The sequence below is a fragment of the Apostichopus japonicus genome, chromosome 10 (genome assembly GCF_037975245.1).
Source record: "Apostichopus japonicus isolate 1M-3 chromosome 10, ASM3797524v1, whole genome shotgun sequence".
Taxonomy (NCBI): domain Eukaryota; kingdom Metazoa; phylum Echinodermata; class Holothuroidea; order Aspidochirotida; family Stichopodidae; genus Apostichopus; species Apostichopus japonicus.
Window position 1 is genome coordinate 9,870,059 of NC_092570.1, and position 57,587 is coordinate 9,927,645.

The 57,587-nt window shown below is 38.3% G+C and overlaps 4 protein-coding genes across 5 annotated transcripts; 1 reads left to right on the plus strand and 3 right to left on the minus strand.

The window, feature by feature from the left end:
* The first annotated feature begins 595 nt into the window (after positions 1-595).
* On the plus strand, positions 596-7,760 carry LOC139975028 (uncharacterized). The gene is made up of 4 exons (XM_071982631.1): positions 596-1,015; positions 4,683-4,849; positions 6,116-6,328; positions 6,921-7,760. The coding sequence occupies exons 1-4, from the start codon at positions 675-677 to the stop codon at positions 7,292-7,294; spliced, it is 1,095 nt and encodes a 364-aa protein (XP_071838732.1). The 5' UTR covers positions 596-674; the 3' UTR covers positions 7,295-7,760.
* Positions 7,761-7,916: 156 nt separating this feature from the next.
* LOC139975026 (aurora kinase-like) lies at positions 7,917-13,584 on the minus strand. The gene is made up of 5 exons (XM_071982629.1): positions 13,273-13,584; positions 12,853-12,920; positions 12,077-12,301; positions 11,155-11,398; positions 7,917-10,905 (listed from the first exon to the last, which is right to left on the minus strand). Exons 2-5 carry the CDS (start codon positions 12,912-12,914, stop codon positions 10,183-10,185), a joined length of 1,254 nt encoding a protein of 417 aa, XP_071838730.1. The 5' UTR covers positions 12,915-12,920; positions 13,273-13,584; the 3' UTR covers positions 7,917-10,182.
* A 3,270-nt stretch (positions 13,585-16,854) lies between these two features.
* LOC139975027 (aurora kinase-like) lies at positions 16,855-21,757 on the minus strand. The gene is made up of 4 exons (XM_071982630.1): positions 21,664-21,757; positions 20,891-21,109; positions 19,967-20,210; positions 16,855-17,818 (listed from the first exon to the last, which is right to left on the minus strand). Exons 1-4 carry the CDS (start codon positions 21,723-21,725, stop codon positions 17,093-17,095), a joined length of 1,251 nt encoding a protein of 416 aa, XP_071838731.1. The 5' UTR covers positions 21,726-21,757; the 3' UTR covers positions 16,855-17,092.
* A 6,566-nt stretch (positions 21,758-28,323) lies between these two features.
* On the minus strand, positions 28,324-57,111 carry LOC139974894 (uncharacterized). Of its 2 annotated transcripts, none has more exons than XM_071982416.1 (8): positions 56,824-57,111; positions 49,777-49,929; positions 45,407-45,694; positions 36,950-37,136; positions 34,080-34,243; positions 32,528-32,683; positions 30,534-30,671; positions 28,324-29,662 (listed from the first exon to the last, which is right to left on the minus strand). In XM_071982416.1, exons 2-8 carry the CDS (start codon positions 49,862-49,864, stop codon positions 29,220-29,222), a joined length of 1,464 nt encoding a protein of 487 aa, XP_071838517.1. In that variant the 5' UTR covers positions 49,865-49,929; positions 56,824-57,111; the 3' UTR covers positions 28,324-29,219. The 2 variants fall into 2 exon arrangements, with proteins under 2 accessions (XP_071838517.1, XP_071838516.1); XM_071982415.1 differs by lacking the exon at positions 56,824-57,111 and adding an exon at positions 51,800-52,008.
* Between the last annotated feature and the right edge of the window lie 476 nt (positions 57,112-57,587).

The following is a 57,587-nucleotide window of genomic DNA, read 5'->3' on the forward strand; positions in this document are numbered from 1 at the left end:
GTGTACGGTATAGCCTATCTGTTTATTTATAAGCCTATGTAGTTATTATGTGGCGTTTTAGCTCTTTAAGCTGGTGTCCAGGGAAGAACTCCAACTTAGTGTAGGGCAACATTTCCTACAGGCTATTCGAGGTTACTGTAGAAATTTGCGCCGTGCGTTGACGTACTACCTGATAACTCGTTTTTAAAATTCAGTTATTATTTCCTATCAATAATTATGTTCATGTTATTTACATGCTGTTTCATTTGAAGTTGACTAAAGCCGTGCCTTGTATGTTCTTCAACAAAAGGACATTCATGCCGGATATGCAGTGATCTCGTTGTGTTCCGTTAAATACACTATATAGTCTGCATAATGGACTGAACATCTTCTTACCTTGTGGAAATCATGGGAGATCTAAAAGCATTTAATGGCATTAGTCATGTTTTGTAAATTGTAACTGTCTGTTTTTTATAATAAACCTAAGGATTCCAAATTCTTGGGAGGGGGCTTCCATCGCAGTGTCCAAAGAACGCCAAATGAGAACAGCCAGATCTTCTGCTGTTGATTTCCCATCATCATTCGGAACTATGCGTAGGTACCGTCAGTCCACAATCGAACTTCGCAAGTGACGCTTCTGTCTGTCTGTCTGTCTGTGTGAATGTGTGAATGTGAATGTTGCTATTGTGACAAACATGACACTCCGTAGGAAGTGCTATCGCTGGTGTTTGCAATTTGAAGCCATGAAAGACAGAGAAATTCGGATCGCGTTGTATTCAACATTCTTCGGCGCCATTTTAGGCGTCATCATATCATATTCTTTGCTTAATCATCACAACCAACGAGAAACGAAGCACTGTATTTCAAGAAAGCCAGAAGAGACCAAACGAACGTGCCCGGTGTGCCCGAAGATAACATGTCCATCTGTTTCGGCTGGCAAGTTGCAACTCTCGGGCGATATAATGGACTTTATTGATAATCACATGGATGCACAGAGACATTCTCCACTCCTTCTGGCTTGGACGAGGTTAACATCGTGAGTTTATATAAATATTAAGATATTTACGACTTTCCTTACCGGTTTCGAACCTCTGGACATACAATCAGCGTCCATAGCCTAGTGGTTAGGGTGTCCGCGTACAGAGCGGAAGGCCCGTGGTTCGAATCCCGGTGGAGGCTGAAAGTTTTTTCACTGTTCTTGATTTTCCAACTCATTACGATTTTCATATATATATAATATATATATATATATATATATATATATATATATATATATATATATATATATATATATATATATATAATGGGGGAGAAGTAAAAACATGGTGTGTCGAAACGAGAGAATTGAGGAAGAGAAAATGGTGGAGAAAGGAAGGAGAAATTCATCTTCTACTCGGTTGTTGAGACCATGAGGTTGAATGGTGCGTAGACATTGTATCCTGCAGTTTTCCTAGTCGCGTCGGCTTCAGTCGGGAAAACTGAACAAAGTTTTCCCGGCTGGCAGTCGGCATAGTGCGGATGTTCACGACTAAACTGAGCAGCAAACTAAAGTTACCACTCAAATACAACGTAGCATGTGACCTAAACGAGCTCCAGTCGTAAACAGCAAAACAATCGTAGTGTGCCTTATTCAGTCGCTCGGTGTGCAGGGGGTTTGTTGAAGGCCGTAGATCTTCACGACAATCTAAACTAGACCCCACGGTCGAGTTGGGTCGGGTCGCACAAAACTTGATCACAAAAGCTACTTCCGGCTTGTCGCTTGCAGCAATTTGAAGCCTGGACCAACAGCTCACCCAAAATCGTCAACCTCAACTACGTTGAGTCTCAACGTTAGGCAGTAAAGTGCCCAATTAATTTTCCAGATTATAAGAAATTAATGTAAATAAAAAATAAAATAAACACACAGAATTGTTACCCACTTATTAGGGCCTATGTATGCAGAGTGGAATGCGAAAAGGAATCTTTAATTTGTGTTTAGAAAAACACAGAACTGTTCTACGAAACAGTTTGCTCAATCTGTACGACTGTGCTGGGACGTATAATAATTCAGTGCCCATGTACGGAAGCATACTGCACGGCCTTTGTATTAAAGCACAGTAGTAACCAGGCCTAGGCTTTATCCAATGGTTTGGATAGGAAAGTAATGGTGATAACAAACTTGTTTGAAATAAGTTGACAGTCTGCTTTTGCTGTTTGTCAAAGTAGATGTATATGTAGGATATATAGGCCTAACTAAATTGTTAACTAAGAAGCCTAAAGATACAATACGACGGAGTCCTTGTTGTACCTTCCAAGCACATGACGTAGAAGATGAAATGTTTGTGGTAAATGTATACATCCTTTATGAGGTTATGAAGTGATAAGTTGTATTTTGTGACAACTTAGAGTATGTATGGCTCCATTTGAATATTAGCCAGTAGATCGGTATCCAGACTGGAGCCAAAGCGACATGCCACCACCCATTCACAGAGCATTTGTCTAAGGTGGCTCAGTTAATGGCTCCATTTTAATATTAACCCCTCCCCAGTAGATCGGTATCAAGACTGGGGCCCAGGGGACATCCACCCGCACCACCATTAGTCTAGTGTTCTCACACCCATACCCACTTAATTTGTCTCACCATTCTGTGAACAAAATACTTCACAAGTAACCGAACATGATTATTGTGCCCCTCCTTAAATGATTGGTGCCCCTCCAATTCAGAGTACCTTGTCCACCGGGGCCCAATCGTTTCTGTAAAGCCGTCTCCCTACATTTCGGTCTAATCAAAATTAGCGTGGTGAATAATATGGAGTATTGGGCTTTGTGCCCTATGTATCTAGTTAAAGGTCTAACGTAATATTGTAGGCCTACAACATTCGGGAACATGCCCGGATTTTCTTTTCTTTTTACAAAAAGTAAGAATAATTGTGTAGGCTATACCCGTGAGTTGTAATTTATTTCGACTAGTAAATCCCCCCCCCCCCCCACAAAATTCGAGCTAATCTAGTGCTTCAAGGGTTTATATATGTGAAAATTAAAGCTATTTTGACGAAAAGATCAGGTTTTCGTTGAATCTTCGTTACTTTAATATAAGCACCTTTTGCATAGCCATTGTTTTGGGTGCATCAACATGGCTCGAGTGACTTTCAAATCGCTGCAAAGCGTACTGTCGTCAGCAGGTGCGAAATCGCTTCTATGTGTACATTTCTGTGGTAGTGATCCAGTCGGCCAGTTTGCGGCAAGCTTAAATTAAAGCTGAAGAGCGCCGTTGTCATTTGAAAGGTTGTTGTCGTTTTATAAGTGGCTGTCATTTTAACACGTTGCGCGGTCATCTCGTTTTGTGCTGTCGGTATCTGAAACAACGCCATCATTTCATACAATATTATTGATATTTTGAAACGAGCTGACATCATTTCCAACTATACTTCACGATACGTTGCTGTTGATTCAAATAGCGTCGCTATTTCTGAAAACAGGGCCGTATTATTTTTTTTTAGTAAGCTTTTATTCATTCATTCATTCTCTTGAGGGCTCCATATAGAAACTGGGAATGCAGCTATAGTCGTTAACCGTTGCGTGCACATTGTCGATTGTTAGGTCAGTTGAGAGATATCTACATGAATGTTAAAATTCACGGACATGAATCTGACGAGACTTACAAAATCTTGATCAGTCGTAGTAGTCTGACCGCTTAGAGCTGCTTACGATCCACCCAGAAATTATGACAAATACACATTATATAGATAAAATTAGACATCTTATTAATTTAGTAGTTATTTACAATATATATTAAAAATACATACATAAATTATACATCATTATATTTATTTTACCTATGCATTAGATAGATTTAAATCTATCTAAATCATTAGTATCGTCTATATTAAATATATGGATGTACCATGACACGACGCTCGAGATGAACCAGATGGCGGTTTCGACGACGTCGGATCGTGTTTAGTCCGGCAGTGCAGCTGCCGGCTAAAAAATAGTATTAAACAATTAAATTATGTTACTTACACTTATCCGTAGCCCGCTATACAAAAGCTTTAGAGCTAGTGGAGATGATCATCTTTATTCTATGTAGGCCGAATTAGCTAATTAGATAATTAACTTCCCCGAATAACTAAGACAAACAGTTGGAAGATAATAATTTAAAGGTCATCATCGAGAGACAAAGGGCATATATGCATAAATTTCAACGGTTTCTTCATTAATATGTTTATTTTCTGTTTTAGGGCAGGAAGCTGTCATATACTTGGAGCTTAACAAAAGCTGATTCTATCAACTATATTAATGTTGTTTATATATGTGAAAATGTATCGCATTCCTTGGGAAGTTTTCATTTGCAACTATCGATTGATGTATAAGTTGTACATATATCTTAGAACAAGGAAAGTAGTATGAAGAATCATGTTAAAAAAAGGGTTTTTTCAAGATATTCGGTGAAACACTTCTAATAGATCACTTTTTTCCTCATTTTTTTATTACATTTTTTTTTTAGTCTTTAAAATTCGGAGGATCTTGGGGTCTTGATCGACCCATCTGGCCATGGGGTTGTCCGTTCCCCCATTCACTGCGATGGGTGTTTGTAATCACTCACTGGTCTAAATGACGTCAACTAAAACCGATTGCTTTTAAACTCGCTAGCATATAGCCGTTACTTTGTGAAATGAATAGAGTAACATTTCACTATTACATTGTTGTTTTAATTTCCTCAGTTCACCGAACTATTACCTGTCTCTTCCTCCGCCGGAGAAAGATAGTACCATCAGTCACGCTATCATCACTAAAGGAAGCTGGAATGATGACGTCATCGCTACCTTCTGCCATTGGATGAATGCTGCTCGTCAAGACTCGTATTTTGTTGATGTCGGTGCCTACGTCGGTAAGGCTTGCAATTATATATTGCCTTTTCCAGAATACAAAAGATTCTGTTATATTACAATTGAAATACCTGACGTTTCAATCCAAGCAAGATCAACTTTATAGTTAGACTGCTTTACAAAAGACATTTTACTTTATCAGTGAATTCTGCGATTTTTCTTTGTCAAGAAAATTATTTCATAACCTGTTTTATTAATATAATATATAATCTGACACTTTTCCAAAGTCAAGCAGTCGATCGAGTAGTCACCAACAGAATTTTAAACCGCAATATAAATTTCCTTTAATTTTTTCGCGTTCCATACTCTACTAAACATCAGCTAATTGAATTTATACTTCATTGAGTTCCACGATTATTGCCACTGAATGATGAAAATAATAATAATACTTATGCCACTGGGGTCGAGAGACTCAGTGTAAAGCAGGGTTGTCCAACCTACGGCCCGCGGGCCACAATCCGGACCGCCGCAGCGTTGCGTCCGGCCCGCCAGAGATGCTCTACGGTGCGAAATTTTAGTGAGCAGATTTATTGATAACAATGTGAAGCTATATAATCAATCATTCGAACCTTCTGGGTCCAAAAACTGCATACAGGTCAGTTTGTGTGACACTCTCTCAGCGGAGGGGGGGGGGGGAGGGGAGTGGCTGAACTTTATTCATATGCTTTATCAAGAAGGAAAATAAATCAGTGCGCTCCGCGCGCAGTGCTCACATTTTGTTGCCTTGGGCTTCGGGCAAAAAATCGGAAAATCGAGCGTAGGGTTCATGCGGCCCCCTCCTGCATCATAATCATTCCACGTGGTCCTCCTCTGCAAAAGGTTGGACAACCCTGGTGTAAAGTCTTTTCTGAAAATAAGCCTCCTTTGCTAAAATTTCATATTATTTTGGCAACCATTGATAAGATTTTTTGTGATTTTGCCGGTATGTATAAAGAAAGGCAGTATGAACATTTGACCTGCTATGACTATTCCAACCAATTGAACTCAATGTCTAGCCGTGGCCATGCCTGTTTAACTTGAAGACTTGATGACTAATTTACGTCTGTCATTATGGCGACATTTACAATGAGATGGGCTTCTATTATGATGGGTACGATTTCCTGAAAGGGAAATTATATGTGAAGCAACTAACAGTGACAATACCATCGGTGAAAAACCCCTGTTTAAAGGATCTTCATTTCATCTTCGGTGGCATTTCGTTATAACTCAACATGTTTATTTGTTCGATGATGTTTGTGTCTCTAATTTTCTGTTCTCCTTCCTTTTAGGTACTGTTACCCTTGGTGTTGCTGCTTGTGGGCATTCCGTTCTTGCATTCGAGCCTCATAGCGCTAATTTTAAATTACTGGAGGAAAGCGTGGCATTGAATCCATCATACGCCTCAAATATTTGGACATATCAAAAAGCCCTTGGTAATACAACTGGAACCACTTGTGTTAGCGCAAGTTCTAGCGAACAAGGAAACGCCAGGATCGTTCCGGGCAAGTTTTCTTTTACGTTCTCTCTTTCTTATTTTCTTTCTCACCCCACCCCCCACCCCCCCACAGTCCCACTTTATTTTATCTGTACTTTTCCATTGTGAGTGCCCCCTGTGAGCAGACATATGGCCTAGCAAAAAAATGCCCGTTATGAGGAGATGAAAATTGAGTGTCATATTCTTGTTAGTGATCTCAATGTTTTAATAAGATTAAAACACTTTATTTAATTCACATTGTGATACTTTTTAACAGCCATGCCAATACTTCACGTTAGACTGTTAATTATATTTATTGATAATAATAGACATGGGATATGTGAGGATTAGATTCCAACTACTACGAGAAGGCTCTATATATGTGGTAACTAAGCAACAACTTGCAAAGTTTCGTGGAATTAGATAAGACCGATATGTCAGTGCCCTCTTTTGAGTTTATTCGCGGTTGGGGTCCCGTTATTTCCAGCCACTAGAATCTCTTCAAACCAGAAGAAACATTCATTTGCACTATAATCAAGTAAATCCTTGGGCCTGTTTCGTAAAACAATAAAGGCAAAGCAATGATTTAATTATAATTATGTTCTCATTTTTCAATATAGGCACCAGTTTGGATTACCATTGCCCGCAAGGTACTGTTGCCATGACGACTCTAGATGCTGCAGCCAAGGACCTGGATATATGGGCCATTAACATAGATGTCCAGGGGTTCGACCCAGCAGTGTTAGCTGGTTCGTGGAAACACATCTCGGGAAAATTCCCTCCAAAGTTTCTCAGATTTAAAATCGAGACAGGAATGTACAACTGGCAGGCGTTAAACTTGGAGAAGAACCTGAATGAAATTTTAACAGGAATGCAGAATCTTGGATATTCGTTACGAGATGAGGATAACGATATTGTAGTCAACATTGATAGATTTTTGGGGAATGTTGGTCATTTTGCGACCTACATGACTGCAGTTTTCCATGGTAGATAGCATGAACCGCAGAAGCATGTGTAAGGTCCTTATTTAATTGTCATTTACAAAACTGAGAATGAGGTATATTGGTTCACCCATAAAGCTTCACTTTATTTGCAATTCTTTGCTGCACGTGGTAGTATCGTTACAATTTAGCTATATATCGGCTAAACTATTGACAAGTTTCCTTTCACATAAACACGAGTATTTGGTTGAAAGGATAGCAATTATTGTTTATTGTTTCACTGGCAAACATAATTTACTAATTCCATCATTCCGTCGGTGATTTAATTTACGGGTATCTTGTCTTGCTTTATACGGTGGATTACTAAGGCAACCATAATATTGTCACTCATTCAGCGCAGTTTTAGAGGTAATTAGTAATGCTCCAAAATATGCATGAAAGTATAACAAAAATATGTCACACTTGCTTCAACTTGATATTAAAGAGAATTTTACGACCGTCATGAAATCAATTTCTCTCACCTTGTCATTTATTTTTTTTCATTAAAAATTAGGACATGTACCCAACAATCATCTTAAGCTTATATAACATAGATCTTTGTGAAGGACAACTCACCGCGACGTCTAAGAAAAATCTTGCTATAGGTTTGGGCGTTGTTGTTCTGTAAATTTGTGACGTCATAATGTCATGGGTATCTGAAAAACTTTAACTCTCACTTTGTTTTGTTTTCGTTTCACTTGCTAACAAGTTTGGAAGTGAAACCAATGATAAAGTTAGGCCAAGCAATCAGCTTCAACATATTAGAATCAGCATTTACAGAACGCACATCCAATACATAAATACCAATCGTAATAACTAAATAAATAACCTTAAAATAGTTTGAAGAACATGTGACTTGATAATGTCATATTAAGACTTGATCAAGTCGCTAACCTTGTGTCATATACAGGTCATTGGATGCTACCTAGCTGCTCGCTGTCTGTGGCTTGACCGCATACCATTAAAACATTATCACTTTTTTTATTAAAGTACTGTTCTTTCTAGAAGTTGTCAAGAAAAAATGGGTAAGGTGATGAACTAAGAAATTAATAAAACTGAAATTGCGGCACTGAAGGATTTCCCCCAAATGTGTACCACGGCCGGATCCCGAATATTTTTTCCCAAACTGAAGTGACACTGAAACTATTTCCTCGATTCTGATTGGCTCTCAGCGAGCCAATAGGTTTCCGTACGTATAGGTTATAAGGCTATATACAACCATGGAGGTTTTACCTCCATGATACAACTCAGAAGACACAGACATATCGTCAAATGCCCTTTTTGTGTACACTCACTGGCTGGCACACACTCGCTCGCCGTCTTCATGGCTACCCCATATTCGACTAGGCCTATCATGATTCATTGACTGAATACATTTTGAATTTATGATTATAAAACTAAAAGTATCGCAACTCCGAATGTACACAAACACCTCGTACGTATGCACTTTGGCTACATGTATACAATTACAAATGCACTGTGTTTTATTGTGTTGTATACTATACACAGTACAATAGGCTACATTACATGTGTTGTGTGTAGAGCGGAGTCAAGCGAGTATACAAACGATCGAGGACTGCCTATAATGGGCGCAGTAGTTGGGAATAGTTGCTTCATTGTGTTAAGAACACTATATACTTTCGTTCATATATACCTACCAAAAGTTTTGGAAAATTGCTAATGTGAATATCTTGAATTTGTTCGTGTTGATCATACTGATATCGACTGAGTATTGAGTGATCCATGTTGAATATTAAAGGATATCACGTGCTCGCTGAGAGCCAATCAGAATCGAGGAAATAGTTTCAGTGTCAGTTCAGTTTGGGAAAATATATTCGCGGCCGGATCCAGCATTTTAAGAAGGAGGTGTGATCGTGGGGTTGTTGAAACCGTTTCATTTTGTAGGGGGGGGGGTGCGGATATTGTTGTCCTTTGGTCATTCCCCATAAAAAAAATTGAAGACGTGATATGGTGAATTCGGAAGCATTTTGGGGTTATAAATTAGGTCTGTAATTAGCTTTATACACAGAAGGTTGTGATTACAACTACTTATAATTATTTTGGGGTAGGATTCACAAGGATTGGAGGGAGGATGGATGATCACCCCTATACCCCTTGATCCGCACCTGTGACCATTAGATTGATACAATGATGTTATAGCAGATGCTGTGTACCACGAGAATGTTATTTATGTGTTGTTACTTGCCGATAGTAGGTTTACAACCTTAGCAAACTAGTTGGCGTTTCTATGCGTTGTGCGTTTGTATATGTTTGAGTAAGTACGGGGTGGGTTTGTGTGAACGTTTTCTCTTTCACTGTGTTTCGCTTGGCCTTCTCCTGTGTTACTGTTATGAACAAACCACGAAATGAAGATTTTATTTCCGATTTCACTGAAACAAATGATACTTATAACTGAGGCTGATCTCTGCAGCTTGTAATGGTACCTAGTTACTCTGTATGCTAACCATAGAAATTGATTGTGTCAGCGTTCTACCCTTTTCAATTTCTATGATGCGAACATATTTGTTAATGACGTCATCAAATGTATTAAAGCTAATTCATCGTGAATGGTCTTATAGGGATATAATTTGTGTGCTCCTTCCCAAAGTAGATGGTAAAGATATATACATGAATTCAATAAGAGCAAAAATACACATTACGAAATGATGTTTAAGTTTTTCTCTTAAATTAAATTTATTATTGCACATGTCAATATATAATAAGGTTTATTTTCGCGCAATATGCGAAAATATAAAACAACACTTTATTAGAAAAAATAAAAACCACATGATAATCATCAGTGATAGTAATTAAAATATTTCTATAAATAAGTTTTTTTTCATGATTTTCGGCTTTCACTTTAGCACCATGATTTGCGTGATTAAGGTTCATCATTGTAACATTAAGGAGTCACACTCTGTATCCTGACATTTATAATGTCTATGACGTCATCCAGTTCTGGTCTTTCATCTGGATTAGGTTTCATACATTGATCTCCAAGACGCAACAGAAAGTCATCTCCGACGACATTCAGGTCTTTCAGGACAAGACCGATGGAAAATACATCAGAAGCTTTGCTGAATGGCCTTTGACCTGTAATTACTTCCGGTGCAACATGAATGGAGTTCTTCAACACCTCGGCTTGTCTTTCGTCGGTGAATTGTAAATATTGTCCTTGATCATTCATGTTTAATGTCAAACCAAAATCAATCAATTTAATTTTGAAGTTTGGATTTGACTCGGTAGGATACATGTCCTGAGTTGGTTCCCATGATGCAACGCTGTCGACGTCATCCCAGAGGTTCTCAGTGTCGTCTGCGATACTCGATGTCTGCAACAGAATGTTGTCCGATTTGATGTCACAATGCAACCAATATCTGGCGTGCATGTCCCTCAGAGCCAAACAGATATCCATCGCCACCTGTAAAGAATTATCTTTGGTGATTAGACGCCTTTCTGTGGCATCATAGAGTGACGTGGCAGTGTACGATTGGCCGTTTGTGACGAACTCTTGCACTATGGCGGGAAAAGGTCCATCATCTGGGGGCAAAGTCACCCCGAAAAATGTTGGAATACACTCCAAGCCTTGTAATGCTTTCAAAACTCTCACCTCTCGTGCAAAGTTCTGAAAAGAGATGAAGATATAACCTTACAAATGTGAAAACCACAAAATGTTTTCCAGGGGAAAAAATCTATCAAAATTCTTGATGCAATTGTAACAGGTTTGTCACTGAAATTCTGGAAAGTCATGAACTAGCAAATAAAGTCTAATAATATATGGTGAAACAAAAAAGAAAGCTGCTTTAATGTCAGTTTACTTATATCATAACTACAAATTTATATATAAAGTAAATGAGTTATATGGTTTATTTACCTGACTGGCAGTTTCTTCATTCAGATGTTTGTACTGTGTCTTGACTGCACAAAGTAATTGAGTTGATTTACTTCTCATCAGTTGTACAGCCCCATTACCACCTCCTCCTAGAAAGATGGGCATACCCCACTCATCCTCAACCTCTTCTAGATCTCCTGGAGGGATGTAGGGAACATTAGAAAGTCCCATCCTCTCACAGACAGAGGAGACGTGAAGCTCATCACTGGATTTAGTGTCTTGTGAGCTGAGGAGTAATAAACAATTCTCATTGTATAGCTACTTGAAAGATAATATTGCAGGACGCATTTGACCATATATACAGAATGAAATCTTCATGAATTCACCATTCACTTGGTAGTGGTCAAAGTGTAACACAAAATCTTTATATTCGTACAATTACTATAAATAGCAAAATTAACCCCCAAAAAACAGGTTAACCTTTCATATTCTCTTGAAAATTGCCGCTTCCACTACCTCCTGCTCCTCACTTCTACCCCTACAGCTCAAATTGTTATGAAACGACAGATGGGTTTACAAAGAGAGTGATATTGTCGTTAACACATTCACTGAACTAATAACACATATTCATAAATTAAATGATTATTCAAACCTAACCTATATTTGAACTAAATCAATGTATTTTGTTGATTAAACATTTCTATTATGCCAACGTTGTCTGTGTTTTGATCATCAGTGGTTATCATTCTGAGGAAATTAATATCAGTTTTATACTTTAATTTGGATCTTACATCTATTACGACATATAAAAAAGAAAATGGAATGACGGCTTTTCTAGTTTATAGGAGAGATGGAAGTGGGAGGGGTTGGGGTGGGGACCGGTGGGGGTGGAGGTTAATCATGTGGTTCAGCCTTTGAACAGAAAAGCTCCTTCAGAGTTCAAATACAACCGACTATTGCATACCTTAGCTGGGATCCCGTGCAGGGATCGTCAACGGAGATAGTGACGTCACTTGGGTGATCGGCGTGCACGTGGATCATTTCACTATCACTGACAGAGCAGGAACCTCCAGATGACGTGTATGTGTCAATGGTAGATGCATTCTGGTATACATCAGTGGAGGCAACAGCTTGCTCTGAAGACCTCAAACAAGCAAACCACCAGAAGATCTTGTTCAAAGTTGAACGTCTGTAGACGTTAAATATGGGTAAATTGTTAGATCTAAAATATATATTGTTTTCCTCAGATTGAAATAAGTTTGTCAAGAGTCGCAACTAAAACTTAAATTTGTATTACTTTGCAAAAGAGTGATTCACAGTCAGGTTAAGCTGTTTAATGTAGAATTCCACCAAGATCTACTAAAATAATAAATTAAACAATTTACTACCAAATATATACATATATAATTCTTTGATCATGCGTATAGGATCGGTTTAGGTCAAAGTAACAATTTCACAACAAAAATGTGATTTTTGAAGATTGTAATTTCCTTGTTTCCTCGCAGTCTATAATACTCAAAGAAGAAGCAGAGGGTGGTTAAAGATCATTCTTTTACTTGTATTTCTAACTTGGTGAAGTTTTAGTCCTATCGGTAGATTAAGAGGTTTTCGTAATTCGAGGTATACGAACTATTCTGTGCCTCCTCCCCTGCTCCACTAAAGATTTGATATGATTACGTCATTATCAACGATCGAATAACTGACAAAATCACTCAAATGATGTAAAGAGTTATCACGTACCTTCCTCGTTGGCGGTTCTGCTTGTTCTTCACTTGTCTTCTTCTGAATAGTTTTCTTCCCATGATAAACTGAAAAACAGCAAACAGGGAATATGTGAGTATATCTGAGCATTATGATTATGATCGGGTGTTAGCAATATGTGATGTTACTTTATTTATTCTATTATGACAGACGAAAGCCTACATTAAGTTTCGCATATGAGATGACTAAACGTTTAAATATTTACTTCTTTGCCCATATGTAAGATAACGTATACCTCCCTATGTTACCCTGTACCACTGTCAACATACCGGATGCCAAGTAACATTAATGGAGGTCAATTTTCCCTTTTTTATTCTACATCTTAACTGTATACAGGACGATAACTATTGTCATCAACTTTGAAATGTAACTTCTGAGATAGAGGGAGTTGCAACTTACCAGTATTATCCAAGAAGATGAAGGAATCTCGTAAAAGATGAAAGTAGTTTCTCGATAAACAAATCGCTTTGTTCGCAATGTAAAGTAATGTTGACATCACTAGATGTAAACATGGTCCATGGTTAGATTCCATTGTGGTGAAACAATGGGTCACTACAGTGTGGAGTTTACTGCATTTAATTATTACGTAACGCTGATCCATTGGCGCACCGAGAAATGTCCATTCTAATACATCTTCAAGATAAAACATGATTTGATATCCGAAGATAAGCGTTAAATATTAGTACAGTTAGATCTACCCCTAAGTGTCCGTTCTGTCACATGAACTTTTATATGAAAGTGAACATTATAACAGGTTAGTATTCAATCAATGTTAGCGCATTTAAAATGTGTGAATCTATTTAGATCAAGAACGTATAAACACACGCGCGTTTGTATGTAAATTTTACATTAAGTATAGGGATTGTACGCGTTGTTCTTTCAGTCAAGACGCCCATAGCGAAGCGCACGCAAAAGTGATACGCATTTGATGCGCATTTTTTTCCAGAGACTTCTTATTTTGGGCGCTGTACCATTTTTGAGATAAGCGCTACAACGTATGATTATGTATAGCGTCGAAGGCGCTAGATTGATGACTCCTATACTTTCTACACACAAATATTGCACCCGCGCGTCTGAAGACGAACGCTTTTCACTATATAATTCCTTTGAAGACGTTCGTATACACTTAATGATAAGCCAACTTGTGTGTTTCATTAAATTGCTTTGTCTGTATTCTAAGGTGTATGGGGACAAAACTTGTTTTTCGTAGTACAGAAAAGGAACCGTAATTGTAGGGTAAAGCATGAACCCGTGCACAATTCAGATGTTAATTTGTATAATGGAAACAGAGTTTCTAACAAGATATAGAGATGAAGGAAGAATTGACAGAGAATAATAAAGTCATTTCTCAATTTATATGCAGTTACGACGTACCTTATCTGCGATGCATAAAGAAAATGGTACCATCTATATGGCAAGCAAGTAAAAAGAAAAGTATCTAGCGCCTTCGGCGTTGTAATATAATTTTCAGTTATGGTTTCAATGTTATTGAATTGGCACCGCTAAGAATGATTCCCATATAGTACATTAAATTATAATAAACAAAATGGGGCCCTGCTGGCAGTTCATAAAACCCGATTTATCATTTTGTTAGTATTATTATTATCATTAATAATTAGGACATAAGACTGTAAGATGGTAGTTGAACTCTACGATATGTACATGGGCCGAGTCTGCGGTAGACCCATTCAAATGACAAAGTACTGCTTCTTTCTTGTTAATTAGTCGTTTGGATAATTTAATTTACTTGAATTCTACTTTTCTCAATATGAAATTTACTTTGAAGTGTATATTACTCCAAATGGTTTCGGGAAGGGTGATCATATTTTTGTTAAATTTATTTCTGCCTCACTTAATGTACAAAAACCTTACGAAACAACTTGAAAACTCATTCCCACTGAAGTTCACATTTTGAGTCACTTAGAGCCCAATAGGTGTTTTGAGTTCACTATCTGCAGGGGTTTCCCTGTGAAAGACACCAACAACGAAACACAGAAATCAAACAAAAACTAAAAGAAAAATGAACACCCCAACAACTAAATAAGAAAACATTATAGTAGAAAAACCAATTCAAAATTATGGAACACAGAGTACATATATATATGACAATGTGGGCTATCATTAACTATATATAATTATGGCACATGTAGGACACCGTAGAAACCTGCTTCTTTGCCTTTGAATGTATACGTTTGAGATGGTATTGTGGGGTACTGTTTGACAATATTTGAACCTAATGTTATCTTCGACTGTTCACTGTGTACGAAAGAGCCTAACGTGAACATGTACGAGAAAAAGAGTTCTTGATTCTTCTTAAATACTATTTCATTTATGAATAAAACACCATTGAGTAGCCATCAAATGATCACATAAATACATTAGTATTGAAAACCTAAGATAAAAATGGGAGAAACAATGTCATGAAAATGTAATCGGAAAAGACGATGTCTATACGGATGCTTATTATGTCCATTATAGTTTACATGTTTAATTTAGCACACGACTAACCCTGTTAAGATATTTTGGTGCCTATGTGTATAGCTATGTTTGTTCGACGGATATCCCAAATCAGTGAACGGAATTGAACTAACTTTGAGAGAAAGTATGGCTCCTGGTTGGTTGAAAAGTCATGGCAGTTGAAAATGGAGGCGGCATTTACACTGTTGTTTTACAAAATGAAAGAAGTGTACGATCTTCAGTATAATGTAAAAGCAGATGTTAAAATACCGAAAAGGGATTCCTTGCCTTCTATAATGATATTTGTAAAGAATTTACTAACACTCTGCCTATGTATGTAATTGAGTTGGGTTTGGCGGGGGTGGCGGAGGTACCAATATTGAGGGAGGTCCAACAACAATTTAAGGTGGTTTATGTGCTGCTGTAGTCCCGTATCTTTGTCACGATTATCATAGAACTAAGAAATGAATAAACCTGGAATTGCGGCACTGAAGGATTTCCCATACAAAACTAACGTAACAGGACCTGATCCAGGATTTTAAGAAGGAGGTGTGAACGTGGGGTTGTTGAAGCCGCTTCATTTTGTAGGGGTGGGTGGTGGGAGGGGGGAGCGGGTGTTGTTGTCCTTTGGTCATTCCCCATAAAAAAAAAGCAAATTAAAGACGTGAAATGGTGAATTCGGAAGCATTTTGTGGCTATAAATTGGGTCTATTATTAGCTTTATACACCCAAGGTGTGATTATAACTACTTATAATATTTTGGTGTAGGGTTCAAAAAGAAGGAAGGAGGGTGGATGGGTGAACACCCCTACCGCCCCCCCCCCCTTGATCCGCGCATGTGAACATAAGATTGATACTATGATGTTATATCATATGCTGTGTACCACGAGAAAGTTATTTATGTGTTATTACTTGCGATAGCAGGTTTACAACCTCAGCAAACTTGTTGGCGTTTTTATGCGTTGTGCGTTTTTTTTTTTTTGGGGGGGGGGGGTGTAAGTACGGGTGGGTTTGTGTGAACGTTTTCCTTTTCACTGACATGTGTTTCGCTTGGCCTTCTCCTGTGTTACTGTTATGAACAAACCACGAAATCAAAATTTTATTTCCGATTTCACTGAAACCAATGATACTTATAACTGAGGCTAATCTCTACAACTTGTATAATGGTACCTATTTGCTGTGTATGCTAACCATACAAATTGATTGTGTCAGCGTTCTATCCTTATCAATTTCTATGATGCTAACATATTACCAATGACGTCATCGAGTATATTAAGCTAATTCATCGTGAATGGTGTTATAGGGTATAATTTGTGTGCTTCTTCCCAAAGTAGATGGTAAAGATATATACATGAATTTAATTAGAGCAAAAATACATATTACGAAACGAAGTTTAAGTTTTTCTCTTAAAATAAATTTATTATTGCACGTGTCAATATATAATAAGGTTTATTTTCGCGCAATATGCGAAAATATATAAAACTGCATTTTACTGACGATGATCACACAGTCACAGTCCCGATGCAAGGGGACTGGGGCTGAGAGCGGATCAGTCGTTTGGTAGTTTGGTTTTCGTGCCCAGGTTCTTTCCTGGGTGACTTTTTCTTAAAAAGTATAAAACTGCATTTTACTAGAAAAATAAAAACCACATGATCATCATCAGTGATAGTACTAAAAATATGTTTTAAAAGAAGTTTTCTCATGATTTTCGGCTTTCACTTTAGCACCATGATTTGCGTGATTAAGGTTCATCATTGTAACATTAAGGTATCTTCACACTCTGTATCCTGACATTTATAATGTCTATGACGTCATCCAGGTTTGGTCTTTCATCTGGATTAGGTTTCATACATTGATCTCCAAGACGCAACAGAAAGTCGTCTCCGACGACACTCAGGTCTTTCATGACAAGGCCGATGGAAAATACATCAGCAGCTTTGCTGAATGGCCTTTGACCTGTGATTACTTCCGGTGCAACATGAATGGAGTTCTTCAACACCTCGGCTTGTCTTTCGTCGGTGAATTGTAAATATTGTCCTTGATCATTCATGTTTAATGTCAAACCAAAATCAATCAATTTAATTTTGAAAATTGGATTTGATTCGGTAGGATATATGTCCTGAGTTGGTTCCCATGATGCAACGCTGTCGACGTCATCCCAGAGGTTCTCAGTGTCGTCTGTGACACTCGATGTCTGCAACAGAATGTTGTCCGATTTGATGTCACAATGCAACCAATATCTGTCATGCATATCCCTCAGAGCCAAACAGATATCCATCGCCACCTGTAAAGAATTATCTTTGGTGATAAGACGCTTGTCTGTGGCATCATAGAGTGACGTGGCAGTGTAAGATTGGCCGTTTGTGACGAACTCTTGCACTATGGCGGGAAAAGGTCCATCATCTGGGGGCAAAGTCACCCCGAAAAATGTTGGAATACACTCCAAGCCTTGTAATGCTTTCAAAACTCTCACCTCTCTTGCAAAGTTCTGAAAAGAGAGGAAGAAACTACCATTCAAATATGAAAACCACAAAATGTTTTCTGGGGGGGGGGGGGGAATCGATAAAATTCTTGATGCAATTATAACAGGTTTGTAACTGAAATTCTGGAAAGTCATGAACTAGCAGACAAAATCAAGCTAATAATAAAAGTAATATATGGTGGAATAAAAAGAAAGCTGCTTTAAGGTCAGTTTACTTATATCATAACTACCAGGGGCGTAGCGAAGGGGTTTTTGTTGGGGGGGGGGCTGTGGAGAATTTGATTTGCCGACGGATCTGGAAGTGGTGACTGAAATGGGGGAGGGGTCTAAGGGGAGGTGGTGTCCCCCTCCCTTTTGGCAATTTTTTAGTTTTGAAACGTCCTTAGATGCAATCTGGTGCATATTTTAAGTCAAATTTGATTTGCCGACGGATCTGGAAGTAGTGACTGAAATGGGGGAGGGGTCTAAGGGGAGTGGGTGTCCCCCTCCCCTTTGGCAATTTTTTAGTTTTGAAACGTCCTTAGATGCAATCTGGTGCATATTTTAAGTCAAATTTGATTTGCCGACGGATCTGGAAGTGGTGACTGAAATGGGGGAGGGATCTAAGGGGAGGGGGTGTCCCCCTCCCCCTTTGGAAATTTTTTAGTTTTGAAACGTCCTTAGATGCAATCTGGTGTATATTTTAAGTGAAATTTGATTTGCCGACGGATCTGGAAGTGGTGACTGAAATGGGGGAGGGGTCTAATTTTTAGTTTTGAAACGTCCTTAGATGCAATCTGTTGTATATTTTAAGTCAAATTTGATTTGCCGACGGATCTGGAAGTGGTGACTGAAATGGGGGAGGGATCTAAGGGGAGGGGGTGTCCCCCTCCCCCTTTGGAAATTGTTTAGTTTTGAAACGTCCTTAGATGCAATCTGGTGTATATTTTAAGTGAAATTTGATTTGCCGACGGATCTGGAAGTGGTGACTGAAATGGGGGAGGGGTCTAATTTTTAGTTTTGAAACGTCCTTAGATGCAATCTGTTGTATATTTTAAGTCAAATTTGATTTGCCGACGGATCTGGAAGTGGTGACTGAAATGGGGGAGGGATCTAAGGGGAGGGGGTGTCCCCCTCCCCCTTTGGAAATTTTTTAGTTTTGAAACGTCCTTAGATGCAATCTGGTGTATATTTTAAGTGAAATTTGATTTGCCGACGGATCTGGAAGTGGTGACTGAAATGGGGGAGGGGTCTAATTTTTAGTTTTGAAACGTCCTTAGATGCAATCTGTTGTATATTTTAAGTCAAATTTGATTTGCCGACGGATCTGGAAGTGGTGACTGAAATAGGGGAGGGGTGTAAGGGGAGGGGGTGTCCCCTCCCCTTTGGAAAATTTTTAGTTTTGAAACGTCCTTAGATGCAATCTGGTGTAAGTCAAATTTGATTTGCCGACGGATCTGGAAGTGGTGACTGAAATGGGGGAGGGATCTAAGGGGAGGGGGTGTCCCCCTCCCCCTTTGGAAATTTTTTAGTTTTGAAACGTCCTTAGATGCAATCTGGTGTATATTTTAAGTGAAATTTGATTTGCCGACGGATCTGGAAGTGGTGACTGAAATGGGGGAGGGGTCTAATTTTTAGTTTTGAAACGTCCTTAGATGCAATCTGTTGTATATTTTAAGTCAAATTTGATTTGCCGACGGATCTGGAAGTGGTGACTGAAATAGGGGAGGGGTGTAAGGGGAGGGGGTGTCCCCCTCCCCTTTGGAAAATTTTTAGTTTTGAAACGTCCTTAGATGCAATCTGGTGTAAGTCAAATTTGATTTGCCGACGGATCTGGAAGTGGTGACTGAAATGGGGGAGGGGTCTAAGGGTAGGGGGTCTACCCCTCCCCTTTGGAAAAATTAGTTTGAACGTCCTTAGATGCAATCTGGTGCATATTTTAAGTCAAATTTGGCACGGAAGAAGCTCCCGTTCTCCTTTTTCTATTCAGCTTTCCTTCTTTCTTCCCCTTCTGCTCTCTTCACCTTTTCTCCTTTTGCCGACAGACCCAAAATTTGCCGACAGCGACCAAATTATTGGGGGGTGTGAAACCCCCACACCCCCCCCCCCCGCTCGCTACGCCCCTGATAACTACATATTTAATTATAATGTAAATGAGTAATATGGTTTATTTACCTGACTGGCAGTTTCTTCATTCAGATGTTTGTACTGTGTCTTGACTGCACAAAGTACTTGAGTTGATTTGATTCTCATCAGTTGTACAGCCCCATTACCACCTCCTCCTAGAAAGATGGGCATACCCCACTCATCCTCAACCTCTTCCAGATCTCCTGGAGGGATGTAGGGAACATTAGAAAGTCCCATCCTCTCACAGACAGAGGATACGTGAAGCTCATCACTGGATTTAGTGTCTTGTGAGCTGAGGAGTAATAAACAATTCTCAGTGTATAGCTATTTGAAAGATAATATTGCAGGACGCATTTGACCATATATACAGAATGAAATCTTCGTGAATTCACCATTCACTTGGTTGAGGTGGTCAAAGTGTAACAAAAAATCTTTATATTCGTACAATTACTATAAATAGCAAAATTAACCCCCCAAAAAAGGTTAACCTTTCATATTCTCCTGAAAATTGCCGCTTCCACTACCTCCTGCTCCTCACGTCTACCCCTACAGCTCAAATTGTTATGAAACGACAGATGGGTTTACAAAGAGAGTGATATTGTCGTTAACACATTCACTGAACTAATAACACATATTCATAAATTAAATGATTATTCAAACCTAACCTATATTTGAACTAAATCAATGTATTTTGTTGATTAAACATTTCTATTATGCCAACGTTGTCTGTGTTTTGATCATCAGTGGTTATCATTCTGAGGAAATTTATATCAGTTTTATACTTTAATTTGGATCTTACATCTATTACGACATATAAAAAGGAAAATGGAATGACGGCTTTTCTAGTTTATAGGAGGGATGGAAGTGGGAGGGGTTGGGGTGGGGACCGGTGGGGGTGGAGGTTAGTCATGTGGTTCAGCCTTTGAACAGAAAAGCTCCTTCAGAGTTCAAATACATGCGACTATTGCATACCTTAGCTGGGATCCCGTGCAGGGATCGTCAACGGAGATAGTGACGTCACTTGGGTGATCGGCGTGGATCATTTCACTATCACTGACAGAGCAGGAACCTCCAGATGACGTGTATGTGTCAATGGTAGATGCATTCTGGTATACATCAGTGGAGGCAACAGCTTGCTCTGAAGACCTCAAACAAGCAAACCACCAGAAGATCTTGTTCAAAGTTGAACGTCTGTAGACGTCAAATATGGGTAAATTGTTAGATCTAAAAAATATATTGTTTTCCTCAGATTGAAATAAGTTTGTCAAGAGTCGCAACTAAAACTTAAATTTGTATTACTTTGCAAAAGAGTGATTCACAGTCAGGTTAAGCTGTTTAAAGTAGAATTCCACCAAGATCTACTAAAATAATGAATTAAACAATTTACTACCAAATATATACATATATAATTCTTTGATCATGCGTATAGGATAGGCTTAGGTCAAAGTAACAATTTCACAACAAAAATGTGATTTTTGAAGATTGTAATTTCCTTGTTTGTATCTCGCAGTCTATAATACTCAAAGGGGAAGCAGAGGGTGGTTAAAGATCATTCTTTTACTTGTAATTCTAATTTGGTGAAGTTTTAGTCCTATCGGTAGATTAAGAGATTTTCATAATTCGAGGTATACGAACTATTCTGTACCTCCTCCCCTGCTCCACTAAAGATTTGATATGATTACGTCATTATCAACGATCGAATAACTGACAAAATCACTCAAATAATATAAAGAGTTATCACGTACCTTCCTCGTTGGCGGTTCTGCTTGTTCTTCACTTGTCTTCTTCTGAAAAGTTTTCTTCCCATGATAAACTGAAAAACGACAAACAGGTAATATGTGAGTACCTGAGCAATATGATTATGATCGGGTGTTAGCAATATGTGATGTTACTTTATTTATACTATTATGACAGACGAAAACTTACATTAAGTTTCGCATATGAGATGATTTAACGTTTACATATTTACTTCTTTGCCCATATGTAAGATAACGTACCTATACCTATGTTACCCTATAACACTGTCAACATACCGGATGCCTAGTAACATTAGTGGAGGTTAATTTTCCCCTTTTTATTCTACATCTTAACTGTATACAGGGCGATAACTATTGTCATCAACTTAGAAATGTAACTTCTGAGATAGAGGGAGTTGCAACTTACCAGTAGAAGATGAAGGAATCTCGTAAAAGATGAAAGTAGTTTCTCGATAAACAAATCGCTTTGTTCGCAATGTTAAGTAATGTTGACATCACTAGATGTAAACATGGTCCATGGTTAGATTCCATTGTGGTAAAACAATGGGTCACTACAGTGTGGAGTTTACTGCATTTAATTATTACGTAATGCTGATCCATTGGCGCACCGAGAAATGTCCATTCTAATACATCTTCAAGATAAAACATGATTTGATATCCGAAGATAAGCGTTAAATATTAGTACAGTTAGATCGGTGCCTAAGTGTCCGTTCTGTCACATGAACTTATATATGAAAGTGAACATTATAACAGGTTAGTATTCAATCAATGTTAGCGCATTTAAAATGTGTGAATCTATTTAGATCAAGAACGTATAAACACACGCGCGTTTGTATGTAAATTTAACATTGAGTATAGGGATTGTATGAGTTGTTCTTTCTGTCAAGACGCCCATAGCGAAGCTCACGCAAAAGTGATACGCATTTGATGCGCATTTTTTTCCAGAGACTTCTTATTTTGGGCGCTGTACCATTTTTCAGATAAGTGCTACAACGTATGATTATGTATAGCGTCGAAGGCGCTAGATTGATGACTCCTATACTTGCTGGGGACCGAAGAAGATATTAACCGAAGAATTGGTAAAACCAACGGTGCTTTCAACGCACTGTCAAGTATTTTCAAAAGCAAAAACATAAGCCGGAACATTAAGCTTAGCAGTGGCGTAGGAAGATACTTTTAAGTGGGGGGCTGAAGACTGATGGCCGGCCTGGGGAGGGGTCTAAGGGGGTGTCCCCTCCCCTTTGGATTTTTTTGCATTTCCAGGTAGCCTCAGATGCAATTTGGTGCAATATAGCACACTTCAACACCCACTCCATTTTGTAAACTTAATTTTGTATTTTCACCAGGCCTTATATGCAATTTGGTGCTCCAAATGAGATTTTTTTTTCTCATTTGGAAATGAAAAAGGGGTTTTCTGACTTGCGAAGCGGGGGGGGGCGGAATGATACTTCAGCCCCTCCACATTTTTCACTAGGGGCTGGCGCCCCCCCCCAGCCCCCCGGTTCCTACGCCCTTGAAGCTTAGGATTTTTGAGGCTTTATTAAAGAGTATTTTTTTGTACAATTGCGAACTGCGGGGCACAAAGAAGGATCTTGATCGCAAAATTGACACTTTTCAAAGGAGACTACTTCGTAATATTCTTAACATAAGATGGACCAATAACAAGTGGTTATCAAACGATGAGCTCTACAACATGAAACCAACCAAACACCTTGGTCATCCAATGCACAAGTTAGATGTTAATTTGTATAATGGAAGGGAAACAGAGTTTCTAACAAGATGTAGAGATGAAGGAAAGAATGGACGGAGAATAATAACGTCATATCTCAATTTGTATGTAGTTTCGACGTACCTTATCTGCGATGCATAAAAAAATGTTACATCTATATGGCAAGCAAGTAAGAAGAAAAGTATAGCGTCTTCGGCGTTGTAATATAATTATCCGTGATGGCTTCAATGTTATTGAATTGGCACCGCTAAGAATGATTCCCATATAGTACACTAAATTATAGCAACAAATATGGGGCCCGATTAAAACCCGATTTATTATTTTGTTAGTACTATTATAATTATCATTAATTAGGACATAAGACTGTAAGATAGTAGTTGAACTATATGGTATGAAAATGCGGAAAATTGTAGGTAGACTGATTGAGATTTCACTCCAAATAGTTTCGGGAAGGGTGATCATATTTTGGTTAAATTTATTTCTGCCTCATTTAATGAAAAAAAACCTTACAAAACAACATGGAACTCATTTCACATTAACCCAATGGATGTTTTATAAAACTGCACTTTACCAGAAAAATAAAAGTCACCTAATACTCATCAGTGATAGTAATTGAAGCACAAGCAGTACACGCGCGCGTCTGCAGACGTACGCTTTTGCCTTTATAATTTGTTTCAGCGCGTTTCTTGTACCCTTAATGAAGAAACCAACTTGCGCATATACGCATCAATATTCTTATGACTTGTCTGTTCATTTCGTGGAACTGTTTCCCCCTATTTCTGATATGGCGACAAAAATATGTTTTGCGTTCAGTACAGTAACAACATTGAGGTTTCGATGACTTTATTGCAGTAGACTTCTGTTTGGTGGTAACCAGAACTAGCTGTTACAATAGAAATGGCCCGATCCACCATTTTGATACAATTACACTCAGGGACCTAGCTAAGGCCTGATGATTCCGAAATTCCGACTGTCGCACTCCAATTTTCCAACTATCGTCAGTTTTACCATGTTTGATGGGGTGATACACCCCCACCCCCCCCCCTCTAGTGACGTCCCTGATTACATTATGACATGATAAACACAGGTCAGTCTACTGTACGTGGCAATACACACAATAGGGGTCTTGTACTCAATGTTATGAATTCACACATCAAGTGTGAAAAGTTTCCACGATACCCATCGATAGATATCATGTAAAAGAATTTTCAGTTTGACCTCTGGTAACCTCAAATGAGATTTCTTGAGATTCTGGCAAATCCATATACCTGTATGAAAAGTAACCATGATTTGTACCATGAGAAATCATGTTTGCAAGGTGTTCAGGCCTCGACAAATAGTTTTTTAAAGTACTCGCTATTTGGTGACCGTGTTTAAAAATCTACTCGCCAAACAAAGTAAAACATGTCGCAGAATCATAAATAAGCAGCTAGGACTACTGTAATGTATCAAACAATTTAAAATAAAACATCTGCAGAAATACCTATGAAGATAGCTTGGCTTCTGTTACATTATGGCTCCTATAATTCTAGGCATATATTGTATAGTAGTTGGGTGTGCGCGAGTTCTAAGACTATACAGTACCTCACTGCTACTTTGAACCGCTACTCGATCAGCGCAACTTCGTACATTTTCCCAATTATTTATCGTGTCTTTTAGCTGCAGATTGATGCGCGTAAACATATCGCTATTATTCCATCACACTGCCTAAATCAAAGCGATCTTTTACGCAATGAAAATCTGAGGTTGCAAGAGCATCTATCTTCCAAGAAATCCTGGCAGCAACAACAGCAAACTTGTCTCAAAACTCCTTAAATTGTTGTATATTTGGGGAATTATGACTGATAGCCAGTGGGAAAATGCCTCAAAAAATAATTGAGATGTTTTGCCATCTTAAGTGTATTGGTATTCTGACTGGTATTCTTCACGTCCTTGTGTTAACGAACCCAACTTTACCCCACCGTTGCTGGCCTAGACTTCACAAAATTGCCAATAGGCCAAGCCAGGTTTGTTCGAACTGTCCCATAATCAAAAACGTGATAAAAGACTAACGACACTTTTAAAGGCCTAGCTATGCTGAAACTGGTGGAAGAAACTACACAACTTGAGATAAACAGCCGATCCAGACACAGATTGTCAACTCACTGCCAAACTAAAACCGTTTTACACAATTAATTCGCATTGAGTTTGGTCATCGTCAAAAATCTAACTAGGCGACAGGTTAGTATGGTAAACTGCGCCTGGTCATTTCCCCAACGTAACAATATCCAAACCTGAAGTTTTTTGGCAGTGAATCTCGAAAATTGCAAAATGCGACGGAAAACTTCCAATGGCACTGCTCTTTGTACAAAATGTACACCTTTTTGCACGCAATGTTTAAGTGAAAGTATGCTCCAGAACGACGTGCTGAAGCATATAGAACTTCGTTCGCGAGAAATATATTTGATTCTACGGATGCCCATAAGCGTATTTCCAATTGCCAAAAGCCTCCTCATTTTATGAGGTGTAGTGCACATTATTGAATAGGCTGGTCGGTGGGAGACACGGTAGATTATAAAACAGGTTTCCACAGTTTGGCGCCTGGCGACTCCAAATGACCTTTGACCTCCACATAAAAACAATAAGCTTCTTGTACTGAATGTATGAGACTGGTCCCTTCTTGAGATATAATGCTCACAAGGTTTTCACAATTTGACCCCTGGTGACCCCAAATGAAATTTGACCTCTGAAAACAATATGCTGTTCCACTCAATGTGGTACACCTACTCACAAAATATGGCATTGGTCAAAGCTTCTCTTCTTGAGATATCGTGTTTACAAGCTAGGCGTCACACACACGTTCACACGCATGCGTACACACACAACCACGCCAGCATGAATGCATAGGTTACTATTATCGAAACCAGAAAACAGATCCTGATTGATAACATATCAGAAAAGATTTTCTCCTGTTGCTTTTTGGCACTTTTCCTCAAAGAGAACATTCGGGTGGACTGATATAGACACTAATAGAGATGCCACATTAGAGGCATTGAAGACTAGCCCCAAACTGCATGCCACTCTCTGAAAAAGTTAACGTTCCGTTGCTTGCAAGTGAAGTTTTCTTCGTCGCTACAAAATGCAGACAGTAATGAAACGTGATACCTTGTTATCTTTTATCTAGACCTGAGATGTCCATCGCTGCTATATACACTGTGTTGTGGGTATTGACCGTAGCTGTATGTATTGAACGTGCACTAGTGTCTAATTACCGACGGTAGCAAGCTGTGTGTGTATTTTCTGGGATCGATGGTGGTGTCTAGCACTTCTGTTACACCTCATTCGAAACTAGGTCAGATTACCGACATGAGCCGTTCTTTGTGCCCGAGTCTTCACACCCTTTAAGCTTTGTGCATCAGTAAACATTGCATCAAAATCTCCAAAACATATATAGACATATACTGATACTTCCTAGTTGACAATATCATTGCTCTACAAACTCTTTGGAGCTCATGTAATTATGAGACCAATATAACAGCGCCCTCGGTAAAACGTTGAAGATCTCATTACCAGATACATTATCCATGGTTCACTCAAGACAACATAGAAGAAATTGGCTGGGATATGATTTCAGAATTTAATGCTTTCAAAAGTGTGTTTTAGAAAATCATATAACCCCCCCCCTGACGGACTCGAATGGACTGCTGGCGCCTTTTTCAGCTCTTTACTACTTTTTACTTATTCTACATTATTCATTTTCTTATTGCGCTCTCATCTACTTATTGACATTTGTCACATTTTGTTGGTGAATTTGGCGATGACACCTTATTCTTCGTTTATCTGCAAATTAGCCAGGACCGGAAAGGGTCATTTCCGGCGATCTAGGGAGTATCTTTACTCAAAAATTTTCTGTACGCTACGCGCCAACCAGTGGTGGTGCTCCGCTTAGATAGTGTCGAAAGCGCCCCTACAGACCATTCTCGCCCCTCCTGACCAATACCCCTACCTCCGCCACTGCCGCCGCGCCTCCTACGCCTATGTGTGTAGTGTTCGGTTTCGGAAATATCTGCTATTTTTTCATTTCCTTCAACCAAGTTTTATAATAGCCGTTATAAGAGGTTTTAATATTTGTACACCAATAAATTAACTGTGTCTGAATTTTCGAAAATTTTTTACCAACATTCTGCATCGAACTTCCCTCTACTTGTGCAATTTTGGCCGGTTTCTTAGGGGTTGAAGGAAGTTTTTCTATATTGGTTGTCCATAGATGAAATTTTGTACAACATTATGGGTATGTTTTGAAGTAAGTTTATTCACGAGAAATGTGAATTTTCTAATTCTGAACAAATATGGGGCTTAAAACCTTAAAAAGTGGGGCTGACAGGTATTGTGGGCCGCGACGTAGAATCACATACAAAAGCAAAGACCCACAGGAGATGCGATCAGGTCGAACATGATGTGTGCCGGGTTGACAACCTTCAAAAAGGTTATGAATGGAAAAAAAAACTATTAGGAAATACTTGGTTCTCATGCAAAAAGTGTACATCTGGTTGGTCATTTCAAGCCCGAGAAGTGCCGTTTCCGGTGACCTGGGGGGTATCAAAATAAGAAATTTTCTTGTACGCTGCGCGCCAACCGATGGTGGCGCTCCGCTTAGATAGTAATTCGCGCCCCCCGGGTTTGAAAATCCTGGATACGCGCCTGTTAATTGTCTCTTCAATATAAAGATTGACATTGTTGGTCATCAGAATCCATTTGAAATAATGTAACTTACTGGTCTATTTCAGTACTGCATACCAATACTTGCCAATAACATTTTTGGCAGATGATACATAAATTAATATTTCACAATTCCATGACTAATTTATTTATTTGAAATGGAAACCTTAACAAAGAGTCTTGCAATAGAATAACTTTAAAGAAAAAAGCTCAACATACTCTTTGAAGTACCTCTGAGATTTATTTCCTGCTGTTTGCACATTCATTATTGCAACACAGAAAAATCACAATATTCACAAAGAACTATCGCCAAAATGTGGCTCAAACTTATTAAACAAAAATATTTTGCTAATTCTTTGGGAAATTCTTTGTTTATTCTGTAAAATGTTGCATAAGTAGAATGGCTTCATAATTTTCAGCTGTTACAGTTGGTGACCTTGATGACCTTTGAAACACTCCTCAAGTTTACCTGATCAAAGTTCCAATTAAAAAATGTCAAGCCTCTGCTTGTGAATGACAATAACCACTCATTAACATCAAACCTTGTTTCTTAATTGTAAAGTACACTTGTCATATATAGCCAATTACCAAACTCTGTTCAGGTATTTAAAGGCATTGAAGACTCGCCCCAAACCGCTCTGAAAAAGTTAACTTTCCATTGCTTGCAAGTGAAGTTTTCTTCTTGTCGCTACAAAATGCAGACAATAATGAAACGTGATACCTTGTTATCTTTTATATAGACCTGAGATGTCCACGCTGCTATGTACACTGTGATGTGGGTATTGACCGTAGCTGTATGTATTGACTGTACACTTGTGTCTAATTACCGACGGTAGCATGCTGTGTGTGTATTTTCTGGGATCGATGGTGGTGTCCAACACTTCTGTTACACCTCATTCCAAACTAGTTAAAATATGACATGAAATGTCTGCACACGCTTTAACACCTTTGTAACACCAATGTACAGTAGCTACTCAGTTAGAGGTACAATCTATCCATGTTAATTTTGCAAACAGTAGAAAATACATGAAAACACACTCAAGTCAGTCAATTACAAATATTCTGTGGTGCCTCAATAACTTTATCAACTTTTCAGCTTAAATTTTTTAGCTTAACATTAAAGAAGCAAATAAGCATTGTTCTCTGGCCTGGGTTTTGGTCTTGGTGGTAGCTTTAACAACAATTCTTTATATCCTTTCTTCATGAAAGACTTCTCCATGCTTACTTTTGACTTCTGACGATTTGATGCTAGGTTTGCTTTATCACAATAAGAGTGATTCCTCCCCAGGTTGCTTTCATACTGGTCAGAGATAGGCCACTCAATGTTTGACCACTTCACTGTTTGTGTTACTTTCATGATGTGCCTGAAGATGGCATTGTGGTCTGGTAAATCCAACCCTTGGAAGACAACAGGAATTATGTAATCTTTATAATTATTCACCACTTCAAGAGAAATGTTCACCTCGTAAGAAGTGAAATTTGCTCGCACATATTCTGGGGATAGGACCATGATAAATCGACGACTCTGTTGAAGTGCTTCCACCAACTGGACCGCTGTGCCTGAGGGAGAATGGAAATAGAGAAACATGAAAGACCAAGCAAGATATGAAGGAAAAATTAATAGCTGAGGGCATGTGGTTCCCAACATCTGGACACTAAAATAACATAAACATACATAACCAAATCATGACCTGACTCAAACATCGAAGGGAGAATGAAATAGCACATTAATTATTGGTTAGAATGCTAAACAGTCACCTAACATGGTATACAAGTCCTGTGCACTCTGCACTAAATTAATCCTGAAATCTCTTCATTGCTTCTGTCCAGATTATCCAGAATGCAACAGGGTTGTGATCTGTGGTGACACAGTTGCAAAGTACCCTGGCATTCTGTTGGGTGCATATCGAACCCTCCATCACCCTCTCCCCTACTCCCTCTGCTTCCTGTCCCACCCATGCCCAGCTGAGAAATGGTTAATATCAAACACGACCAAGAAATAGGTAAATATAGCTAGTTTGCCATTTCTCAGATTTGCAGGGTAAGGGGAGAATAAGTACTGTGAAGATAACTTAGCAGGTATATTGTACTGTATGGCAATGGAAGGCTAATGATAAAGAGAAAAGTTGTCTACACTATTGGCTGCCCCTTCTCAAAATCTTGTCCCCAACTCCTCATATGGCTCACTGAATGTAACTCAGTTAGACTAGCTATGCCCCCTAGATGGTCTGTGATGTAATCAGGGTATATACTCTTAAAATGTTTTGCTCTCCTCTTATTAGTTCCCTGTTTTAGATCAACATTTACACATTTTTTTAGTCACTGTCAACTTATGGACAGATTCTAAATGGATCACATAGACAAAGATTTTTAACAGCAATATTTATTATCTTTGGATAACTACTAATAAGAACAAAGAGGATATACTTACAACCCCCTGGGACGTTGTCAATCTCCGGGACGTAGACTCGGTAACCTCTCTTCTCCAACGTGGATTTAAGACAAAGAACAAAGAGACGGTCAACATCGCTCCAAGCGTAGGAGATGTACGCATCATACGAACGACCATCTGTTAGCAAAATCAGAATTATATGTACAAGTCAATTTCTGTTTATTAAGGGGATGGTCAATTATTTACAAATTTTACTGGAAATAGGATATCAGAGGTTAAACACACTGAAAACACATTTTTACATTTGGTTGAAACTTTTTCCAGATTCCTGATCACTCACATGTCATGTACGTGGATAATCGGATAGCTGTCACTCTGACTATGAGATCTCCACGGTTACAATCTTTTAGTTGCGTGTAAAACAAACCATCATGGGGCACTGTCACATGGGTCTTATCCAGTTCCACGAAATCTGACAAGCTGTTGCTATGAGTTTGGTAGCATAGGAATCACAAACGGTAGCTATTAGCGGTACCATGATTTCACCACCGTAAGTTTGTTTCTAATTATTGGAGAAGACATAGTTTATGAGACACTTGTGTGGAATTTTCCAAGTCAAAGAAACTGTTTCAAACACTTCAACTTGTTTTGTTTCTAAAAACATGTTTTTGTTTTAGTTTGAGCCAATCATCCAGTGATCATGTTACTTTGATTCGGATGTTGGTATAAAACAGCATGTAAGGACTTATATATGACAGTTGTCTCATCTGCTAGAAAGCTGGAGAGCTTCATTAGTGAGTTGCAATCATTGTAGTACAATACATACAATTCTGTGTCCAACACATTCGATACAAATACTCCATTTTTGCTTTGTAAGTCATTGAAATTTTGCCTAATTTGCCTTACTTCCTGGGGAGATTTTGGTGGAGTATATAGTACCATACCGTATAATATTTAATGCCGCACTTAAACCACGATACCACCATACTGTGACAATTTCAGCCTTTCGTGATGAAATGTATCTTACGACTGAACATTTATTCTATACAAATATACTGTGGATGTTAAGAACTACACATGGTCATAACATGTACCTCTCTAATATGTACACCTGATAGACGATTAATAACTTCTTGGGGAGGTAAGAACTCTCTTAGATATTCTATATAATAGACTTAATGTTCTGAATTTCATCAGGTAAACTCTTTTTGTATTATAATCGGAACACTTTTCCAAATGAATAAATTTATATATCTAGGACGATTTTTGTAAAAACACATAATTTTTTTATTCTAAAGCAAAACCTATTCGGAGGGCAAAAATTTCCACATAATCTGCTTTGCCATGAAAAAGACGACTCCTTGAGCATTGCATAATAAATAATTTTATGCTTCAATATCAGTAATATCAAATAACTGAAGAATCCATCGAGTGAGCTCAGTCCTTATGAAAAATAAATAACATAAACTGTTGACCAAAAAGGAAACTTAAAATAAAATAAAAATGTTAGCAAACTGCTTATCCACTAGAGAGCCTGTGTAAGAGAATGTGTAAAAGTAAGTTGGCCTGACGTTTCGATCCTAGCAGGATCTTCTTCAAAGGCTAAATGACAAGTAACAGTCACAGGAGGGACAAAAACACGCACAGAATACACAGGTTAATGGGCATGGTGAACAAAAAGAGATACAGTAGATGTAAGGGGATTAGTAGACAAGGGATGGGGGGGAGAAGAAAGAAAGAAACCAACAGTGGAAGAGGAGAGGTAGACTTGTAAGATGAGTATGGCCTTTTTATAAGTTGCCAACAATAAGCCACTATGCCAACGAGTCACTTTGCCAGTCACAATGAGCCATGTTACAGTTGACCAAAGGTTACCCCCTCGGCAACTGAATACCCTATCTAGAGGAGCTATGAGAACAGTCCACAAAACATTACAAAACATATTACAGACCTGTAATAAGAGGATGGAGGTGGAGAGACATGACTGGAGAGATGGAGGGGGGAGAGAGGAAGAAAATGAGAATTCATCTTACCACTAACTTCTGGTTTTCCCAGATTATCCTTAATAAACAGCTGAAGATCCACTCCAATTAGAGACCAAGACAATATACAGAGAAAGGTGATGAATACAATGCCAAAAACAAGGCTTATGATTGGTGGAGAGTCGACTTCTACAGGCCCTTGGGCAGCTAAAGATGTCAACAAACAAACAAAAGAAGAAGAAGAAGAAGAAAAGGAGAAGAAATGTTCATATTATTCTTTTGTCTTCAAATCATGTTACATGAATTGACAATACTGGTATAAATTAATGTAACTAAATTGCTGTAAAAGTGGCAAAGAATTACATGAAACATACCATGAACTTTGGTGTGATTTGATGAAGTTCAATGTATCTGATAACCTCAATGTAGTGATGTCATCATACAAGTCAAGTTGTGTTAGTTCTTTTCATATTCCTGTATTATTTTTCATAACATCTTCTACTTTCATACTTCCAACATTGACCTCATATGCAAACATGATAATGTATTCAGGAAGACATTAAAGAGTTCCAGATGACCAATTGTGAAGTTTGGAATACATGAGGGAAACCCCCTCCCAGCAGTTACTTGCATTTAAATACATTACAAATGCAGCACAAGTGTAGTTTGGCAAGCTAATAGCCCTGGCTGAAGTTAATACTAGAGATGGAGAGCAGTATAAATCTAAACAGAGTCAGTGCTTACATGGTTTGATGACAGGGAATCGTGTGACATAATACCACAATGATGAAAGAAAGACAGAGGGACATTGTTTGTTGTTGGTAATTTAATTTGAGATCCATTTTGAGATTTTCACATTTTGCCCTCTGCTGATCCCAAATGACCCCCAAAACACTATAGGGTCATTCTTGTACTCATTATCGGAAAGCCACATGCAAAATATGAGAGCATCATGCAGTCTCCTATCTGGAGATATCATGTTTACAAGGATTCCAAGTTTTGACCCCTGGTGACCTTATATGAACTCTGACCTACACCAAATTGTGCAACAACTTTACACTACATACAGCTATCATACCATGCATATAGAGCTTCTTTGATGATCAGGTCCTGGAGATTGAGCATTTTGGGATTGTTCATGAATCTTAAATTTACACATCTATCACAAATCAGATCCAGAATATTTAAGGTACAACTGACTGTTCTAATGGATTCCAACAAATTAGTATGAAAACTTAACATTTCACACTAGCAACATTGAACATAGCACAAAGAGGTAGTAAGCTTGAGGCAAACAGGTGAGATGTTAAAGATGCACATTAATAGTTATTCTCATTTTTTTTTTCTTCCAAGTTTGTGTACAATTATCTACCTCAGGAATTGGGATGGATCAATAAAAATACAGCAAATCCTTCAGGTAAAGTTGGGATCCAATCCATTCAAGAAAAATTTTAAAAAAAAAAAAAATTAAAATTTTTTAAAAATAAATAAAAATGAAGTGAAAAATGATATTCAATTTTCTTGTCATTGTGAAACATGACATCACACTGTGGCAATTTCAAATATCAATTATCACCACAAAATCTCCATGAAAAAAACTCACTTTCACGTAGAACAAATTCTATCTTATGGTAGGGAATTCCCTCGTCACATTCATTGGCAAGAGTTAATGTGTATGTGCCGGACAGGTCCTCCTCTGTTACTTGACTAAAACGAAGAGTGGCGAGTACTTCCTTTGTGTTACTTGAATTCCTTGAACAATCTGCACTGAAAGAGAGAAAGGGAAATGTCAGCAGTTGGTTGTAATTGGCCAGATGGATATTAAGAAATTATATCTCTTTCTCCCTGCTGCTACACCCTCCAAACCCTCCTCTCTCCATCACTACCCCCCCCCCTCTCAACCCCCATGTACCACCAGCACTAAATTAAACATCATGAGTGATTGCAGTCATTGCATTTAACATTTGTCAATCAAATGTTGTGCAAAAATCAAAGCATCAAGTTTATTTAGATGGTTCAACCTTTGTAATACATATATCTACACAGAATTGTTTGAACTGGGTGCTATTTTGATGAAATAAAACACTTTCTTGGGAATCACATTCTTCCATAAAGATATATTGCTGGCGTAGTCAAACACATTTGTTAGATCATGTTTAGTACTGATTCACAGTGACACAATTGTCCCTAAAATGTCAAGGACTTGTTGCATTCATCTACATGCATTAATTAATCTACAGGCATTAATTAATCTACAGGCATTAATTAATCTACAGGCATTAATTAATCTACAGGCATTAATTAATCTACAGGCATTAATTAATCTACATGCATTAATTAATCTACAGGCATTAATTAATCTACAGGCATTAATTAATCTACAGGCATTAATTAATCTACAGGCATTAATTAATCTACATGCATTAATTAATCTACAGGCATTAATTAATCTACAGGCATTAATTAATCTACAGGCATTAATTAATCTACAGGCATTAATTTATCTACAGGCATTAATTAATCTACAGGCATTAATTAATCTACAGGCATTAATTAATCTACAGGCATTAATTAATCTACAGGCATTAATTAATCTACAGGCATTAATTAATCTACAGGCATTAATTAATCTACAGGCAGGCAAGACACTAAAAGGTCACTGCAGTGACTAAACCTAATATTTAGTCAATATTTTAGGCTATAATCAGCAGTTTAAAAAAGTTTTCATGCATGTTGACTAAATTGATTTATATTGCAACGACTTTTGGTCAATACCAATGTGAGAAATTTATTGGGCTACAGAATGTATAATCTTATTAATTATTTTTTATTTACTCACTTATTTAAGGGATATTCCCGTGGTCTAGTTTGATTGCTAATTACAAATGCTGGAATGGTTTTGCATGTTTCCTCGTAGCACTTTTGTGGTGCTATGGTATGAATTTTTCAAATGTGGTGGTACTTTGATATCAATGCATTTGGGTCAGAGCAAAGTGTTCTCTTATAATATTTATTAAATATTAAACTCCGTTATCACAGAGGAAATCAATTATTCCACAAAAAATTGGTTAAAGTTCTAAATAGAGAGAAAATTGAGAGCTAAGCAAACATTCCAAATGTATGATGACGTTCCAGGATAAACCATCACAAAAATTTAAAAATTAAAATAGGAAAAAATTTAGCTTTCGTAAGAACATTACTATGATGAGATCACAGATATGCAACTATGGTGATCCACTGCCCATTAAGAGGCAATCAAATATATATGGACAGTCAAAATAAAATAACATTTATCAACCATACCTTGAGTTAGGGACAAGATACTGATGAGAAGGGGGTGTTCCACTAACAGTGTAGATTGTTCTCTGCCAAAGGAGTATCGTTTAAATTGGATGTATTTGCTTGATTAATGGCAACCTTGGTAACTTGCATTAGGTTTGGAAATATTACTGACCTTGCTAGAACAAATTACTGCTTTCTATAGCTGTCATCATATCATTTCTCACAAATAAGAAAACTGTGCATACTGTACCCAACATGTAGTAAGTTACAAGCCATCCAAATTTTGCCGACAAGGTACATGTGGGGGAGGGGGAACATTCCCCCAAACATGATACTTGCTCCCATCCACAGGACCCCATCAGGAACCTGAGACACATTCCAGAGAAATCTCAGTGTAACTCATCTTTCTGACATGTATACTTTTGTACTCCAAAATCGCTTCCGTCAGAAACAATGTAAGAACTATTAAAAAGTGCTGAAGCTAGCTTATTGGGGCCCTGCACATTTGATTGATTACACAAAATACGTTATGAAGCAAGTTACCACCACTTTTGCCTGTTCATTTTTTCAAAACATTGCTAAGCTAGCCTCTGCAGTTGGTCACAAACAGCCAAGTCCGCCTCAAAATTGATCAATAGTTCCCTCTTCAAAAATGGTGAATGTACGACTGTGGGTATATGCACATTAAAGTTTTGTCAAACTAATGAATTTTCACGCAAAAGTTAAAATTTAAAAGTTAATGTATAAAAGAACAAGTTGGTTCTCCAATGAAGCCTGTAATTACGGGTTGGTAGGAAGTATTCCCTGTGACATTATTAAGCTATACGTTTAAGAGCTACTTTATATGTCGCGCACCAACATCATTACTGTTTGGTGCATAGCCTGTATGTTCAAGGATCGGCCTCTTGCGATCTGGCCTTCCGAGTGTTAACCTCTCAATACATTTCTGTAATTCTTTATAGAAGTATTTCTGTCTTTATTTGGACATTGAACAACATATTACCTGGTCGGTAACATTACATTCCCTACCCCCCTCCCCCTAAGTTTTCTTGTCATGTGCACTTTATACAAGTGTGTTTTTAGCTCCCTGGCAAACAAAATTTTTGCTTGCAGCCCACTTGTGTTATTGATGATATCTATATCTTTCTTGTCAAATGACACCCAAACCCACCTTACATTCAAGCAACTTACCAAATATCTGCCTGTTGTTCATCAGAGCAGAAAGGGATGGCTGTAGAATTTGGCGTGCTGAAAAAGCAAATTTCCTGCTCCCCTGGCATAGTAGCATACCACATCTTCTGGTACGGCTTTCCAACCACCAAGGAGCCTGACTCAGATTCATGCAACTCAAAATGTATATCCATACACACTTCTCTCTCTGTAAAGACAAGATGACAAAAACATATTGAACAAAGTTTACTACAAGCCTCACATTATTTGGAGAGAGGGGGGGGGGGGTTAAATGTGTTAAAGAATTAAGTACCAGAGACCTGGGACATCAAGATTCAGGTTAGACCTCTTCAATTTGTCTTAAGTTTCTGATGAAAATGACATTATTCTTTGCCTCATATTTCTCTGGGTCCCCTATCCCCTCCCCCTCATCAGGTTTTCTTGTTCTCTTCTTTTCACAATCGGGTTTTTTTAAGGTTTATTACCAATTTACCAGAGTTGTACCAATTGTATGAAGTATTACTCAAAGAAGGTTATAATGTATTAAGGGATTCTCTCCAGATGAGGTCATATGCAGTTGGATAGGCTAAAATGACAATTTAGGATGAAAGGGATGAGGGCTTATTTTTCTCAGTTTCATTTTTACTGTAAACTTCAGACGTACCGTACTGAACTACAGGTAACTTTGATCAGGTTTTGAACACCTACTATTCAGTAGTATGGTATATGTTGTACTGCTTGTGTTGGCATACAGTAGCTGCAGATGAAGTTATTCTGCAAATTGTCAATTGAAACACAGTGTAGAAATTTACATTTTATCAGCATTTAAAAGGACAAAGTGTAGGTCACCAGATCACAATTGAAATCAGTCATCAACCAATACATCCAACTTGTGACAGGAAGCTATACCCATTGAACTCTAGAAAGTAACTTTCATTGTCAACAGGATACAAAACTTGCAATATCAGTACACTGCCATGCATCGACTGGTATACAGTCGTTTCACTTTCGGAGAAACAATACTGTAGGTCTCGATGACTTGAAGTATTCACTTTACCTGGATTCCCCTCGACCTGTTACTACAGATAACCCTTTGGGGAACATTCAATACTAGACTTACTTAATTGTTAAGAGTAAAATTGACTTGTGTTGCAACTCTACAGTACATGTACACAGACTTCACCACATCAAAAGAATGGTTGGGGTAGAGGAAGTAGGGGTGTAGCCAGGGGGGTAGGAATTGCTTCCAAAAAGATGGGGGCAAAACATCAGAGGGGCACTTTCTCATTCCACAACCACCACTCGTTATGCTATGAACCGATACACACTGGCAGTATCACTCAAATAAATATGATGTGTTAGTATGCTACTGTATCAATACTATTTATTGAGATTTTTTGTTAACCGTGCTACAAAAAAATATGGGATGCCATTTTGAAAATAGCATGTAAAGACTAAAAATAAATTATTAAAATTAAATATTAAAATTAACAAAGGCTTGAGATTTCCAAAACACAGTTCTTTATCAAAGGGGCACATTTTATTTGCCAGTAGGGCACATTTGCTATTTTGGAAAAAAAGTGGGGGCACGTGCCCCCCCGCTCCTTTCCCCCTGGGTGTAGCAGACTGAACTGTTAGCGGAAACTAAGGAAACAATGTACAAACACCTGCGTGACAACCCCATCAACGCAATGACACAGTGAGCACTCCATAGTCTTGAGCTCTAGGTGCCCCTATCATGCCTTGGCAAAAACATCATCTGTCACTGCCATGCCCTCTCAATCAAGTTGCCTTGTATGCCCTCAATAATATCTCGACCAAGGATAAAAAATTGTACCAAAATGTAGCTATGTTTGTACCAGAAAATAGCTACTGTATCAAGTAGGCGTATCTATGCAGGTAACACATAGCTAGCTTTTACAGGAAATAATAAACCAATGCATACTGTATCTTTGCTCTGAAATGTCTCCCATGACCCTCAGCTCCTCTCAACTGTTAATTCTAGCTCATGTTGTAGCTTATTACTGCTTCCAGCAGCTTTGTTTCAGTTAATTGTGTACCTAATCATAGTTAAAGGGGTGATCTTATGGCACCCTGAGCTGTTGCTACAATCCCAGCTAACCATGATAATCTCATGGTGTGAAGAAAGTTTATTGTTAATATTTATATTGTACCCCACCTGTGTTATGTAGCCTCTGATTCTGTTGGCTAGAAAGTCCAAAGTCTATGTGACTTCAAAGACATTTTCTTTGCACATATTGTATAACCTTTATGCACTAAAACTTGCAGTTGTTGTACTAGGCCTATAGTTTCCCAGTTTGGAATGGACAAGAAAAACAGGAGCAACTCGGCCACTTTTATTAATTATATAGTACTATATAGTACTAGAGTTGACTTTCCATCCGTCTAGTAACTTTGAACTTATCTTCAGAAGCTGATTAACTGCTGTTGACGTGAAACTCTAATACCAAATATCTCAAGTATCCAGTAATCTGAATCTCATTGAAGAGAACTGTTAACATTATTTCCCTTATCTGGAGCAGTAAGTCAATTAAACCTGATCTGCACCTTGTGTCAGGTTGTCTGGATCCTGGACATTTCCATTTCCAACGTATACAATTAGCGATCATAAGACGCAATTCTATTTAAATCCGCACCATCACCTACGAGAATCGATTTGACATTAGTCTTTAAACAGCAAATCTTCTGACCGTAATATATGAAAGAAAATAAAGAGTACAAGTGGTAAAAAGAAAAAATAATAAAGGGTTGTAACTTCCCACTAAAGAATAGGTCAATGGCAAACTTGTGTAAGTTCCAAGGGAAAATGCATATTTCCAGTAGGATGCATATCACAAAGACGAGAGGATACTATATTCCAATCTTGCGGAGCCACAAGTGGTCATGGAATCGAAATCCGGAAAACTAAGGCAGGGTCGTCCATGACTCGAGGGATACACCAAAAGAACTACGATCAAGTGAGGGCGCACTATCAAAACAGCAAAAACTATCTTGATAGTATTGTGTCACTACAAACTTCTTGCCAAGAACCAAAATGGTGGCTATATGCCCAGATAAGGCTATGATGAATATGGAAGTTTTTTATAATAGCCAGGATGGAAGAGTAGAGTAACATAAAACAATCCCTGTGAAGGGTCTTCTCAAGAATAATAAGCCCACCGAATCCAAAATTTATCCAATACTGACTGGGGGAAAATTAACAAACACTAAAATAGAGGGTGCCTTTACTCGTTGCTTTAGACTTTTTAAGGCAAAATGTACCGAGCTGTTTAAGAAACATTACAGAGGTTGTATGAAACAATTTATGGGTGAAAGATACCCACACAGCTAAAATATGGTATCATAGAATATTCAATACTGTTATGATGACTTCAGCAAGTACTGCTGTTGCCATGGTAACCATTTTTTTTTATTTTTAAGATTGACTAACCAGAAGGAATGTTAGCTGTGATATCTCTACTTCTTCTTGACCTATGACCTCAAACCTTGATAGGAATGTGTTATTCTTGATTGAGACCAGTTTCATTACAACTTTTCTTTGGTTTCTGTGGTATAAATAGATTTCTGGTGTTCAGAAATTCATGATACACTGGCTTCAGCTTTTCAGTATAAATTATAGGGCATATTGTAACGTTAACTCGGTCTAAGATTTAGGGTATGGTGGGGGGGGGGAGGGTGCCTTAATATTCCCTACTGAGGACTGGTGGTGGTATGGAAACAAATGCGGCTTCGATGGCAGTGTGTGTTAATAACGATGAGCCTTGAATCTCGCTATTACATGCGAAGAATATAACACATAGATAAACAAGTAAAGAAAAAACGCTGAGATTTCGCAATCTATTACTATAATCAGCCACTGTACAGACAATTCATCGGCACGAAGCCTACAATGCTGAATAGAAAAACATGTACGAAGATGATCACAAACGAGGTCTCAATACCGAAGTAGAGTCCTATAACAATACGTACAAAAGTGTATAAAAGACGAATACAAAACAGATACAAATATGACCACAATGGTCGGAGCCAGGGCTACTACCAAACCAAACGATTCAGAACGGGAGCGAAGACTGATTCACAAGTCTCACAATCTGATCCAGCTGAGCTGATGAACAGACGTCACATGACCTGTAATACTTACATAACTGTCCACATGGAAGCACATGTGACTAAAAACAGTGACATGTAGCCTAGATAAATAGAGGGCGACAGATATGATGACCAACGGCATCACAATATTGTTCTCCACTGGCAGCTAAAACACATCAACTGCATGTACTTTAAGACAAATGAAGTGGGAAGTTGGTTTTCATTTGGAATTAATAGTTTTCATCAATGTGCATTTCTTTATTTATACACCAATGTATATCCCCACCAATTTTTCACTTATGTTTCACATTTAAAAGCAATACATGCAATAACATGGGGTACTTGCAAATAGCTGATACTTCTTTAAGCAAATTAATGATGATTCTGGAAATAAATTATCATGGCTAGATAGTGAGATTTGCTAAAGGCCTTCATAGTAATAGATGATACACTCCTCTGGTAGCAAATTCTGTGACCTTGATGAGGAAGAAGCAAACTTTGATGATCGGATGAGTTGTTTATCCAGAGGTTCATCAATTTCTGTTTGGTGATCTTCTTCAATAGAGGTATCTTGATCTGAAATAATAATTTGAAAGTGTAAAACAAGTAAAATCCCTCAGGATACCTCCTCTACCTGAAAGTGACCTACAGTTGCTTTATTGGGTTGGAATGTTTCTTTGTGTATATGAACTTCCTCTAACATAGATGTAGATTGAAGTCAATAAAACTTTCCAGGGCATCCTTTTATCAGTATATTTGTTACCTACACAATATTCATCCAAGGTGACAATGTAGTAAAGATGGAACAATTCCTATTCAGAGATGTCTGTGAATGACTGCTCACATTTTATGTGGGCCCAACAGACACTGACTATTCATTGCACAGAAAATAATTTTAGTCTTAGATATGAAAGCATGACATATACTGTAGCACAGTGAAGCCTCACTCAATTTAGAAAACATACAACTGATCTTTCTCAATTTCAAATTATGCCATCCTGCTAACAGATTAAAGCTAAACTGATAATTTAACATCCTTTTTTGTTGATAGTCATAACAAACTTGCCTCATTTAATCTCTGACATGCAAAGAAACAGTATAATACACTATCTAACGTTTTGTTATGAGATAGAGGACAAATATGATAACAAGATATCTCATGGTCTTATACAACTTCCTTCATTTCTCCAATTGTTTTAAAAATTCATATCAAACCGCACTGCACAATTTCTAACAATTCTTCAATTCCTAATTTCATGTGTAGTCAGGTAAACTCATTTAACAAAATCATGCCTTAGAGGCAACTACAGCACCTTCAAGACAGGATATATACCAGGATTAAGCATAAAAAGAAGATTTGGGAATAAAAAATAAAAAGGCCCTTTTTGCTCATCCTAAATCTTCTAGTTATGTAATACTTATTTATCATGTATTCACATACCAATGTAACTTCAAGCAGTTCAATTACATTGTATTCTAAGGGAAATTAGCTTTCAAAGTTCCAACAAGTGAATTGATCCAAGAAGTGTTGCATCACCTCATTAAAACAATCTTTTATGTGTTTATTGACATAATTCTGTATATCATTACTGTTTAAATGAAGTCTGTATTGGTCCCAAATTATAGCATGCTATAATAACCAGAAGTACCAAGTAGTAGTAGTACCAAGTCAGTTAGCTTACCATCGTCCATCTGGCATGGTATGTGATCTGTCAAACTCACAAGGACTGTCTCGATGCTATGGTGGGTTCTACATGCTGATTGGCAACAATCAAGTATCTGATTGTCAACCAAATGTTCCCTAAGCTAACTGGAAGCATCACGCTCCATTGTTTTTTGAGACATAAGGGAGGTTTGATATGGGTCTGTAATTCTACAGAATGTTGCGATCCAAGCCTGACTTCTTCAAGATTGGACGTACATGCGCGACTTTCAAGGCATCAGGCACAAAACCAGTTTCAAACATGGTATTGAGATGTTGGTGATGGCAGGAAGAGCAACTGGCGAACACTTCTTCAAGAAAAGGTGTCGGTATTTTGTCCAAATCGCAAGACTTGGTTCCAGGTGACTTGAGGATGATAGATTTGACATTGTCAATCGTTACTGGACGAAGAGAATCAAGAACAGTAGTGTGATCAGCAGCTGACGTAGGATGGCCAGAACTAGCTTGGGTAGCTTCCAAGCTTGAACAGAGGTGATCCACCTTGTCCTTGTAGAAGTGGCTGGAATCATTCACAAATTGTTGAAGAGTTCATCTGTGCGCTGAAACCCTTTTTGAGAATCCCCTCGGCAATCCTCAACAGGACCAGATTAATGTGTCGATTTGGCACATCAGAGACAGGATTGCACAACTTGACCCTGCAAAGTAAAGAGGTCACGGTGGATCACAAGTTTTGAAGAACGCAACTGATTTTCTAACTGTTTGCGAACGTGTTTCTCTTGAGCTATCTCCTCATTACACCACTTTGTGTTTGGTCTAATTTTGACCACTTTGATCTTTGCATCTATAATGGAGCTGAAGCTTCATGAATGCAACGGGAAGAAACTGTTTTCTGATTAGCCTTAGACTTCTCGGTTTGCAGTTTGCAGAGAATTGCTACATGATCAGAAATCCTTCTGCAACTCTGACATCTGAGAACACCAAGTCATCTAGCTGTGGTGACACGAAGAGGTCAAGTGTATGTCCGTGGTCATGCCTTGGCTCATTGATGTGTTGGGTAAGTCCATGCGATTTCAGGAGAACGCTGAATGACTGAGTTTTGGCATTACTTGTGTCCTTTGTAGGTGGCTAGAACTTCATGTGCAACATCATACTGTGGGCCAGATAATTTGCACCATTCCTCAGCACAGGCAATAACCATTTAGACCAACTGATTGGGGTGAACTTTGTTAATAACCCATCCTTCCCAGCACAGTTGACTGTACATTTGTGAGAAGTCATCATGAAACTGTCAGAGAAAATAGCAAATAAAGCATAAAGCTGAAGGCATCAAACTTTATTAGTTCACGTATATATTCATATCCATAGCTTGTCGATATAGAGACCTTGGTGCAGTGAGGCACAACGGCTGCCTACCCAGTTTACTCGCCCATGGAATAGAGGCTAGGCCAAGTGAAGTCCACTTAAACATATATCCTAGTGTTATGGTAATTTGCACAAACCTTGTAGAGCTGCCCTGATTGTTTTATCAAAACCTCTTTATCTCTTATTGATTTGTGCAGGCCTAGCCTTAATGTACAGTTGATTATAGTTAGGCCATCAATCAAGAAATTTGGCAAAAGGATAAGTCTAGCAGCTATGCCAGTAAGCTAATCACTAGGGTTAGCCTGAGCATGTATGCCTTCTAAGTTCTAACGTCACCATGAATTAAGTTAGCCCAGGCCTAGGATGGTTTTGATTTTTATTATGTTAAACTAAATGGAGCAACAACTAATGTACTTACTCGTTAGGCATAGGCTTACGTCTAGGCCTAATGAAACTAGTGATACACAAGTCAACCATATTTTAACCGTTTTTTTTTCTTTTAGAACCCTGTCATTGCAGCAACTCCTCGATTAGAAGTCTAGGAATAAACAACATCGGATGTATCAACGTCTGATTGTCCGTAATATAAGGCCATCATAAACTAGGCCAAGCATAGGCATAGCCTATATTACTTGATAAGTCTAACGTCAACGAAGACTTTGGTTAGGCAGCTATATGTAATGCAATATTGCAATCCCAACCGGCGTTAGGCGTTACGATAGTCGAGCAGTACAACGTTGCAGCGTAGGCCTACGCATATAATCAACAGATACTTTGACCTCATTTGCCTACTATGTTATACAACTGTACACATATATTTTACCACTTTTGGCTAAGTTATCCTATTCTTACCTTTGTCACCACGTTTTCTGATCATTTGGACTGCCATCTCCCTTAGATTGGAGCAATGTATGGGCTGTATAGCCCTTTATATACAGACAGTGCATTATCTAGTCTAGCTAGCTACAGTAGATATAAACAAAGTTTGGGCCGGGTCAATGGTCACAAGAAGCAGCCCTATGATTGGTTAGTTGCCAAAAGTCAGGCATGTCCCCACAATCAATTAAAATACCAGTTTCACTGCAATTTGACTGTAATGTGCAAGAGCTGTTTTGTTGGCATAGTAAATTATTAATCTTATGGTTCTTCTCCGCATTTTAAGCATCAATCACACCAGTCATCCGAAAATGTGAGCAAAGGAAGCGAAAACAAGACATGAAAGACGGCCTATTAAGCAAGTCATGAATACTTGACTTTTCAGGTTTTGTTTTTCTTTTCTTAACAGGCAGTCTTGTGGGCTTGAGGAGGTGATAATGCTACATAGTAGTAAATGGCAGACTTACTAGTATAAACAATGACATTGGCATGTCTCTCCACTGATCCCATGTTGTTCCATGCAACACACTTGAAGATACCCGAATCTGAAGACAGAGGGTAAGACAACTTTAGCACCTCGTGTTTAGAATCCAAGGACTTAACACGGCCGTCGTCAGTCATATTAATCTCCTTGTCATCTCTGTACCACTCGATGTAACAATAGTTTGTGGGTTTACAGAAGTTAATGGTATGTTCTTCTTCAGGATAAACAATTAGCTGCTCGCTGTAGTCTGTCCCAAAGAAATAGGGCTTCTCTGAAAATGAGGGGAGAGTATATATCGTTATAAACCTGCCAGAGTGGTCTTTCAGTATTGCAGCAAAATGTCTTCTGCTACTACATAGAGAATTGGACACAAAGGACACATTCGTTGTCCGAATCAGAAGTTCAAGCATTCAAACAAAATATTTACACATCTAACTGAAGCCTACTGTACATTTTACTAATGGAAAATATGTTTTGGCAGCAACCTTTACTGTAAGTCTATTCTACTAAAAAAGGTTCATTTGGAGCTGAATTACTTAAATCACACTCTCTGGAAGTGATAGTATGGTCTTTAAATGAAACCTGGTCCAGGCAGCTGAAAATCAAATTAAGTTACTTTCACTCCAATGAAATGACACCAAAGATAAATGATCCAATAATTTAACAAATTTTAATTATGAGCAACCACCATAGACTATGTGAATATTGCACAGTTTGGTTAGAATGATGAATGTTAATTACAACCCAAGAAACACTGCTGAGAACTTTGTGTAACCATGGCAACTGTGCTACTGTATGTTACACAATTGTTGCTAATGTAGACGGTCACAAAAACAAGAAAGCCAGCTGGAGGCTTAGTGATTCCTTGACAAATTTCGTAGGAGGACGGTTGCTGTAATAATTACAGTGGATCCACATACCACATATGCAGTTCATTCCATCTTTACCTTTGATGATTACTGTACAGAAAGTCTCTAAATACAATGCTTATACCCTGCATTGTGTGACATCATGAATAATTCATGATAGAGGAGTGATGTATATACATGTACAGTAGCATAGAACTGTGGTCCCAAATCATTGAATTAGACTTTCAACACACACATAGCTAGGATATTGAGGCAAGCAGATCAATATCCAAAGCCATTGTATGCAATAAGCTAACATATGACAAATTTGTCCATTTCTGTATAGACTAACAGGACTTCCAATTAGTTTAACAAGGAAGTCAATACCATGTCATATAACTACAGTATGGCATTTCCTTCCAATGTCACCAACACACTGTTTGAAGCCTGTCATGAAGTTGCAATGCATATGGTGTCTATCAAATGAATTTGATATCATTAGGAGAAATAAAACACCACCATATGGCTTTAAACATTATACTCTTACGATGGTGGTATGAATAATTGTCACCAAGTTGCAAAACACTGTTAAATTATAGTTGCTTTATCATTACTTAAATGCCTTCAAGTTTTCAGATACTGGTCAGTTTCAAAGGATGCATGAACCGCCATCTAACAGATCTGTCATTCTTCAATGGATATTGGATTGTCTTCAAAGAGCCATTCCTTAATAGCCCACCCCCACCCTCTCCCCCTTCCTTATCATACATGGGAATCCTTACAGTGTAATTTGCAGTTTATCATAAACTTCTAACCACAGAACTCTGTTCAGCATGTATTTTACACTGGAAATGTTAATTTTAAACTAGCTGTCGAGTTACTACTCTGCAAGTTCCAAATTTTGAAAGCCAATACCATTACCAGTCACACCACCCAGGACACACACACAATGGTTAAACCACAAACTTTACCACTGTATTGTACTACAGTGCTACTACTGCACCTCTTACAGTATGTCATTCATCTAATTTCTTGCACAGGCTGCAGCTGAGCAAATGAGAAAACACACAAACTCTGAAGAAGGTTTCTGAGTACAAAGATCAATATGAGTGAATTTACCAAGAATTCACGTATTTCATGCGTAGATATGCATTTTGTTACCAGTCTTTATCTCTCTATATCTCTCTCTTTCTCTGAAGTTGTTTTGTGTAACTAGGAAAATTGATAAAATTAGCAGACATACCAGTGATGAGCTTACAAACATGTATATCTCCTCAAAACTAAGCACTTCCTTAAATTACAGTGGTTCAGTCCTGTTGATTTTGTGCAACAATTGAGATCCATTTCATTTCAAATTCTTATATTCATCTCTACAATATTTACTCACTCACTCTGAAGAATCTGTAGAGGCTAAGTCTTCACTCAAAGCGCAGACTGTATGACTACTGGTAACTCTGAAGACTCTGTAGAAGCTACGTCTTCACTCAAAGCGCAGACTGTATGACTACTGTTAACTCTGAAGACTATGTACAAGCTACGTCTTCACTCAAAGCGCAGACTATATGACTACTGTTAACTCTGATGACTATGTACAAGCTACATCTTCACTCAAAGCGCAGACTGTACTGTATGACTACTGCTAACTCTGAAGACTCTACAAGCTACATCTTCACTCAAAGTGCAGACTATATGACTACTGTTAACTCTGATGACTCTGTAGAAGCAACATCTTCACTCAAAGCGCAGACTGTACTGTATGACTACTGCTAACTCTGAAGACTCTACCAGCTACATCTTCACTCAAAGTGCAGACTATATGACTACTGTTAACTCTGATGACTCTGTAGAAGCTACATCTTCACTCAAAGCGCAGACTGTACTGTATGACTACTGCTAACTCTGAAGACTCTACAAGCTACATCTTCACTCAAAGTGCAGACTATATGACTACTGTTAACTCTGAAGACTCTGTAGAAGCTACATCTTCACTCAAAGCGCAGACTGTACTGTATGACTACTGCTAACTCTGAAGACTCTACAAGCTACATCTTCACTCAAAGTGCAGACTATATGACAACTGTTAACTCTGATGACTCTGTAGAAGCTACATCTTCACTCATAACACAGACTGTATGACTACTGTTAACTCTGAAGACTCTACAAGCTACATCTTCACTCAAAGCGCAGACTGTACTTTATGACTACTGCTAACTCTGAAGACTCTACAAGCTACATCTTCACTCAAAGTGCAGACTGTATAACTACTGTTAACTCTGAAGACTCTACAAGCTACATCTTCACTCAAAGTGCAGACCGTATGACTACTGGTAACTCTGAGGACCCTGTAGAAGCTACGTCTACACTCATAACACAGACTGTATGACTACTGTTAACTCTGAGGACTATGTAGAAGCTACATCTACACTCATAACACAGACTGTATGACTACTGGTAACTCTGAGGACCCTGTAGAAGCTACGTCTACACTCATAACACAGACTGTATGACTACTGTTAACTCTGAGGACTATGTAGAAGCTACATCTACACTCATAACACAGACTGTATGACTACTGTTAACTCGGAGGACCCTGTAGAAGCTACATCTACACTCATAACACAGACTGTATGACTACTGGTAACTCTGAAGACTATGTAGAAGCTACTGTACATCTACACTCATAACACAGACTGTATGAGACTCTGTAGAAGCTACGTCTACACTCAAAGCGCAGACTATGACTACTGTTAAGATTTCCAGGCCACCACTCTTCTTGTTCAGAGAGGTTTACAGTACAGTATACAGCCTGATAGCTCTTAAAGTATTACAGTAACCTAACATTTCACGATTGACAATAACAGGTTGCAAAAAAAATTCTTCCATGCCCATAGTGAGGTAGGCCTAATCACAGATCTGCTAAGAATCTGAACATTGCAATTAGCCTAGATAGGCCTATGTTTTATCGGGTTTGCTTTGTTATTTTTAGCACTCAGGCTGTACTGAGGCAGTTTACAGATCTGTTAAAAGTATGAATTCACTGACTTATAAGTTGTATTCATGCTATACACCTCAGATGGACAACGATTTAAAGTTACAATTTAGTGGGTTATCTGTGAATTCTTCCAGTCGCACAGAAAGCAACATATGCTTGCCAAATGTTAATATTTTTAAACACAATATGGAAACTTATATATTTAGTTTAGATGTCTGATATTTGTTTGTCTATCTTTGTGCCGTGTTTTGTGTGCTTTTGGACGTTAACCGTTTTTACCTGCATTATACTGTATATGTATTTTTGTATTGAGGGCTCCTCTGGATACCAGAAGCACTGAGCAGGACTACCCTCATTAAAGATGACAATAATAATAATTTAAAAAATATGTTTGCCATAGATCTACCTTGCAAATTCATATAAGAATACTGTACATAGCAGAACCAGAAAGCCAAAGGGCTTAGTTATTTCTTACCACATTTTACTTACCAATTAGGTCAATAATTAACTTACCATTAAAATGACAATCCTCTCTGCTTGACTCATTCCAAGACATTACCCTATATACACACAACAACAGTAAGAACCATCTCAAAGCCATTCTTCTTTATGAGTCATATATTCTGCTGGCCTAATGGATTTCGGTACCTTTGTGATTTCTGGATTCTAAACAGAAAAATGGAATATCAAAATTAGTGCAATCAATGTGGGTCAGTCACATACAGAAACCAGAAAATATGAATGGAGCTGGAGCAGGGACCAAGAGCAAATCTGAAGTCTTCAAATGCCAATATATCCACAATCTACTTTCTGTGCATTGATTGCAATCTGTGCGCACCAACCTACATATACCCTACCACTTAGCAGGTAATTCTTTCAATTCAATTACAGCTCTGTCAATCTACCTTCCATTAAATAGTATTGTAAGTAATCTTTCTGATCAAGGCAAGTACTATTCACAATTTCACAAATACAGTATGTGAGTACTTAGTATGTGGATCTAATACAACATGAATATAACGTTTCAATAACTGTATATCAATTTAATCCAATACAGAAAAACTTGAGTGATACAAACCATTGAGTTTCCTTGAGCAGTAATGGTCTAACTTAATCCTAATTCTTACAATAAGATCCATGAGAACCTTTTTTATTGTAGTTAAACAGCAAATGAATAAAGCCAGGGTAAATATGATCACTGACGTCTTTCAACTTCAACAAGATAAACTGTCTGGATCAAGACAAAATCCTGTCAAAACACTTAAAAATATACTGTAAAAATACATTACCTAATTCAGTTCTGATTTCATTACAATGGTTGTGATAGCACTATGGAAGTGAGCATTCTGTCAATTGCATTATTATGTATTACAATCACTGACATGCACAGGATTTCAAAGGCACATGGAAAGGAGAGGGGGGATTCTTAATTGTTCCCCAATGGTTCAGGAACTTCAGGTACAGTAGGGGTAGGCATGAACCTTTATATGGAAGTGCCAGAGGTAACTCGACTCCAGGATGGTATAATCGAGTGGTTGTGCATCGCCCTGGGGTTCTTGATGCAGAAGCTACCATGTACAGTAGGTAGTCTTGGGTTCAAGTGCAAGGTTATGCTACTAACAAATTTGAAATGTTTGTGTGGGATTGATAACTGGTTTACATCCCCCTCCCCAATCCCCCTCCCCTGGCCACCCAAATCCATTGAATCAGTGCCTTTGGACATTCTGGGCTCAGATGTCCCCGACACTGTGGCAAGATAAATAAGTACAAAACAAAACTGTTGCCTACTGTGCATGACACATACTGTAGGGACCAAAGTAGATGGAGGATGGAAATTTAGGTTAACATAAATTGTATTTCCAACTTCAATAATGCTAGTACAATGAGGAAACTGCAGGCTAGAATTCTCATATTTACTGATCTAAACGTGGAAAATTACTTTCCAGTCATGCTACCATCACGTTCTCTACCCCATGCAAAAAGCAGTATAACCGAAAATCGATGGGTGTACTGTTACCGCGGTAATTTCCGGTGTCCCCTCATCCGTGTTACTGTGTTATAGTGCAGTTTCACTGATACTTTTAACTCTTATTGTTAGTGCAAATTGTAACCACTTTTTCAAACACACTTTTAATCTACAATGCCTACACGGAAATGGCCAAAATTGCTATAGTGAAACAAGAAAACATCAATTTTGTATTTTGAGACACTGTTCATGTACTAGAGTAGTTTCTACTTAAGTTTTAGCAGAATCATTATAGTAAACCTCAACGCATGCGCGAAGTTGGGGAAATTTGTCCTTGCTTCGAAGTTCGAGCAAGACTTGACTTCCTACCGTTACAAGTATAATCCTCCTATGTCTGGACGAATTTGGTCAAACCATCGATACATTTATATATGCTGCAGGATAAAACTAACTTTAAACAGAACAGCAATGCGGTTACTATCGCTAAGTAAGTTACCATATACCACCACCGTACGTACCTTAGCCTATGCCTATACTAGTTTGTCTTCAAGTTCCTTTGCTTTTACTCACCGACATCAAGATCCCACGAATTCTCTTGACAACACAAACTTTGGTCAATATGAAAACTTATTTTCGACTATCTTCTGTCTCATGATTTGTTGTTACAGTAGCAAACTATTACGATATTTTATAAACGAGGTAAAATGTCTGTACAGGGTTACATTGGCTTCACTAGGTAAGTTCAATGAACAAATATAACGACAGCTCTATAACTTTCTCAGAAACACAGAAACCGGAAGTTGCACGGAAGTATTTTTTGCGATAATGCCTCATCTCTAAATTACGGTGGCTTGAAAAGGACATGAGCAGGAAGAAAGTAGCGACTCAAAATTTTGCCTTTAAAGTCATCATTTTGACTTTCAATCTCACAATTATGAGATTGAAAGTCAAAATTGTGAGATGTTGAGTCGCTACGTCCCTATTAAACCACCGCACTATAAGCGGTATATCCTGATTTACGTTACTTTGTACAAAAGCTGCGGCCACCTCACACTACCCTTACGGACATTGAACCAGTGGCGTCGTCAGACGTTTGGAAGTGGTGTATGTAGGGGGCACAGCCATAGAAATTGAAGTTCACTTTCTATGGGCACAGCAAACTGAGAGCAACAGAACAACGTAGATGATTAACGTGGAGCTATGGGCGCCAGTGAGAAGCCACTTGAGCATGGGGACCAAGGCCCCACCACATAGGACCTTTGGTTGGTCAGTGTCAGGGGGGGGGGGGGAATCGGCCACTGATATGAGGCTTTGTGGTTTGGAGGTAAAAAATGTATTTCATTGAGTCTGAATGAGGGGAACCAAACATTGGGGGGGGGGGGGGGAGTTGTCTGGAGACATGTGATGAAGTTCCAAATAAATATATCAAGTTAAACAGTCGAAATTCTGGTATAAAAAGTCCCAGTCGTAATTTAATATACTCTTAAATTTGAGATAGTATAGTCGAAATGTCGAGAAAAAAATTATAAAATATTTATATTAGCATCTAAAATTTGAGATGTAAATTCTATATTTCGATTAAAAGTCCTTAGTCGAGCAACGAGTGGAAATTTCGAAATAAAATAGTCGAGATTGGAATATGAAAAGAGGCAAATTATTGCTACATGTCAAGAGATTCGGCATTTCCAAAACAACATATTTAGAGAAAAAGAGAGAGGCTGAACTTCAAAAAAAAAAAACACCCGGTAGTTCATGGAAAGCCGAAGAGTCTAATTTTACAGGAAAAGGCCGAAATGTGACTATAACTAGACAACAAAACTACAGTGTGGTTCCGATGATGTTACATCAATAATCTTATATGAATGTGACAACTATAGGCTCCTATAAACTATCCTTCATTAAAGGAGTGTTAGCTCAGTGGTTAACACCGGTGCCTTTCAATCATAAGGTCCCGAGTTCGAGTCACTCAAAGATTAATGTATATCGTCCAGTTACAGAGTTGTTGACAATTGACAATTCATAACCCTGGACGTGAAATATGAATCTAAGAGACTGATTTCGGTCAGCTTGCGGCTTTGATAAGCCAATGATGGCTTCTTCGCGAGTTCCTGCTTGCAGGAGGATCTAATATACATAAATTGAGTGGCGTATAGAAAGCTGAGGGGGTCGAGGTCATTCCCATTATAATCCGGAACCAGAATCGGTAATGCTAGGAAAAAGTGTGGGTCGGAGTTTTATTTAGTAATTTGCTCCTATATCTCTAAAGTCAACATTTTGCGTTGATATTCGATGTGTAATTTAATTTTTCTCGTGATTGGGTTGAGTGGGCAAGCCAGTTCTATAATTCTGAAGCAAACGATACAGAGAAATGCAACAAAGAGAAACGATTTATACTGAAAAATGTTATACTTGTCACCACCCTCCCCCCCCCCCCCCCGCCGCGCACCAAACACAAGCTGCCATCTATAAATAAATCATATTGATAAAGTGTCACTAAATTGTCTTGAAGGCAGCCCCCAGCTTTGCAGTGTTACTTTCATTTAAGATGTATACAACGAAATGAGAGGAAGGAAACGTTATGAAATTATATCAATTTATTCCTCCATTACACCCCTAGCTCCCCCTACAGACGCAAAAGTCCGACGATTTACACCAAAGAAACCAACCGAATCCTCCTCTGCAGATTCACACACAAAGGTCACAGTAAGGCCATCCACTACAACCGAAGCGTATATAGAGCATGTAGGGCCATAGGGGGGGGGGGGTTGAAGTTAAGGACTGCCAGTCTGGGAGGGGTATATATAGGAGGGAGTAAATGGTTGTACCATATGGGTACTTAAATGCGTAATGGTGTTATATTTTGCAACTTACAAAGAACATTTTATTTTCAAGAAATTTCACTGTACGTCAGTACACCTAGTACAAACATTTCCTTCAGTTTGTTTAAAATGATCAACTTGACCTTTAGAAATAACATCTTACACATCTCATTATTTACGCAACAAACATATAATAATCTTCAACATGCTTGGAGGGGACACAGGCGTATACATTAACCTGGACCGACAATGTCAATGGGGGACGTCAAAGAAAAAAAACGTACTAACCATGGAGTGTCATGTGACGTGCTTAGTACTGTTTGAACGTATATTCTACATAACTAATGTCACAATCTCATGATAGCTACCACATTCCTTGTGAAATATCAAACAGTGTAATCTGGCTATGTGGTACATTTTTCAACGTTTACCGCTGTTTTTTATAGTAGTATTTTCTTTCAAAAAATCAAACTACAGCTGAAACGCACGGAGCTTATCAGGATCGTACACAAATGTACATAAACACAAGATGCATACGTCAGGATTCGTTGTTCCTTCACAATACAAGTGTTCTTGCACGTGTAACCCTTTCAAAGAAGTGCGTTAATTTAAAATCAGTAGCGATATTAAGATTTAGAGGGTATGTTGGAAACTTTATTTTGTGCCACTGCACATGTCTGGAAATTAGTTGCCCGGTAGCCATCTTTGCCCCGTGCAGTCACTGTAGACCTGCTGTTCATTATTATGTATAGTTTGGCCTGAATTATAGTCAAGGTATTATTTTGTTGAATTTCCTGAGGGATTATATGAACCGATTACGTAACAGCTCTCCAGAATGGTGTTGAGAACCTGACGGGACGTGGAACAAGTTGACGGTTGTAGGAACTTCACCTGAGCCACTCATGTCGGCGAATTAGTGATCTGTTACGCGTTACTATAATTAATAGAATATATCTGGTGATGAGTGCATGCAAAGGGGGTATATTAATATAGAGCAGGGTTTCCCTAACTTTATCCCCCCCCCCACGAACCCCCTGTGGATGTCAGAGTTTACCACGAAGCCCCAACTTTTTGAGACACGATCTGAGTCATTATTATACTATAATACGCATAACAGTGCTTCGTAAAAGTTCAAGTTCATATAGTGTAATATTGTAATGACAAAAAAAAAGAAAGAAAGAAAGCACATATTTATTTGGAAACTTCAAGATCAGATCACGAATTGTATCACGCATTGATTGCCCATCACACACGATGAGACGAATGCTCCTGTTTTGTATCACATGCACGGTATGGTACTACTACGGCAACATATGCGTATGGAAAAGAAAAGATCTCGAGTTCGTCGAAATGTTCAAATGAAGGCCTTTTTACATTACTTAATTATATGATATATCATATTTAAGTTCAACAAAAAGTACTTTAGCTTTGTCTTTCAGAAACGTCTCACGAACCCCTGGGACAGACTCACGCCCCCCTAGGGGTTGATGCACCCCAGTTAGGGAACTATAGAGGGGGTTTATCTCACGACTGTGGGGTAGTTGTCATGCATTTGTTATTATTTTAATTAAGCTTTAAGAGCATCTGACATCACTTTTCAACCAGGGGGATTCCCATCTCCTGTCTCGATGTTTGATCTAATATTGTCATATTGAATTCAGTACGTGTTGGAAAGAGAACATTAGTTTTGTATTCATTTCCTCTGCGTTATGGTTTTCATATTCTAGACTATAGAGGGCGAACGAACACCGGGTTACACACGTAACATGATATATAGTAGACTGCCGTATGCAATCTATTAGACTCTGGCAGTATATAGTTATTCGAACAGTAGCCGGCTCCATGCAGATCAACCTTATTATGAGACGGAAGGTGAATCTCAACAAGGTTATCATCCAAACATTAGCAATTTTTCTGAAATTTACCGTAAATTCCCGTTTTAGTGGCGGATTGTTGTCTACGGAACGCTTATCTTTTCGAACTGACAAAGGGTTAAAATAAGTTAGTAGCACCCTGGAGCACGTCAAACATCGTGGCGTATTAACCTGGGACTGACTACGTCAAAGAGGAGACGCGCCAAAAAATATAAGAGTTGAGTGCTCACAAGGGAGCACGTCACACGACCCTCCATATTTGGTATATACGTTTTTATCATTATTATTTTAAAACAATTGCGCGTCTCCCCCACAGAAATGTAAACATAGAAAACTTGTCGCTTGCAGCAAGTTGAGGATCAACAGCTCACCTAAAAGCGTCAACCTACACTGCAATTTTACGCAGAGTCTTAACGCTAGGCAATGAAGTGGCCAATTAAATTTCCAGATTGTAAGAAACTCTTTATACAAAAACATGAGAATACACAGAACTGTGAGCCACTTCTAATGCATTGAAAACGAAACGCTATCTTTGTCATGTTTCTATTCAAAAAATAAATGTAGGCAGTGCCTATCTACGGAAGCATACTGCACGTTTAACGACGTTTTAACGGTTCCAAGAAATTGAAATGCGGCTTTTAATTGAACAAATATACAACTCGTTGGATGTAACCGAATTTCATTGATCAGTATATTATATTACCGCAAAACTGCGTCTGTCCTTTGGCATTTTCCCTGGCAGTGACAAAAACTATTGTACTGAATACTAACAGTAGTGTAACTGTAAAGTTACCTTTGTACTAAAGCAAAGGTCACGAACTCAGCTACCACACTCTTGGAAAAGCTACGCAAACAATTGAAACAATGGAATCTAGCTAATTAGTACATGTTTAGTGCTTACCGCAAAGTTCAATTCCAAAAATGCCATGTTGAGTTTATTTTCTTCACACAGTTGAACTGCAGCTGGAACGCATGTAGCATATACGACTGTACCATAGAAATTAATTTCTATGGACTGTACACAAATGTGACATAAACATTAGAAGCAGTCGACATGATGCGTTGTTCCTAAGCAACACAAGGCTCCTTGCCGTTTTCGCACGTAAATAAGCGCGTATGCCATGATAAGAGTGGCCGCCGTATGCAATCTATAAGACTGTCAATAAATTTTCGAATAGTAGCCAGGATATTTTTATGAGAAAGAAAGTAAATCGTCAGTAAATGCCCGTTGTAGTGGCAGTCTGTATCTATGCATGGAACGCTTATCTCCTCAAACTGACAAAGGGTTAAAAAGATGTTAGTAGCACCTCGGAGCACGTCACGTGACCATCCATTGTTGTTACATTTTCGTATTGCGGAGTGTGCCTTCCAGGACAGTTTTAATTCGATGGGGTGGGGGGGGGAGAGGGAGGGAGGGTGAGGGTGCACTCTAAATTTTTTTAACCAGATATACACTAGTCACCTCGTAGGCTGATGGTAAATCATGCCCATATATGGTTTTCATTAATTTAAGTTCGATGTGTTGAAGTTGTGAACTGCTTAGAGAAGGCTGTTAGGGAAGTGGTATAAGGGACGTTGTGCCCCACCCACCCCCTCTTTCCTGTGAGGTTTTTTTTTTTGCGGGGGGTATAATTAAGAGTGCTTAAATTCCAAAGATGGAGTCTT

Coding starts and splice junctions, on each gene's coding strand:
- LOC139975028 (XM_071982631.1), top strand. CDS start 675: ATGACACTCCGTAGGAAGTGCTATCGCTGGTGTTTGCAATTTGAAGCC. Junction 1,016..4,682: donor GCTTGGACGAGGTTAACATC/GTGAGTTTATAT, acceptor TAATTTCCTCAG/TTCACCGAACTATTACCTGT. Junction 6,329..6,920: donor AAACGCCAGGATCGTTCCGG/GCAAGTTTTCTT, acceptor TTTTCAATATAG/GCACCAGTTTGGATTACCAT.
- LOC139975026 (XM_071982629.1), bottom strand. CDS start 12,914: ATGGGAAGAAAACTATTCAGAAGAAGACAAGTGAAGAACAAGCAGAAC. Junction 12,302..12,852: donor CAGAACCGCCAACGAGGAAG/GTACGTGATAAC, acceptor TAACGTCTACAG/ACGTTCAACTTTGAACAAGA. Junction 11,399..12,076: donor TGCACGGGATCCCAGCTAAG/GTATGCAATAGT, acceptor ATTACTCCTCAG/CTCACAAGACACTAAATCCA.
- LOC139975027 (XM_071982630.1), bottom strand. CDS start 21,725: ATGGGAAGAAAACTTTTCAGAAGAAGACAAGTGAAGAACAAGCAGAAC. Junction 21,110..21,663: donor CAGAACCGCCAACGAGGAAG/GTACGTGATAAC, acceptor TGACGTCTACAG/ACGTTCAACTTTGAACAAGA. Junction 20,211..20,890: donor TGCACGGGATCCCAGCTAAG/GTATGCAATAGT, acceptor ATTACTCCTCAG/CTCACAAGACACTAAATCCA.
- LOC139974894 (XM_071982416.1), bottom strand. CDS start 49,864: ATGGCTTTGAGATGGTTCTTACTGTTGTTGTGTGTATATAGGGTAATG. Junction 45,695..49,776: donor AGAGGATTGTCATTTTAATG/GTAAGTTAATTA, acceptor CCTCATTTTCAG/AGAAGCCCTATTTCTTTGGG. Junction 37,137..45,406: donor CAATGTCATTGTTTATACTA/GTAAGTCTGCCA, acceptor TTGTCTTTACAG/AGAGAGAAGTGTGTATGGAT.